This window comes from Bubalus kerabau, chromosome 11 (assembly GCF_029407905.1).
Source record: "Bubalus kerabau isolate K-KA32 ecotype Philippines breed swamp buffalo chromosome 11, PCC_UOA_SB_1v2, whole genome shotgun sequence".
Classification (NCBI taxonomy): domain Eukaryota; kingdom Metazoa; phylum Chordata; class Mammalia; order Artiodactyla; family Bovidae; genus Bubalus; species Bubalus kerabau.
The window spans coordinates 93,934,756-94,006,844 of NC_073634.1; the positions used below are offsets into that span (position 1 = coordinate 93,934,756).

General features: G+C 42.9%; 1 long non-coding RNA gene across 1 annotated transcript; it reads left to right on the forward strand.

Annotated features, from left to right (window-relative positions):
- The first annotated feature begins 7,716 nt into the window (after window positions 1-7,716).
- LOC129622560 (uncharacterized) lies at window positions 7,717-42,280 on the forward strand. Its single transcript, XR_008700063.1, has 3 exons — window positions 7,717-7,809; window positions 17,887-18,048; window positions 42,069-42,280. It is a non-coding gene; the product is annotated as an uncharacterized LOC129622560 (long non-coding RNA).
- The last annotated feature ends 29,809 nt before the right edge of the window (window positions 42,281-72,089 follow it).

A 72,089-nucleotide genomic window follows, 5' to 3' on the forward strand; every position in this document is an offset into this window, starting at 1 on the left:
AACAACAAAACCAATGTGTAGATGAGACCAATGGGGCAGCAAGACTATTGTACCACATGCAGGACAGTCACTGCTGTTCTGTTTATGGGCAGGTCACTAACATTTTGAGATTGTTGAAATAGAAGGGGAATTTAGAGGTCATCTTGGTCAATTTTACACTAACTACATTTTGTTGTTGTTGTTTAGCTGCTAAGTCTTGTCCAACTATTTTGGGACCTCATGGACTGTAGTCCGCCAGGCTTGTGGCTCAGTGGTAAAGAATCTGCCTGCCAAGCAGAAGGCCCAGGTTTGATCCCTTGGTCAGAAAGATCCCCTGGATGAGGAAATGTTAACTCACTGAGTATTCTTGCCTGGGAAATCCCATGAACAGAGGAGACTGGCAGGCTACAGTCCACGGGGTTGCAAAGGGTTGGTCACGACTTAGTGGCTAACCAATACACTAACTTGATCAATACCATCTTTTTTCAAGATTTAAAACTCTTTAGGATGTACTTGGTGAAAATCTTAGCATAAGTGTTTCTGAAATGAAAATATCATACAGCTTGCTGTTACATCACCAGGGAAAGCCATCTTCCTTGTTCTTTCATCCTTCACGTAGGGGCTGTATCTTGTAGCCACTGTTTACCTTTTGTATCCCCACCTTCACTGTGGATTCCTGCAGGATTGAACCTCACGTCCCTCCATCACCTCACATGGGATCTGAACCCTAGTTGACACTGGATGTGAAGTCGGTCAGAGGAACACTTGACAGACATATTCTGGTCTTTAGCTGCCTCGTGGTTTCCATGCATGTGACCCAACAGAAAGAAGCTATTTCAGATCAAAAGTATGAGTCTGATGCCTTAGACTACTCCATGGGCTTGCTCTGAAAAGGATTGCTAATTCTCTTTCTCTAACTGGAAACATTTCAAGAACCATAGAACACCTGAATAGGTAACTTTTCTCAACTTATCTTGTAATACTTCTCTCTTGGTTTTCTACCTGATTCTGGGAAATGTTAAACAAAAAAACAAAAACACCCTATTGTTCCGTTTAGTCTTTTGCAGATTCTAGCTCCATTTTTGTGTTAGAATGCAGTTAGGAGGGGCACCAATGCAGACTGAATCATTGTTGGAGTGTCCTGGGATCTCTTCTGCAGCAGTGTTGTGGGAAGACCTTATAAATAAAGAGAGAAAGTAAAGGCTTAAGGAGAAATGGAAGAGCCATATTTTGGAAACATTTTCAATGATGGAATCATGGTACTATAAAAAAATCACACATTTCAATCACTTTTTATTTAGTTATTAATATTTAAAGAATGCTACTATATTCCAGGCCTTGTAATGGGTGTTAAGTATTCCATGGTAATCTGGTTATGGTCTCCACCCTCATTGAGCAAACACAGAAAGCAGAAGAGAGTTCCAGCAGAGGTTTTGGAGTCATTGTTAGAAGAAAGACGTGGGTGATCTGGTGGCCTAAACTCAAATAAGAGGATGTATATCTGTGAGTGGACATGAGGTCTGATATTATAGCATCTCCATATACAGTTCTGTACTTTGATTGATGGCTGTTTTTAACGTACATACCCTAAAAACCTCAGATATGCAGATGACACCACCCTTATGGCAGAAAGTGAAGAAGAACTAAAGAGCCTCTTGATGAAAGTGAAAGAGGAGAGTAAAAAAGTTGGCTTAAAGCTCAACATTCGGAAAACTAAGATCATGGCATCCGTTCCCATCACTTCATGGCAAATAAATGGGGAAACAGTGGAAATAGTGCCTGACTTTATTTTTGGGGGCTCCAAAATCACTGCAGATGGTGATTGCAACCATGAAATTAAAAGACGCTTACTTCTTGGAAGGAAAGTTATGACCAACCTAGACAGTATATTAAAAAGCAGAGACATTACTTTGTCAACAAAGGTCTGTTTAGTCAAGGCTATGCTTTTTCCAGTAGTCATGTATGGATGTGAGAGTTGGACTATAAAGAAAGCTGAACACAGAAGAATTGATGCTTTTGAAGTGTGGTGTTGGAGAAGACTCTTGAGAGTCCCTTGGACTGCAAGGAGATCCAACCATTCCATCCTAAAGGAAATCAGTGCTGACTATTCATTGGAAGGACTGATGTTGAAGCTGAAATTCCAATCTTTTGGCCACCTGATGTGAAGAGCTGACTCATTTGAAAAGACCATGATGCTGGAAAAGATTGAGGGTGGGAGGAGAAGGGGACGATAGAGGATGGGATGGTTGGATGGCATCACCAACTCAATGGACATGGGTTTGGGTGGACTCTGGTAGTTGGTGATGGACAGGGAGGCCTGGCATGCTGTGGTTCATGGGGTCGCAGAATCAGATATGACTGAGCAACTGAACTGAACTGAACCCTAAAAACACATCTATATGACTTACAAGTCAAATGAAGGATGTTTGAAGAAACTGTTTTATTTTATTTTTTTATTTTAAGAAGTGAAAATGGCATTTTCCTCAAATACAAGAATAGTAGAGTATGAGATATTTAGTTTTCTTCTGTGTGGTACCAAGGTGTAGAAGTTTGGCTGATTAACAAAAAGTTTGAAAGATTCCAGGTTAGAAGTAAAATAATCTTGACTTTCCTTAAGGAATGGTAAGTTATTCATCACTATAAATGCTCATACATAAATCAGAGGGTCAGTTTTGAAAGTTTTAAAATAATTGGTTAAAGTTTTTGATGTATGACTGATGCAGATAAACTTTGCATCCATTTTAGATCAAAAGTTTTATAAATTAAATGTCTACAAGATACTTACTGCCTTTTAACATTGGAAAGAAGTCATATTCAGCATGATTTTAAATAATGATTCTATTGTATGGTAATTGTCTGAAGTTATGGAATAGATATGGAATAGGTCTTTCTGTCTATGGCTTGTTTCCCCTTTTATCACAAAGTTACTATACTTTTACACATATAATTGGCTCTTATTGGATATGTACTAATCACCAATTTTGGTATATTTCCATAATATGGTCTAGTAAGAATACCACATGTATTGGTAGTGTTTTGTGATTTCAAAAAATTGAATTAGAAAATCAAATTTTGGAGATTTCCCTGGTGGTCCAGTGGCTAAGACTCCATGGTTCCATTGCAGGGAGCACAAGTTCAATCCCTAGTCTGTGAACTAAGATCCCACAAGCCATTGGCACTGCCAAAGAAAAAAAATTTGATTTTTGGTTGGCATTTATCTGGATGAATAGGCACTTAATTGTTTAAGATAGTTAAGTGCACTTTGTTATTCTGAGGAATACATTGTGTTCTAAGTCGCTTCAGTCATGTCTGACTCTTTGCAACGCTATGGACTGTAGCCCTCCAGACTGTTCTATCCATGGGATTCTCCAGGATTCTGGAGAGTACTGGAGTGGGTTGCCATGCTCTCCTCCAGGGGATTTTCCCAACCCAGAGATCGAACTCAGGTCTCCCACATTGCAGGCGAATTTTTTATCATCTGAGCCACCAGGGAAGCCAAGAATACTGGAATGGGTAGCCTATCCCTTCTCCAGGGGATCTTCCCCACCCAGGAATTGAGCCGGGGTCTCCTGCATTGCAGGTGGATTCTTTATCAGCTGAGCTACCAGGGAAGCCCACCATGTCATAGAGATCATGCTAAATGCCACACAGAAAATGAAAGATCAGGGTCGACTTGTATTTGTTCTCAACTGTAACTTGAAAGAAATGGAGATGTGTATGAATCAGAGCTAGTCCTCAGATTACTACATGTAACTTTGTATCTAATTACCACAGAATCAAGAAAACAAATGCAAGTGTATGTATATGTCATGAGGATAAAGGAGACGCAGCAGTGGTACTCTTAGATTTGCATACATGAATGGATCATACATAGATGCATAGATAAATTATGCACATACTCATCTGTGCATGTACACTGGGGGATATATTTTTTTGCTAACTTGAATATAACACATCCTCTGGAAGTGCTATAGATAATGGCTTCCAAAAGTTTTAAAATATCATATTACTAAAGTATATCTCACAGAAAGCAACTTGCTAACAGTCTTCATCATATGTATAAAAAATATACTTCACACATTTAACAGGTTTTCAGAGCAAGTATATCCAACTATATTGGGTGTTAGTTTTTCTGAATTTTGTAAAGCTAACCAATGAATGGAAAAGCCTCAGAGTATGATGTGATTAAAAACAACAATCAAATGCAGAAGGAAATGATGAGAAGGTTGAAGGCCTGACTTGGTGTGTGTGTATAGTGGATTTCACGAGCAATACATTTATTTGCTTACTCTTTTCAGCTAATATGTACCTTTTACTTAACTGGTGTTAATTAGAATTAGAGCATTAGAATTCCTTCTGAATGTGAACACATGAAGAATTTTTATCTTCCTGTCTCACAATTTATTTAAAGGTTTGATACATTATTATTCATAGATATTTATCATATGTTCATTTCATAATCTTTTCAGGCTTGGAATGATTCACTAAAATCAAACTGTAGCTTGTTAAAAATGAAAATTAACTGCAGCATGTTTTCAATCAGGAAAATAGATTTTCTGATGAAAATTTTGAGACTCAATGAACCTGAGTCACTCATATTGTAATATCTCCACTATCTCTAATTCTATGAACAAAAACATGGATGGCCATTCAGTTTTTTTAAAAGAATAACTGAAAATGCAATATTGGTTATGACAAAATTCACATTACTGATGGTTACACTTTTTGTTTAATTAAAAGTGTTTTTTTCTTATAATGAGTCTATATGGCATAAAGAATTTTGAATAATAGTCAATAGGATGTTTTGAATCAGTACATATTAGTGCTGATCAGTTTGTTTCTTTCATTCAACTAAAGCCAAACTCTTCAAATAATAAAGTTTTAAATTACTTTAGAGGATTTAAAAACTAAATTTGACTCACACCCTAACAGTTTGCAGAGACTTCCTTCTAGTCCAAACATCCGAGATCAGTATTTGCTCCTGATTACGGCGGTGCTTCCGTGAGCATCAAATCAGAAACTCTTCTGTCTGCAGACTCAGTGCTCTCCACAATGGGCGTTCATTTGAGCCCAAGCTGGTGTTCTCCACAAAGTCACTTGTATTTAAATCAGAGACACAAACCTCTTTCTTCGGTCGGCTGCCCCTCCCCCTCAGCTGGCTGGCAGGGGATATTTTCCTGAGCTTTCGTGATGTTAATTGGACTTACATGTGTGCAGTTGATGCTGAATATACTTCCAGATGTGACTTTTGTAAGCAAGCTCTTTCAGAACAAAACCCCTTCATATTTCAAATGAAATTGCCCCGCACAAAGTATCTTCAATTAAAAAAAAAAATTCCAAAGGACACAGCCATTAGGATGATTAAACACAATGCAAAAAAATATATAAAATTACACCTATATTCTGAATTAGGTCATCTGATTTTGATTCTTGCTTTTCTCTTATTTTTGACTTTAAAGCATTGCAAAGGTCCTGGGGATGTGATCTTCATTTAAAGAATAAATCTCTGGTTTTGACTTTAAAACATCATCTAATCTCACTCGGCTTTGTAGAAAATTGAGGACAGCGCTAGAAATTCTAGAAGGTAAATGATATCTACAATGTAATGTCAGCTGCCTGAAAACTAGTTTTGTTTGTGCCTTTACCTAATATTTTAGTTATTCTATAATGATAGCAGATCTGATATCCAGGAAAAGAAGTGACTTTGCGCATATCCTGGAGTGTCGCTGGAGAAGAAAGCATGAAATGCAATATGAAGATGAATGCAGGATCAAGCAGTCTCTCTTCCTGAGAGGTCTATGCAGAAGCACAGCAGTGTTTCCAAGCTGGTGTGGCCATGTCTGATTTTATTTGGCAGGATTCTCTTATCGCTTAAGTCAATGAATCTTACATTCTTCAATAGAATCAAAGAAGAGCTGAATCTCATTAACAAAGAATAGATTGGTGTTTCAGAAATGTATCCACTACTGGGTCATATAGTGAAAGGAGAAAATATATTTAAAACGGGCTATGTTTTATGAAAAATCCTAGTCAATAACCCCACAGAGCAAAGCATCTCAAATTAAAATCCAAAGAGGCAACAACATGGGGAGGCATTGGTTACACTCCATCAAAGAAACTGAGGACGGACCTTCAGTGAGCCATGCTGTGCCCCTCCAATAACACTCTGCTTAATTCTCAGCCATTTATGCAAGGCTCATTTATAACTCTGCCTGGTTCTACTTCATTGGCAAAGGCAGACACCAAAACAAGTCATTACCATAATCATTCTGGTCCAAGATGGAATCCTTTTACAGAGTACACATTTTATTTTGCATTGGATTTTTATTGGCCCTTACATTTGAGCAAAAATTCTATGATGAATAATTATAAATACCAAAATGAAACCATGGTGGGATTCGCTGATAATGTAACGCATTCTTATCTCTTTCTGACTCTTTTTCATTTTCTTGTCTCCATCTTCGTTTTCATGTATCTACTTTGGGAGATACAGCAAATAACATACATAATTTAATTCTGAACATTTTAGAGCAGAGAAGTAGATTTAGTTTTCCCCCAGAGCATTTTATTAAGGAAATATTCTCACAGCTAAGAAAAATCCAATATGAAATACAAAAACGAAATAAATATGTGTGGTGGTATATTTTATTATGTGGGATTTATTTTGATCAATCAATCACACTGAAAAGAAAAATTCTTTAGATCCATATTTCAATGCAAATATTGGTGGGGGAGGTGAAATCTGAGTCTTCAATGTTTAATGAGATGTCTACTCCATTCTTCTTAACTGAAATACTTTGAAAACCACAGTGGTTAAACTTAATAATTTTATTAGGCTGTAATAGTTATTTTATTAACATTTTTCTCCAAGGATTTTTCTGTCTGATTATGAGTACTTTGCAATTTCAGACAGTATGATGGATGTTACTTTTCTATGACAAGAATTTTAACAGCCCTCCTTCAGCACTCAATGCACACCCAATTATGCGTCTGAGCTAGTAACCTTGAATTTATGTTGCCATGGTGACAAACTGGTCATGCATTATGGATTATCATTGAAATTCTACACCCCTACCTAGCATAATGAGAGTTGGGGACTTAATCAAATCAGCCATTCTGTGTGACACAAAGTGAAGAACTAGCTCTCATTGTTCCTCGCCGGGAAGGAAGCAGCCCGGTGGGGACGCAGCTGTGGGCTTCAGGCTGATAGATGGCTCTTCTATACATCTGTGAACGTATAGACAGATGGTGCTCAATGCCTGGAATTTCCAGCTTAGGCAGCAGCTGTTCGGATAACCTCTGCCGTCTCACCTTGTTGTCATGGAACACTGAGCAGAGACTGAGAATGTGTACGGATACATTGACAATCCGCCTGAATGTACCCTGCGTGGCATCCTTCTTTTATCATAAGACGGCTGGGCTAGAATGAATGCAGTGAGGGTAGAGGAGATGGGCGCGGGGGCACGCGGGGGGAGGGGTGGGTGGCCAAGGGTAAGGCTTTTCCGAAAGCCAGAGTCTGGGGATCGGACTATGTCTCATTTCCATTTTACGGGAAGAAAGCCAGAAACCCTTGCTAGCATGGTCATCTCTTTGCCTTGGAGAGATCCAGCTTGCTGCTCTCTCAAACCCCAGAAATCACAGGGAGAGCCAGCCCACCCTTGCACTCACTTCCTCCTCCCCATGGGTAATAGGTGTCTTTGCTGTCCCTCTGCCAGTTTCTGAGTCTGAATCCTGGCTCCTGAGGTCAAGGAGCAGGCTGAATGTCAGGGGACGCATCTGAGCAGAGAGAGAAGATGGCGGATGGGGCTTGGTCTCTCTTCAGAGAACAAGGTGAGTATAAACTAGAGAATCACCTTCTCGGCCCTTCCTGCTTGGCAGTGGTTTTCACAAACATGGGCTTGTCAAACTTTTTTTTTTTTTCTCCTTTAGAAATTGCTGCACACATGCAGTGGTTCAGAAAGGCGTGGTTTTGAACAGACCTTCAGGTTCCCTAAGTCTCAGGGTCCATGCAAATATTTGTCCACCAAAGAACGAAGACTTGTAAGTGTGCTTGTATTATACACACCCCACTTCCCCTCACCCAGCTCATGCCCTGATGGTTAAGGCTGTATCACTAATACCCCTATAAACCCCACACTCACGGGGTTATTACCCATCCACAGACAGTCTACCCATTTCTTTCATCTGAAATGCTCTGTTTGCATGATTTTATCATTCTGTCTTATTATCTGTTTCTTACCTTCCCAATCCCAACACGTACAGCTGCCTCAGCTATTTGGTTGGTAAGACTGATTGGTGTCGGCATGGAGAAAGCCCTTTCTTAAATATTTCATTAGGCTTTGGGTGTCTCGCCTGATCCACAGACCTGCCTGACTGTAAAATAAGCAAAATTTTCTTATCGATGAAGCACGCTTTGACCCAATAGATCATAACAGCTTCAAAAAACCCACTACACTTTCCCATGGTAATGCTTAACAGGCCACTGACCATTCTAGTGAGGTCTAGGAGGCAGCAAAGACCTGACCCCAAGCCAGCGGTGCCCATATGTGTGGCCAGTAAGAAAACAGATTTTTAGATGTCTTCGAATCAGGTCAATGTTACTCATTCAAAACCTCCCTGGGGTCTATGACTGACATTCAGGGAACTAGATGTGCAAATGGACAGATGACTTTTTGGTGTTTCCTAAATGCCATTGCACAGTATCTATCTATAAATGCATAGAAAGACTTAATGTAGAATTGTATTGGAGAATATGAAAATTGCCATTAAGACACTGGCATTATATTAAAAACTAGACAATGATACTTCCATAAAGATTAGATACCTGAATGGAAATAGATGCAAGTGCATCGGCAGCCACCTAAATATATTTTTAAGCATCTGTTTTATATGCATATGTCTCTTGTTCACGTGAGGGGTTCTTTGCTTCAAATGGATGGAAAGCAACAGTCATTTGAAGGCTGTATCTGTGCTCATGCATAAGTGACAGTTTTCAACTATTATCAATACTATTTTACTTAATTTTTCATTTTTCTGTGAAATAGCACTTAATGAGTGGTTCTGTTTTTTTTTTTATAAAAATGTTACATATAAGCACAATAAGAACATCCATCTGAATAGTATTGAAAGCTCTAAATATACATTTTAAATTTTCAACAAAATGAAGACAAAAATGGTGTATTTTTCCATTAATTATTCAAATCTATTCATTTTTAAATATACTCTAGACAGATATACATTAGGTCTAAAATGTCCACAATTAAAAGTAATATTGTTTACTTTCTGTAAAAATAATCATCAAACCATAAGTCTAGATATCAGGAAGCTTTTCTAAATAAAACTGTTATTCATATTTGGTGGAAAAACTGTCTTATTTTTAAAGGTTTTTGGCAAAGTGTCAAATATATACTAAATACATAGAGAAACAAATTAAATCATTGACTAGGTCTTAGTATCACCTCAACACTTAAAAGCATATTGTCAATTGCAAAGGTTTAGCCAGGGAAATCTGACAGCTAGTCAGCTCCAAAAGGACCTCTTACTAGTCTAAAGGTAACTTATTGGGTCGCATTTTTCCAACCAATTCTACCGATCGTCCAATAAGAATTCTCTAACTAATGTGTTTTGGTTAACTTAAAAAATTTTTCAAATGAGTTATCATTGCAAAATATTTACTATGAACAGAGCTGCACATAAATAAATAAATAAATATATATATATAACACGTACTAATCCCTATTTTTTAATGATTTCACCTTGTGAAATGTACTGGACCTCTTGGACTACCTCTCCTGTTAAACCTATTAACAGTGCAGGTATGTGCAGTAGTAACACGGACAGCTTACTTACTTATATTTATTAAATGCATTAAAATTCATGCAAGCTGGGAATGGCAATTGTGAGAAGAGAAAAAAATTCCTAAAAGAGAATCTATGAAAATGTGTTTTCTCATCCTTAGGTGACTTGAGATTTAGGATGGGTGTTGGGGAGTGTGAATTTGTGTGAGAGTTATGCTTGCTTCCCTGCTCTGCAGGGGCTACATTGGGGAACAAAAATATACCCGGGACCACCAGCATGCACACCTCGTTCCCAGTACTGTGAATTCCCCAGTTTCTTCTCCAGCATGACCCACACTGGGAGACACACACGACACCCAACCACTGGTTTCTAACTGATCTGTCTGTCAGAAATTGACCCATATGTCACTTGTCACAGAGAAGGCAATGGCACCCCACTCCAGTACTCTTGCCTGGAAAATCCCATGGATGGAGGAGCCTAGTAGGCTGCAGTCCATGGGGTCGCTAGGAATCGGACATGACTGAGCGACTTCACTTTCACTTTTCACTTTCCTGCATTGGAGAAGGAAATGGCAACCCACTCCAGTATTCTTGCCTGGAGAATCCCAGGGATGGGGGAGCCTTGTGGGCTGCCGGCTATGGGGTTGCACAGAGTCAGACGCCACTGAAGCGACTTAGCAGCAGCAGCAGCCACTTGTCAATGTGAGGACTATTGACCATTAAGGAACCATGATCCTGAATTTTCTGAGTTAAATGTCTTATTCTAGGATCCCTTCCTTCACAGTTTGCCCTCTGCGATGCTCTTGCAGATTGTGGAACAGTTACATATGGCTCAGAGGGTAAAGAATCCACCTGCAATGTGGGAAACCTGGGTTGGGAAATCCCCTGGAGGAGGGCATGGCAACCCACTCCGGTGTCCTTGCCTGGAGAATCCCATGGACAGAGGAGCCTGGCGGGCTATATAGTCCATGGTCTTGCAAAGAGTTGGGCACAACTGAGTGACTAACACTTTCACTTTCACATATATTCCAAGATAGTTGATTACATTCCCATTCTGTCCTACATGAGGTGATGTAGTCTCAGTGCAACGTTAGTTTTAGGGCTCTTCATACTGTTTTTTTTTTGTGTGGGTGTGAGAAAAGTGAAAATGACAGTCGTTCAGTCGTGCCCTACTCTTTGTGATCCCATGGACTGTAGCCTGCCAGGCTCCTCTGTCCATGAAATTCTCCAGGTAAGAAAACTGAAGCGGGTAGCTGTACCCTTCAACAGGTGATCTTCCTAACCCAGGGATTGAACAGGAGTCTCCTGCATTGCAGGTGGATTCTTTACCAGCTGAGCAAATCCCTTTGGCTTATGTCCTGGCCCTCGTGCTGCTGAGGCCTTGGTCTACTCTGAAAACAAAGGTAAACTCAACCATCCAGTTCAGCCTGATCCTTTCCCGCCTTGGGAGCTCCTCAGGGGTCAGTGAAGAATGGCCAGGGCTGCTTCTACTGAACATGGCTTCCTAGAACGGAAGTCAACACTGTTACAGAATCAGGTCAGGAAGCCAGATGGAGCATCTGAAACTGTCCACAGCTTCCCGTGGCCAGAATCAGACCAGCCTGGCTTCCAATGTTTCCTTCTCTTTTCCTGCTGCAGCCCAGCCTCTGCTGACCCCCAAACAACCCATCTCAGCCCCATGCGTCACTAAGAGGCAACTTGAGATGCTCCACAGGAACACCTCTACCTGCCACACCTGCCACACCCACCCACACCCTCCCACCCCTCAGTGCTGCAGCCCAGGCTTCCACTGTTCAGCATTAATGAGGCTGAGAAGGTGGGAAACTGATGTCCCCATTTGTTCTTACATTTCCCCTTCTTCCTTATTCTGTGGAAAAGAAAGCACTGACCCTGAGTTGGCCTGGCAGAGCTGGGCCCCACGTGTGCTCCTGGAGGCTCAGGGAGGCGGTGGTGGCAGAGCATGGTGAAGAGGCCAAGCTCCCTGAGAACATGCTCCACAGGCACAGGGTGGCCCTGGAATCCCGCTGACCTCCCTTCTCTCACAGTCTGGGTGTGTGGGTAGACGTGTATGCTTGTGTGCCTGCCAGGGGGACAGGAACCAGCATGGCTGAAGGCACTTGTCTCCCTCCGTCCCCATTGCTCCTGTCATGATTTGAAGAGTCTTTAAAACTCAGGAACGCAGTGTGAAAAATCACTGGTTTAGCAGAGAGTGTACAGGACTTGGATTGACAAGGCATCCGTCTGTGAGGAGCTCCACCCTATGGAAGCTCAGTCAGTTCTCTGCACATCTTGGTTCCCTTATCAGCAGCAAGGAGAAACAGTGCCCCGTGTGCAAAAGACTTTCAGAACAAAGACATCCAACATGTCTGAGAATGCACATAGGGTAAGAACAAAATGATGAAACTGTTGTTTGACTTTGCCTGATTTCTGGAAAAAATGGGTGTCCTGTTGCACCTTGAAAGACCAAAGATATTCTCTAGGAAATTATAGAAATATGAAATATGTAGGAGCAGCTATCTACGAAACTTAACCTTCAGTGCATCCTTATAATTTCCCCTTATACCCCACATACCAATAGAGGTAGATCAAAGTTAAGTACAATCATAGTTGCAAATTTTCTAACCTCATTATTTTATATCAAAGTAGAGATCAAACCATAAGGTATGTTTTCATTCACTTATTAATCTCATTTGGTCAACTACAATCAGCTTGATTACAAATTATTGTCAGACTGACAAAATATAAACTGCAGGATGAGTTGAAATAGGAAATTTATCCTTTAGGATACATTTCACATTTCACTTTCATGTACTCTAACATCCTTTCCAGGTTTTTGTTTTCTGATGAGATTTGTAGCATCTTTTGATTCCTTATTTTCTAACTGAACTCTGCGTACTTCAATTTTCCAAACCTTTTAAAAGGCAAGCTACTGCTTAGTAACCTGTATTTTTTTTTAATTTTATAATTTTTGATTCTAATGAATGTGATTTAGATCAGCCTAACAGAAAGCTGTTTTAAGTATTGAGAAACTGATTACATAAAAAAGACAATCAGTTGTTCAGAACTTGAATAAGTGCATAAGAGACTTTAGGATCTTATAGGTTTTTTTTTTAAGTTTTTCTGTGACACTACAATTTTAGCCATTGTGAATCAAGACAGGATTGAGCTATTCACAGGAAGGAGTAATAGACATAAAGTGCGAAACCAAAATGACTGCTACTTCTATCTTCCAAAGAAATGATCACGATTAAATCAGTACATTATCTTAAACTTGGAATGCAAATGTGATTATTTACAATTGTACATTATATGAATTATGTACTATGTGTTAAGAATACATGGATTATCTCCCTCAAATTGCACTGCAGACACATTTTAACAATCCAGTTTAATTTACAGATGAAGTAGTTGAGGCTCAGAGGAGAAAAAGAATTCATTCAAGTTCACAACCAGCTTATCGTCAAAATGATGAGTGCTTGCTTAATTTTTCATCTCTGAATTCAACATTCTCTTCGCCTCATGCATTTGGAGCACTGTGCAGTGGCCGTGGGGAAGGAGCTCCAGCTAAATGGAGGTGCAGCCTTGTCAGGCCACGTCTCCTCACTAGATCCTGATAGAAGAAGCAAATCCATCCACAGACTACCTCCTGCTCCCCAGTGATGTTTCTAATGGTTGCAACATAGCCACGCAGAGGAGTGTCCTTCTCTGCTCCGTGTTATTCTCAGACTTAAAGAACAGCCGTTCATTACAAAGTAAGGGAAAGTTGATGTGATTTTCCTGCTCCATGGCCAAGTCAGTCTTGGGGCATTTAGAACACAATTCAGTCAATTGTGCTTTCTTCAACAATAACACTCTTCATAAAAGCATGGCCAATTGTTGCCATGCTCCCAAGATAGTCCTGGTTTATTCCAGTTGACCCTGTGTAACTATTGATAGCATATTCTTTCACTCTCAAAGAATGTTAAGCTGGATAATAAACATTATGATCAACCTACTGATACACATCATTATGTATTGTATTTAATTTATATTACAATTATACGTCAAGACAAAATAGACCAACTGTTTAAATAACTAGATCAACAGGTATTATATAACAGCTTTATTAACTGAATTTAAATTATTATTAGTAACTACCCAAGTTTTATTCTAATATTTCTTACCAGAGCTACATAGAAGCAGCCTCTGTCTCTCAGACATTTTTCAATGAAATCAAAACAGCTTTGTCTTCTGTGATGCTCTCAATCATGGCAGATCTCCTGGGCCCCCAGAAACCTGAGACATGTTCTTCAGAGCTTCTGATTAAAAAGAAGGAAAATCTAACCAGCTCACTCTCTCCCCACCAACCAATGTTTGATTTGGTAATGCTACATAAATACAGTTGAAATTTATTACAAACTAAGGAAACAAAAGTATATTTTGTTTATAATAAACATTATATTTTATATAATATAAAATATTAAACATATATATTATATATAATATATGTTAAACAAAATATAAAATAAATAAATGGTATAAACCACTACCAGTTTAGCTTTGAAAAAAACTGCTCCTCTGAGGCTGCAGTTGTACAATCAGGGGAGAAAGAAAAGATATAAACATTAGCCAAAGGATGAATGGTGAGTATGTCTGGTGCAAAACATCTGAAAGTCATAGTGGGTGATAAAAGAAACACTTATTAGCTCACTGTGCTACCACACTGAGTCAGGATTTCCAGAAGTCTCGTAGAGAAACTGATGGCTTTATGAGATTTCTAACCCAAAATGAAGTAGAACAAGAGTTAGTTCACAGAACTCTATGAATTGATAGAGGAAGAGTGTGGGTTTTGTCAGGAATATTGTTGATGCTTTAACGCTCTTTTTCTTTGATATAAAGAACCCCTTTCTCTTTTCTTTTAAGCTATCTGTAATTCCAAAAAAATTCATTAAATTATGCTTTGTAAGCTGAAAAAAAATACACATTAGCAACACCTGGGGCAACAATAAGTTAAGATGCAAAAATAGCAATAAATGTGTGGTGAATGTGAGTGACCAATAGCCTGGTGGGTCAGCTTATGCCTGAGACCTTAGCATAGTTAAGGCATTACCAACTTAAGAAGTGGCACAGACAGCTTGGGGAGGTTGAGGGGGACAAAAAAATCAAGATGAAGCAAAACCTGGAAGTAAGAACCAGGAAGTATTAAGGATTGTTTACTCTTCATTTATCAGAGAGACGATGCAGAGACCTAATAACAGGCTTTATGTAATCAACAGACTATATAAAGAGAAGACACTGGCCCGCTGATGGCCTAGATGCCTAGAGTTTATGCATGAATGCTTTTATTTAAGCAGAGGGAGGAATTTCTTCTGCCAAGATAGATAGATTTTAAAATAGTAGGGTGTGACTGAGGAAATCTAGAATTTTCTTTGCAAGAGAACTTATTTATTTTGCCGGGTGCTGGAGGAGGGAGGAGCCTCCCCACTGTCACACTGAAGGGTGGTCCTCCTTGGGAGCAAAGAAAACCTGGACACAGGAACAGCACCTGTTTTCCTCCCTGAGCAGCTTAGCAGCAGGGTGACCTCCCTCTGAGCCAGGTGGATATTCAAGAGGATCGGTTCTCTTTGGTGACCACACTCCTCTAATCTGACGTACTTAGAAGGTTTCTCTCTTTCTTTCTAAATGCTTACTCTTGATTCTTTTCCTAGGACTGTTGCACTTATTCCCTATTATAAAACATTAAAAATTAGATTATCTTCTCCAGGTAAAAATGACCACAGGAATAAGTGCATCTCCTTTTTGCTCCCTTGCCAAACCCTATGAAAACTAGAGTAAAAGCTGGTTGTAGATACACCAGGGCATTGATTGAGTCCAAGGGAAACAATATTCAGGAGCTGGAAACAAGTTGAGAAGTTGAAAAAGACCTCAGGACTCAAAAGAGTGGTGTCCTGAGTCCACAGTGAGGAGCCTGGGAGAGAGTCATCTTGACCATGACCATCTCCATAGCTGGCAGCACTGGGCACTGAGGAATGGGGTCAAATTCAGGGGGAGAAATCAAGAAGAAGGGCTGAGAGCAGGTTAAGGCAGTTGGATCGGGGCTACTCTCTCTGCCTGTGCATCAGGACTACTTGAAATTCCCCACGTGCAGGAGCCCAGGGGTCTCTTCTCACATGTGTTACAACTTCCTGTCTTCCTGCCAGGTTGGATTCACCCCAGTGGCTGGGTAACCAGGGAACATAGGAGCCTGGATGCTAATGTCCTGGGAGCCCTTCCGGCTGGTTCCCACCAGGCAGGCAGGCAGGCAGGAGCGCCAGTCTTCTCTGCGGAATGTGACAGGCTCCAGAGGAGAGCATGAAGATATTGATACTGGAGTTTTGCCAGATCCCTAACCTCAAGATTAAAGAATTATTTCTGAGGCTTATATGCTTCAGTTTCTTGTTTTTAACGTTTCCATCTTTAATCCATCTGGGATTTATTTGGGTGTTTAGACATGTTTTTATAGTGTTATCGTGTTCGAGAGGTATCCTCTGGTAAACATTGTGGTGAAAGTAGTGGGGAAGGTAAATGAAATATAGTGTTTGCAGAAGAGAATGAGTCTTGATGTGAGGCTAGTGCAGATTAATTCTCATTACCAATTCCAGGGGGATCACCAGAGTTTACCAAAAGACTAGACAAAAAGTAGCCGAGTTGACACAAAGCTTTGTTTTCAGAAAGGCTTCCGCAGCAACAAGCCTTCTGAGAAACAGGTCCTGGAAAACAAGGTCACAGACATAGAGGTGGATTGAAGCAAGTTCCAGGAGGTTGTGGTGAAGGAATCTATCTCAAACTGAGATGACCCAGAATCTCTGGATTTTGTAGAAACATCCCCTATGACACATAGAAGTCAATGGTTTTCTCTCTGCTCAAGGTATTTCTATTTCATGTTCTTTGGGGGTGCAAGGCAGTTATTTCTAAACAAAGCTGTTCAAAATGACTTGAAATTCTTATAAAAATGGGGTTTCTAGGTCTACCAGATCTGCTTGATTAGAATAAAATTTGCAGCACTCACTAATTAACTGATGGTAAAACAAGATGGTGCCCCTGTTTAAGAGGGGATGAAAGGTTTGGGGGAAGTGTGATAATTATTTATTGCATCTTGTTGTTGTTCAGTCACTTAGTTATGTCCAACTCTTTGCAACCCCACAGACTGCAGTGCACCAAGCTTCCCTGTCCTCCACTATCTCCCGAAGTTTTCTCAAACTCATGTCCAGTGAGTTGGTGATTCCATCAACCATCTCATCCTTCTTAGGGCATTTTAAGATTTCTGAAAAGCAGGCTACACTCAGACCAGTTAACTCACAGTCTCCAGGGGTGACAAGAGCAGTCCTGCTTGCTTTGAAGTTTCTCATGTGATTCCAGTGGACAGAAAAAATTGAGAACCACTGAATAAAGATACCCAGGACATAAAATGAGTCTGTGTGTGTGTGCGTGCACATGTAGTCACTGAGTCATGTCCGACTCTTTGTGACCCCATGGACTGTAGCCTGTCAGGCTCCTCTGTCCATGGAATTCTCCAGGCAAGAATAAGAGTCTAAATTCTGTTAATAGGTTATAGTGTTAGTATTGATAGATCAGGACAGGGATTCTCAAGTGGGGTTTCAGTGTTTTTTTGGCTACCCTGCAAGGCAAGTGGGATCTCAGTTCCCTAACCAAGGGTCAAACTTACCCCCCAGCATTGGAAGCACACAGTCTTAATCACTGAACCACCAGGATGTGTGTGTTAGTCACTCAGCTGTGTCCGAATCTTTGTGGTTCCATGGACTGTAGCCCACCAGGCTCCTCTGTCCATGGAATTCTCCAGGCAAGAATTCTGGAGTAGATTGCCATTTCCTCCTCCAGGGGATCTTCCTGACCCAGGGATCGAAACCAGGTCTGGATTGCAGGCAGATCCTTTACCATCTGAGGCATCAGAGAAGCCCAAATTCCCTCAAATGGGATTCCCAGTTCTATTGTTCTTGGCGGACCCAAAGAATTGCATTTTTAGCAAGGAGCTGCTGCGGGACTGGAGACCACATCTGGAGACCCCTTTGATTAGAGAATGAGATTCTGAAGAATAAGACTCAATGAAAATATTCTGTATCTGTGAACACAGGGTCAACTTGAAGATCTTCACCTGCAGGATGAGCTTGGAACTTCCAACAGGCTCCACAGAACATCTAGGTCTCCAGGAATGACTTTCACAAATTTAAGCAACACTCCTTAAGTCTCCTGAGGAAAGGACGACATCTAATGTGGTTCCTGACTGCTTCCCAAGGTAAGCTGCCTACCTGAGGTCCACTCTGCCTATTTTTAGGTAAAAATTAAATGGTTAAGGTACATGATGGAAAGGAAACAGCCTACCAGCATTTAATATTCAAAAACAACCTGGGAAAATGGAGCCAGTTTCCCTATTCCTCCCACTATATAACACTGAAACCCTGGTCAAGCTAAATAAGACAAACACTGCTGCTGCTGCTGCTAAGTCGCTTCAGTCGTGTCCGACTCTGTGCGACCCCATAGACGGCAGCCTACCAGGCTCCCCTGTCCCTGGGGTTCTCCAGGCAAGAACACTGGAGTGGGTTGCCATTTCCTTCTCCAATGCATGAACGTGAACTAGCAACTCTGAAAAACGTTTCCTTCTGAAAAGAGAAGCCAGACCAGTGAGAAGACTAGGAACTAAGGGTAGAGAGTGTCCTGGTCAGGGCTGTACATTCCAGATGTGGAGCTGGAGACTTTGTAGCAACTTACAAATGCCAAGGAGCAAGGACAAACAAACAAAAGAACAGAAAACAAAACTACAACAGCAACAGAAAGACCAAGTCTTCTCCCTCTAGCCAAAGAACCAGGAAAGGGACAGCTGAGCAAGATACCAAATCTTTAGACAGTACCTGCTTCACTCCAAACAGAACAGGACATTGTGTAGTTCAATCCCAGCAACAGCAGTAAACTCTCAGCAGATGCCCACTCCTGCCCCTCACCAGGCTGCAATGAGCTGTCCCAGCTGCTCTCCAGGGGGTCAGAGGAGGTTGAGAGGCAGCCGAAACCGTCACCCCGACTAGATGAGTGGACACCGTCAAGGAGCCTGGACTTACTGCCCCAGCCAGCCCTCTCCCACAGAGATAAAATGGTTGAGTTGATATGAGTGTGACTTGGGGATGAGGATTTTAAAAATCTCCCTCAGAGATTCTAGGATGGAGCCAAGTTTGAAAACTTCTGACCTAGACAAGTTGTCATCATACTCTGGTCCGTGGGTCAAGTCTGCCCAGTGGCCTCTCTGGTTCTTATAAATGTGGTGTTAGAAGCTAGTCTCACACAGGCATTTACATCTGGTCTGTGGCTGCTTGTCTGCCAGACAGAGTGGAGTAGTTTCCTCAGAGACCGTCTGGTTCATGTAACCTAAAATATTTACTATCTGGCTCTTTAGAGAAGAATATTGCTGACTTCTGACTTAGAGGATGTCATGGTTATCAAAGTCCATCTGATCTACTCTCTGACATGATGACTTTAAAAACATGAGTCTTTCATTATTTAATTAAGGGATAATTCTGGAAATAGGTTCTTTGTATGTAAAATAAATGTCATCCCAGGAGTACTTCCTTCAGCTCTTGGCAGCTCAGTTTATAAAGGGCACCCTCAACTAGTGACCACACAGAGGAGACAGCCAACGTGAATCCTGGATTCAGAAACCTGGATGTAAAGGAACTGAGGGTCTGGGGTTTCTGTAGAGAGAGAAAAAAACAACAACAGTGGAGAGGAATCTGACAACTGCTTTCAAATGTTTGCCGGACTCTAACGTGCCTGAGGGTTCCGATGTATTCTACTTAACTTCATAGAGAAGATAGATGCCCAGTGGATAGAAGATGTAGGAAATTAGATTTGACACAGTAATAGATAGAATTGCTAACAGTAAAAAATTTCCATGAGATTGTTAGCTTCCTCTCATTGAATATTCATGTGAGCTGATCCCTTTTAGCATCTGGGATATTCTGTACTTCTTCCTCACTCCATTTTTTAAAGTCTGTATTGGTTGGGGTGAAAAAAATGATGTAACAAACAGATCCCAAAGTACCTTTTGTTGATGTATTCCATTTGTCTAAGATTTACTGTTCAACCCTGCCTTAACTCTGGGAGACTGACTTATAAATCCCAAGTCCTCCAGCCCCCTCTGGTTTTCCCATAACAGGGAGCCCCTGGGGGACCAGAGGGAAGGAGTGGATGGAGGTCCAGGTATTATGCTCCAGGTCCCTCTCTGGGGAGTCATCCTGGGTTAGTCATATCCTCAACATGACATCACTTCTCTCAGGAAACTGGCTCCAGGCCTTCTTCTTGGTTTCCAATAGCTTTTCTCTCCTTATCCTTTCAGACCTCTGCCAGTCAGTCAGTCAGTCAGTTCAGTAGCTCAGTCGTGTCTGACTCTTTGTGACCCCATGGACTACAGCACGCCAGGCCTCCCTGTCCGTCACCAACTGCTGGAGCTTACTCAAACTCAAGTCCATAGAGTCGGTGATGCCATCCAACCATCTCATCCTCTGTCGTCCCCTTTTCCTCCCACCCTCAATCTTTCCCAGCTACAGGGTCTTTTCAAATGAGTCAGTTCTTTGCATCAGGTGGCCAAAGTATTGGCATTTCAGCTTCAGCATCAGTCCTACCAATGAACACCCAGGACTGATTTCCTTTAGGATGGACTGGTTGGATCTCCTTGCAGTCCAAGGGATTCTCAAGAGTTTTCTCCAACACCACAGTTCAAAAGCATCAATTCTTCAGAGCTCAGTTTTCTTTATAGTCCAACTCTCACATCCATACATGACCACTGGAAAAACGATAGCTTTGACTAGACGGACCTTTCCTGGCAAAGTAATGTCTCTGCTTTTTAATATGGTGTCTAGGTTGGTCATAACTTTTCTTCCAAGGAGCAAGCATCTTTTAATTTCATGGTTGCAATCACCATCTGCAGTGGTTTTGGAGCCCCTCTCCCCCCAAAAAGTCCATCCCCAGACTTGGGCTATCTCAGGTGTGCCACCATCCTGCCCAGACCAATGTCTTTGGTCCCTTTCCAATAGACTATCCTTAAGTTAGGGGCTTCCCTTGTGGCTCAGATGGTAAAGTGTCTGCCTGCAATGTGGGAGACCCGGGTTCGATCCCTGGGTCGGGAAGATCCCCTGGAGAAGGAAATGGCAATCCACTCCAGCACTCTTGCCTGAAAAATCCCATGAACGGAGGACCCTGATAGGCTACAGTCCATGGGGTCGCAAAGAGTCAGACACGACTGAACGACTTCACTTTATCCTTAAGTTACCCAAATTTGAGTGTGCTATCTCATTTCTATTATTAATACTATGCTGAGTGATACAAGGATATTGGCTCAAGCATAAAGTTTCTTCCTCACCCAAAAAAGAGTTCAAGGTGGGCACACTTGCCATCCCAGAATCCAGGATGGTATGGGCCCTGCAACCTTCAATGTGCCCAGGGGTATGGCCTGGAAGACAAATAAAGTATGAACAAACACAATGGAAATGGCACAGCTCACATCACATTCCTTAGAACTTGGTCACATGGTTTCTCCAGACTCTGAGAAATGTGGTCAGATGGGGTGGGGACACTGTCATGCTTTGGGATTGGGAAGCAGAGGAAGTCAAGTTGGTAAGAGGCTCGAGACTCTGCCAGGGCACTGACTCTAGGTTGGTCATGTACGGTTGGTTTCTATCAGTAAGTCAACTATAGTAGGTCAGGTCAAAAGTAAGCCTCTGCTGTGTCACCCTGCAAATCTCAGTAAAATATCTGGTAGTTGGCTACTAATTTTCATCATTTACTTGTATATTTTGTATAGAAATAGCAATTATATTACAATTCAGACCTTCCTACATATGCAAAGAAGTGAGCATCTGATACTTTTTGACTCCTTCCTTAGATTTAAGACCTCCTTGTAAATTAGCAGTGCTAATACATCCCTTGGTTTGTATGGGACCTTGGGTTTCCCATGGGATAAAAATCAAACCAGTCTGCGAATGCAAATTGACTAAAAAGCACCATTCCAATGTACTTTCAGAGACATAAAAATGCTATTGCACGGATATAAGATGAGGTAAATAGGAAAAGGAGTATGTCAAGGCCATATATTGTCACCCTACTTATTTAACTTATATGCAGAGTACATCATGAGAAATGCTGGGCTGGAAGAAGCACAAGCTGGAATCAAGATTGCCGGGAGAAATATCAATAACCTCAGATATGCAGAAGACACCACCCTTATGGCAGAAAGTGAAGAAGAACTAAAAAGCCTCTTGATGAAAGTGAAAGTGGAGAGTGAAAAAGTTGGCTTAAAGCTCAACATTCAGAAAACTAAGATCATGGCATCTGGTCCCATCACTTCATGGGAAATAGATGGGGAAACAGTGGAAACAGTGTCAGACTTTATTTTGGGGGGCTCCAAAATCACTGCAGATGGTGATTGCACCCATGAAACTAAAAGACGCTTACTCCTTGGAAGGAAAGTTATGACCAACCTAGATAGCATATTCAAAAGCAGAGATATTACTTTGCCAACAAAGGTCCGTCTAGTCAAGGCTATGGTTTTTCCAGTGGTCATGTATGGATGTGAGAGCTGGACTGTGAAGAAAGCTGAGCGCTGAAGAATTGATGCTTTTGAACTGTGGTGTTGGAGAAGACTCTTAAGAGTCCCTTGGACTGCAAAGAGATCCAACCAGTCCATTCTAAAGGAAATCAGTCCTGGGTGTTCTTTGGAAGAACTGATGTTGAAGATGAAACTCCAATACTTTGGCCACCCCATGCGAAGAGTTGACTCATTGGAAAAGACTCTGATGCTGGGAGGGATTGGGGGCAGGAGGAGAAAGGGACAACAAAGGATGAGATGACTGGATGGCATCACCGACTCTACGGACATGAGTTTGGGTGAACTCCAGGAGTTGGTGATGGACAGGGAGGCCTGGCATGCTGCGATTCATGGAGTCGCAGAGTCAGACACGACTGAGTGACTGAACTGAACTGAACTGGTGTCCCACACCCAAAGACCATCAGTGACTGAAAAGCACAAGTCCAGATTCTGTTGCCTAACGATAAAATACCATTGGTTTCCTTGGTGCAGCTCGGTTCCCTGCAAAATCATCCTGAATATAAACTCATCAGATGCTACTTCTTTCTCTAGTTTCATTTGTTGTTTTCTATGCACTCCCTCTCCTGGGAAAGCTTCCCCTATAAATCACAATTTGCGCAAGAATACCAAGCCTCAGCTCTGTCTCTGAGGAAGCTGCCCAAAGGTAGCAGGACTATAGCACCAAGAATTCAGACTCCTGGCAGGTGGGCTCCATCCTTAACTCTAACCTTGACCCCATTCCAGATGCTTCTAGAGTCAGGTGATGGTGATGCTTCAGAACCACCAATGACCAAGGGAGTTTCAGAGTGACCTTATGTGCAACCCAAACATGGGATCTGCAATACCAGTGACCCTAAATGCAGAGGACTGGGGGCCCGGGAGGGTGAACATGCTGGTGATTGGTGGTAGAGACTGAAGACGGAGATGGTGCTCTGGATGCAGCAGGCAGGATGTTGACTTAGGCAGCCAATGTGGGTGAAAAGGGCACATGCTGCCCCAAAGGTAGCATCCGTGAGGTCCACACCTGGAAGGAGAGGGTGATGGAGGACCCAGTAACTGAAACCACTTGAGGGTCTCCCTGGCTATCAGGCCACCAGAAACCAGCAGACGGGATAGAACTGCCCTCACTGGGCAGGTAGAGGCTTCTTTCCAGGGAAGCCAGGTGTAAACTATTAAACTGACCTTCTTAGGGTCCATAAACTCGTGGGCTTGGGGCAGGCAGACATAGGATACACGTCAGGTAGGCAAACTGAGAAGAACGTGTGGACCCCACCTCTGAAAAGGAGGCCAGTGATGCGCTGGTTACATCTTCTTCCCAGAGAACAACCAGAGTTGAGAGAGACATTGAGACCATTCCCATGAAGCTGGTTCTACGGCTTTAATTCCGAAACTGGAACTAACGTCTTCCCTCTGTCACCATCTGCCACAGTATCGCTGGAGTCCAAGCTCCAACGAATTACATGCTATAAGAACAGAGTAATGAAGCTCTATTTGCAACCTGGACCAACTTTAGGCCTTTCTCATATTTTAATTTTACAATGTTTTGCAATATGAAGGACTTGGGCTTGTTTACTTGATAGTGAGAGGATTTACAAAGGACCAGATTTACAATTTGAGAGCAACTCATGCTTGTTTGGAATGCACATGAATTTACATCCTTTTCCCTTTTGGCAGGAATTGTGTAGACTTAGAAATAATATCAAAATGAGGTAAAGGGAATCAGTAATTTACTATAGGATGAAAACCATTATTTCTACTTCTGTTACATATTTAATAATGTAAGTCAGGCTATATGCCGCTTCCAGAGGCTCAAAAATATCAGGAATAAAAAGAAATGCATTTAAAGGCCTCAGTGAACAGTTTGGGGTTTATTTTGTCAAGACTGAGGTATGCACAATTTGGTAACTTAAAAAGTCAATTCCTTATGTTTGAATGCATTCTGTAAAGAGCCTGGTTTAGGACTATGTACATAATACCACTTCTCCCTGCTCTCTGTCACTTGGTCATTTAAGTTTTATTTGAGAAATTATCTGGCCACACCTGTTCAAACACATTGCATACCTTTGTGCATTTCTGCGCTGCTACAAAGGTTTACAGCTTTTAAGTGTCTTCTTCATTCATCTGTAAACTCCTTGAGGTCATGGGGTGAATCTATTAATATCGATCTTTGATCCCTCAAACTTTGCATAATATCTGAGACATAATCCATGTTAAATACGCTCATTAAGTAAGGGAAGGAAAGAATGAACAAGGAAAGACGAGAGAATAAGCTGAGAGAAAATATATGTAAGCTCAAGAATTGCAATTTTTACCTTCAGAATAATTTTACTGCTTCCACTGACTTAAAAAGAAAAAATAATAATATGAAAATATAATCTCTCTATATGGGCATCTAAATTCATATATAGAATAAGAATTTTTGTATATTTTAAAACTATATTTCACCTCACAAGGGCCCTCTCATCTCTAGAAGACAGTTTTATATATATATATAGTTTATATGGGCTTCCCAGGTGGCACCAGTGGTAAAGAATTTACCTGCCAGTTCAGGAGACATAAGAGACATAGGTTCAATCGCTGGGTTGGGAAGATGCACTGGAAGAGGGCATGGCAACCTGCTCCAGTGTTCTTGCCTGGAGAATCCCATGGACAGAGAAGGCTGGTGGTATACAGTCCATAGGGTCACAAAGAGACATGACTGAAGAGACTTAGAACACACACATATGGTTTATATATATATGGTTTATCAAATATATATATATGGTTTATCAAATATACATTATATACATTACAGATATATATATTCCTAGATGGTGCAGAGGTAAGGAAACTTCCTGCAGTGCAGGACATGCAGGTTTGATCCCTGGGTTGGGAAGATCCCCTGGGGAAGGAAATGACAACCCACTCCAGTATTCTTGCCTGAGAAATCCCAGGACAGAGGAGCCTGGCGAGATACCGTCCTTGGAGTCTCCAAGAGTCCGATATGACTAAGTGCACACACAGACACACACACACACACACACACACACACACACGCTGCAGTTGCTTTTGTAGTTCAATCACTGAGTTGTGTCTGACTCCTTGCGACCCTATGAACTGCAGCACACCAGGCTTCCCTGTCCTTCACTAGCTCTCAGAGTTTGCTCAGACTCAGGTCCACTGAGCCAGTGATGTGGATAAATGTTTAATGGAAATTAACAGCACCAAGTTTTTCGGGCATAAAAAATGAGCTCTATTTAAAAATAAAAGTAAATGCCTCGATAAGAAGTACAAGAGTAAATGCTCTACCATGGATGCAGATTGGGAGGGTGACCAAGAGAATAGAAGAAAAGGGTGGATATTGAGGAAAAGGGGAGGGGTGAGGGGCAAAAACTGCAGGCAGAGGAGAGGAAGCCATGAAGGTGTCTGCAGATGAGCTGGGAGGGGATGGGAATAGCACTCAGGTCCCAAGCACCGCTGTCTCCAGCCTGGGTTGCTCTGTCAGCCTCCTGAACGCCTGCCTTCTGTCCTGATTCACCTTCCACTGAGTCCCAGCAGGGCAGCCGAGGAAGCCTTTGAGAACCAAGTCTGACCCTGTCTCTCCTCTTCCTCCAACGACTTCCACCTCACAGAAAGCAAAGCATGAGAGCTCGTGTTTCCCCTAACTACCCTGCCTGTCTGAGTTCATCCTCTGGTACCCAATCAGCCCCAGCCTCACAGCATCCTCTGTGGTCCAGCTCAGCACACACGTGGTAGGAACTGAGTATCTTAAGTGGGGAAGAGTAGGGCGAGAACTCTTCGCGTCGGTTCCTTTCTGCACTTCGGCCACCACGAGGGACCCCAGCCCCTCTGCATTCCTGTTCTTCCTCACTTTAAATTAATTTTTATTGAAGGATAGTTGCGTAACAATGTCATGTTAGTTTTTACCGCACAGCAAAGTGAATACATATACCTATGTGAGTGCTCAGTTCGGGGGATCTTCCCCACCCAGGGATCAAACCCACGTCTCCCATGGCTCCTGCACTGTAGGTGGATTCTCTACTGCTAAGCCACCGGGAGAGCCCCACGTATACATATGTCCCCTCTTTTTTAGGTTTCTTTCCCATTTAGTAGAGCACTTGAGTTTCCTATGCTATACAATTAGGTTCTCATTAGTGATCTACTTTATACACAGTATCAGTAGTGTATATGTGTCATTCCCAACCTCCCAGTTCACCCCATCCTTGTGTCCCTTCTTAGATTAGTGGTCAGAGAAGTCACAGCTCTCATCTGTGACTCTGGGTCCCAGCTGAGAGAGCGCTCCAACCCAGCACTGAAGCAAGAGGGCTTGGATTTCTCATGTGTCACTCAGAGAGGACCCAGTGAGGGGGTCTGGATGCAGGCAGTCCTGGTCTTGACCCTAACACTCTCTTGATACTGCCCAGAACTCACCCCTCCCCTCTAATGGAAAGGAGTGAACCGCGTTCCGCCTTCTCTCTCACTGTTGACATCTTCTGCACACTCCTCACATCCCCTTGATATGTCTCCATTGGAGCTTTTTCTTTACAGGAAAAAAAAAAAAAGGCAAATAAGGTAAAAGGAAGAAGACCATGATTATAGTCCCACACGGGAACCTTACAGAAACTTTCATTTTGTTCTTTGTAAGTAGCCAGTAAGGAGGACAAGTCTTTCCAACCAAAATGTACTCCACACAGTAGGTCTGTTAAGAATAAAATAAGAAACAAGAGTCACTTATTTGTAGTTTTATTTTTCTCCTCTTATGCACCATTGTGATTTAATTAATAGTTTCTCTGAGGTGAAGTTTAAGAAAAAAAAAGTCTAATTATTTGAAAAGTATTGAGTATAAATTATTTTCTTAACGAAGCTGCAATGATCTCTTTGGCTTTTTCTTGGACATATTCCCACTATCACTCTCTCCTATGTCCACATAGAGACAGGCTTCTTCACTTTTCCCTGAGTCCTGCTGGCTGTGCTGTAGTTAGCTAATTTATTTTCATCTTCCAGCAAGGTCAAGAACACATTGATATTTGTGGGTGAGCCAGACATCACGTCTCTGTAAGCTCCCAGAGAAGGTTCATCATCTTGTTGGGGGTTCTTTTCTGCAGCAAATGTTGGAGTTGACTTGGAGGAGGAACTTGCTTGGTTCTTAAGTCCCCAGGTTAGTTACATCAGGGGCGCCTTAATAAATTAACTGGAGTCCTTCCTTTGATGAGAGAGCGAATGTCAAGGCTGGCTGACTGCCAGCACCCCATGTGTCTCCTCTTCTCCCTGATGCAGGGAACCAACGAGGCCAATATTCAGTCACTCCTTGCCCTGACAGTTCATTGGCACCAGGACAATTACAGCAGAAGACCAGCTGTTTAACACTGAGTGTCTATGATAAAGGTCCTATCTTATCTGATTTGAGAGCTGCTTTTAAAAAAAAGCAATCATTAATCAAGTATTGCATTTGTGCTTAACTATGGTTGAGAGATGGAGAAGGCAATGGCACCCCACTCCAGTACTGTTGCCTGGAAACTCCCATGGACGGAGGAGCCTGGTAGGCTACAGTCCATGGAGTCGCGAAGAGTCGGACACGACTGAGTGACTTCACTTTCACTTTTCACTTTCATGCATTGGAGAAGGAAATGGCAACCCACTCCAGTGTTCTTGCCTGGAGAATCCCAGGGATGGGGGAGCCTGGTGGGCTGCCGTCTATGGGGTTGCACAGAGTCAGACACGACTGAAGCAACTTAGCAGCAGCAGCATGATTGAGAGAGACAGAAATCTGTTTTTATAGGCTCCTCTGTCAAACGGTTATCATTTGGAATTGTTTTACAAGGATATAATATCTAGACAGACAATACTTGGCATAATTCTACATGCTGGTTTGAAAAAAAAAAGGCATCTAGTATACTACAAAGAAAAAGTCATGTTAGTTCCTTGTAGAAAGGTGAGAAATTTTTGTTTTCTACAGCTCAGCTACCCCTTCAGGAAATTTTGGGTATTTGTGGGTTCTTTTTTAAACATAATCATGTGGGAATACTTAACAACAGAGAATAATAATCAATGAGGCTGTTGCCTTTATCAGGCTGTTTGAAGACCCAAATCTGGTTGGGGCACCAGGGAAGGAATCCCCCCTGACACTTGATGCTTTGTGAAGCACTTTTCAAGGTCATTGCCAGGTGTCCTGAAGTGGGTTTGTCTTAGGGGAAGCTGAGCACAGTTTGCATTGGACTTTCCTTTACCTCATTGGGGAATGATATGAACAGAGAGTCCCAGAGTCCAGGGTACCGTTTCTACTCCCAACATCACAGAGACCTCGCACCACAGTGCTTTCCTTCTGCTTCCACGGCACTGGGATTTCTACTCCCGTAAACTTCATTCCATTGGATTTGCTGAAGAACAGGTGAGTTCAGCCAGGCTGACAGTGAAACTGATCCTGCCCGTGCTGGTAGAAAAGTCCACTGGCTGGATGTTCCCCAAAGTCAGTTTGTTCTTTCAACCATATGAAATTCATTCTTTCATCCATATACTTCCTGAGGATCCATAAAATACTAGTTGCAATTCAAGGTACCAGAGATATAACAATGCACAAAGCAGATGAAATTCCTGCCCTTGGGTTGTTTATATTCCAAGGCAGAGAAACAAACAACAATATAATATAAACAAGAGGTGGATAGACATCAGACATAATTAGTTCTGTGGAAAAAAAAAAAAAGCAGAGAAAGGGGTTGGAGACTGTAGTGGATGGGGCAGAATTACATTTTGAAGAGAATGTCTGAAAGGTTATATAAATTTGTATAAATTTAATATTTACAGTATCTTATAAATATTTTAAAACCCTTAATATATGCTTTAAAGCTTTAAAATACACTGTAGAAGGTTTTTGTTTGTCTTTTTCCTTGGCTTGCTTGTTTTCAGAGGTTGCAAAGAGAAGTTTATTCTGTAAGAAAAAAAGTGGTGATACATCCTGCATTTACTCCTGGTCAATCTAGAAATTGACAGAGGAGCTATTTACATGAAACGAGTAGGTAATAAGTGAATGAACTAATGAGTGAATGAATGAATGATGTTCACCAAGGAGAGTTTTCAGAACAGGAGAGAGAGACAAGCTCACATCCTCAGGGAAAGTCAGACTCACAGGTAAGCCCTGGTCAGAGGTTGTGTCGTCTACAGGGGGACCAAAGGGCAGATGGTGGCTCAGTTGGTAAAGAATCTGCCTGCAATACAGGAGACCTGGGTTCGATCCCTGGGTCAGGAATATCCCCTGGAGGAGGAAACAGCAACCCACTCCAGTTTTCTGGCCTGGGAAATCTAAAGGGCAGAGGAGCCTGGTGAGCTATAGTCCATGGGGTTGCAAGAGTCAGACTTGACTGAGCAACAAAACCACCGCCCAGAGAAGTGGGACGTCGGGTGCAAAATGGCCAACTCAGCTCTGAAAGTGAAGGAACCAGTCCAGCCTCAAGGAGAGGAAATGGAGATGTGACCAGCTTTAAAGGCTGCGGAGATCAAAGAGGTGGGAACAGAGAAAAGGCCCCTGGATCTGATCTCCGGGGGGTTATCAGTCGCTGAAAGCACAGGATGAAAGCCAGGCTTCCAGGGCTAAGTGAGAAGGGGGCGGGGTGGGAGAGGAGAGCCCCCTGCAGAGGGAGGGCAGTGCTCATCAGCCTGGAGACTCTTCTCTCAAACAACTCTAGGTTCTTAGCCATTTCAAACTTCACTCTGACCTTCTGGGCGCACCTTTATGCGGCCAGGAAGGAAGGAAATGGCAGCCCACTCCAGTATTCTTGCCTGGATAATTCCATGGACAGAGAAACCTGGCAGGCTATTAGTCCATGGGGTTGCAGAGCTGGACACAAGTGAATGACTATCACTATCATGCAAAATAAATAAATGCATAAATATACATAATTTTTGAGATTTAATATATATTGGAAATATCACTGGACTTGGTCTACAAAACTACTTCTAATCGAGTCAGAAAACTTATAAAGGCACAGTTTGTTTATCTATACAATTAAAATAATACTCGTTCCACTCCCAGAGAAAATGAGAAGGTCAAATGAAATGGTGTGTATGATCTTGATTTGTAACCTAGAAAGTGTAACAAAAAATATGTATCTTTCAGTTCAGTTCAGTCGCTCAGTCATGCCCGACTCTTTGTGACCCCACAGGCTAGGCACAGTATGCCAGGCCTCCTTGTCCATCACCAACTCCCAGAGTTTAATCAAACTCATGTCCATTGAGTCCGTGATGCCATCCAACCATCTCATCCTCTGTCGTCCCCTTCTCCTCCTGCCTTCAATCTTTGCCGGCATCAGAGTCTTTTCAAATGAGTCAGCTCTTCGCATCAGGTGGCCACAGTATCTGCATCAGTGTGCTATTCTTCGTGATGGAGGTGCACCCTCTACATCTTGGCTTTTTTCCTGTTTTACCAGTGAAATCATCTTATTATACAAAAATTCATGAAAGCCCCCTCCAGACTAGTAAACAGCTTTGAAATACCTGGCAGGCTCTGCTGTGCTCCTAACAATTCTTCTAACCAAACTGGTTGAAAAGATTTTGCCAACTGGTGACTTTTCACTCTTGGCCACTTTACTCTCCACCATGCCCCCTCCATGGCATGTGCCCAAGGCCATCTTTTCTGTGTCTTGTATGCTGGCACCTCGGTCCACCCTGCGCTCTTGTTTGCCTTCTCCCGTCATCATCGTTCCACTCAGGCTCTCGGTTTCCGCTGAACCTCCACTTTCTGTCTCTCTCCCTTCGCTGTGAGTTGCTCTTCCTGCTGTCCCAGGGCACTTCCCTCACAGCACTTGTATTTTCTGTCTCCAGTATAATCGGTTGTTTACATATTGGAGTTTCCTGCTACACAGAAAGCTATTTGAGGATGAGGACCAAGCTGCCTTCATCAGCATAACCCTATCACTAATTGTGCCCTACAGTTAGTATGTGAGGGGATCAAACACACGATCGCATCTGCTCATCGTTTATCATCTCTAGGTCTTCATTTCATCACCCATGAAAGAGGGATGCTAGAGAAGATGATTCCAAGACCCCACTTGAATTCTGATGTCTGCAATTCCATTTGCCTACACTTTTCCCAATCTCTATTCTTTTCAATGCAATCCATGTTCACATATTTTGAGAAAGCACATCGAGTATAATAGTTATACATATATAATTGAAGGAGAAATATCCCTTTGCACCATGAATACACACAATGTGATCTGAACGCAGCTATAAAGTGTGAAAGACTTCTCTTACTAGGACCAGTAAAAATTCATGCTATAGTCAGATGTTTCAAAGATGCTTTTGATACATTTATCCATAAATTCAAACTCTTTGTGCTTCGAAAAGGGTAGACTGAAAAAAAAAAAAAATAATGCCTAGTTTATCACTGGGTTACGAAGGTTTACACATTGCTTTTTATATAAAAAAACATTTTAATTTACTATCTAAAAACTGTTATTTACCCCCTCTCTTCTAAATGAGGAAGCTATAAAATTAGTTGACATTCTATGATATGGAGAAAAGGCGTTTTCTCTGAAATTTCCTAACGCCGTCTTGTCAGTGTGGCATTGTGCTGGTGGCTGCCCTGGGATATTACTTTGCAGTTTCTTGTTACAGTAAAAGTTAATGCTGTACTGAAATTCTGCTTAATATTCACACTTGCGTGAGCCGTGGAGATGATGCATTATCTTAAGTGCATTACCTCACCGTGTCTGTGAATCAGCATCGTTAGATCAGGATGAGGTCATTTTTAAAGAAAGATTGAAAAGAAATCAGGGTTCTGGGAACTGACTGGGGAGAAGGAGAGACCCTGCTAATGACACTTAGCGTTTATTCAAACCTTTTGACACAGACAGCTTTGTGTCTCTCTTAGCTTGCTGTTCAGTGTGTGGAATTTGCATGATAATGGGTGCCAAGTCGTTATCAGATCAAACCTTGGAGCACACACGGGGAGACATCAAAGTAATGGAATGCCGTATGATGGGCTACCCTCGAAGGAAGGGTCTCGATTAGCAAAATTTCGTGTACGTTGCTCCCAAAGAAACTTCTTGAAGAAATTAAAAGCAAAGATTTCCAGCACTGTTGAACCCTACAGCAATTTTAGTTTGCGTGTTTGGCATCTAGCAGGTCCTGAAAGGTCTCACTTACCTTGGCTCTATGACAGATGCTCCCTAGTGAACTGGTCTTGGGTAATTTCGGTGCGTTAATCAACATGAAGTGGATTTTAGCAACCTCAAGCATGCAGATCTGACTTCCTTTCTAACTTTCTCTTATTGCCAGCATGGATTGCCAGAAAAGTGATCACTTTTGTATAGTCTTGGCTTTTTGCTAAGAAAATGTAAGTCTGAGGATGAAATGGATATTTCTATTGGTGAAGGAGAGGGCAGAAGAGAAGTACTTATTTCCAGAATTCACCAACCATGGAGTAATAATACACGAGTGTTGATATTTAATAGAACTTATGGAGTACTTAATGGTTGTGCACAGGCCTGCTAAGTTGCTTCAGTCGTGTCCAGCTCTTTACGACCCTATAGACTGTAGCCCGTCAGGGTCCTCTGTCCATGGGGTTCTTCAGGCAAGAATACTGGAGTGGGTGGCCATTCCCTCCTCCAGGGGAGCTTCCTGACCCAGGGATCAAATCTGAGTCTCTTATGTCTCCTGCATTGGCGGGCAGGTTCTTGACCGCTAGAGCCACCTGGGAAGCCCACTGAATGGTTATAAGGTGTCTTTCTCTAACTTTTCCTGTTGCTCCTTCTTTAGCTTCTGCTCATAACTAACTGAATCTTCCCTGCAACCCCAGCTCAGATCTGCAGAGGTTTTAATAGTGCCTTTTCCCTATTGTTCATCTATGTCTTTGAACTAGCTTTACGTAATCATTTGGGGATATAGACACAGCAGAGTTTCCAAGTATTAGATATGTTTGTGATTAAAAGGCAGGAGGATATATTTCACCCGAGTTGAACATGTCCACTCATGTAAATGTAATTTCACAGTAATTGCACTTATTTCTAGACCTCAGAGTCCAGCACCAAAGGGGCCTTCCAATCCAGGATGCCCCTCATCAGCAGCTGTCCCAGGAGACAGCTCACCCCCCACCCCCACCCCGGGCCATGCATGCACAAGCTGCTCTGGGGACAGGATGTGTCCTGAAGACATTTTTCTCTCATTCATGTTCAAATCTTGGTATCTGCGACGTTTCACTCCCAGGAAGAGTTACCTTGAACTCCATCTGTCTTTAAGTTTTACTTTTCCCCCACATTTCCATACCAGTGTGAAAATAACCTGGCATGACCTAAATTGGTTGAGATGTCCTATCCAAAGAGCTTGTCACGGTGGTCTATGGTCAACTTAAGATGATGACATTTTAAGAAGCGAACATCTTTACCTGCAGAAGAGAAAACTCAGGGGATAAGTGCTTATTAATGTATGATACAGTGATTTGACTCATCCAATGTGGCTCTGAATGACAGAACTGCCCAAAATGTGGAAGAAATAAACCCAGTGACTTTAAAGGTCTTTTGTAGTGTATCATAGGGAAGGAGGTAGCTAGTTTAAAAATCCCAGTGTAAAATAAAAGTGGGACAGCTGTTTAAAAACAGGAAAAAAACTGAGAAATTAGAGGTACTAATATATATATATATATATATATTTTTTTTTTTTTTTTGGTAGCTCTCTCTTGACCTGATGTGGAATTTTTCATTTGTAATTTAGTGTTGTTCTTCCTTCAGGAGTGGGCATTTTGTGGGATGAGGGCAGACTCTGGGGGTGCTTGAGACCTCCACTCTGCCACCTGGGGTTCACAGACATCAGGCTGTCTCCCACCACCTCCGACCCCTGGCAGTGTGGTCTCACGCTCCGTGCCCCTCAAGGGACTGTACCTGCCCCTTGCCTTCTGTGCTGGGTCAGGGTGCATGACTGGCAAGTTGCCTCCAAAAGCAGCGAGCAGGGCAGCCTCCAGGTGGGACGGTTCCCAGTGGTGACCCTACCTGGGCCCCCGGAGCAGTTAAGTCTGGACTGGGGCTGTGGGGGAGCTGGGCTGGGTCCAGTGAGCCAGGGGGTCAGGGTCAGGCAGCCAGGAGCCTTTCTCAAGGGCTTCAAAAGTGGCTGAAGTAGGACACGCCTGAGCCAAGCCTCCAAGGCCCTGGCAGATGCTCTGCTGGACCAACTTATCTTTCAAAGCTCACATTCCCAGGAAAATAGTTAAGAATTTCAGGGCAAGAAGAGCAGAGCATTAAGCCCCGAGCATCGGGTCCTTGTGAGCTCGGGGCCACAGGCTCCCAAGCCTGAGTGGCAGCTGTGTGGGGGGTGCAGGCATGGCTGTGGGCAACCCAGTTCCAGCAGGTGTGGGGTGAGCTGTCTGAGATGCGGGGTGAGCCCTCGACCAGACGGGGATGCCAGCACCTGCTACTGTGCTGCCGTGCGCACGGACCGCCTGGAGCGTCCGTAAGTGCTACGCCGGCATTGGTCCTGATGGCCAGCCATGCTGCTGTCACAGACCCTTTCATAACTGTTGCCCCTTATATGCTCGTGAGGCCCAAGGGCTAGGTTTTGTGGGGTATGGATTCTCTGAGACTCACAGAGAACACCTGGTCTACACTCAATCTTTGCAGATTTTGTCATTACCAGATGATAACTCATTTAAGGAGGGACACAGTTCATGGATATAAAATATTGGCAATGGAGAAAATATATGGAAACTTACAAAAAGTTGTGTGCTAAGTCACTCAGTCGTGTCCGACTCTTTGTGATCCCATGGACTGTAGCCCACCTGGCTCCTCTGTCCATGGAATTCTCCAGGTAAGAATACTGGAGTGGGTTGCCATTCTCTGCTCCAGGCGATCTTCCTTACCCAGGGATAAAACCCGAGTCTCCTGCCTTGCAGGAAGATTCTTTACCGTTGAGCCACCAGGGAAGCCCTATGAAAAGTTACATAGAGCAAAATTAGGATTGAAAAAAAAGCACAGCTTCCTGCACCTGCCAGGACCCTCACCTGAGGTGGCTGCTTCACCTAAAACTGTGGACACATCTGTGCCCTCAGAAGACCTGGGCGGCTTTATCTTCACAAGGGGAGCACTGTGCAGGCTGCATCTTCTCACTTCTACACCAGCTTTCATTTTCAGACTAGTGCCATCCTCTATGCGTTTATGTTGGCACCTTTAATTCACAGATTAATGGTTAGAATTGCTAGAACTGTTGTTGCTGTTGTTCAGTCCCTAAGTTGTGTCTGACTCTTTGTGATCCCATGGACTGCATGCAGCACGCCAGGCTCCTCTGTTCTCTGCTATCTCCCAGACTTTGCTCAAAGTCATGTCTATTGAGTTGGTGATACTATCCCGCCAGCTCATCCTCTGTCGTCCCCTTCTCCTGCTGTCTTCAATCTTTCCCAGCATCAGGATCTTTCCCAATGAGTCGGCTCTATGCATCAGTTGGTCAAAGTATTGGAGCTTAAGCTTTAGCACCAGTCCTTCCAATGAATATTCAGGGTTGATTTTGTTTAGGGTTGACTGGTAGAACTTTTAGAATCATACAGTTCTGTGTCAATCAGGAAATAAAGTAAGGAGCTAAATATTTAGACTTGACAAACTTTTGTTGGCTCTCTTGGCTTTTCATTTCAGATGAAGCTATGCTAAAATCTCCTCCTATGATTATAATTCACTTTTTTATGCTTTATATATTTTGACATTATGGTGTCAGGGACATAAAACATATGACTGTACAAATTCTTGGTAGTGGAATGTTAATTTCATTATTACACAGGATTCATTTTTAATCTAATTTTCCTAATATTGATATTTTAATATCACTGTACATGTGCTTAATATTTATGTAGCAAAACTTACCATTCGGTATTTTGTGTTTTAATTTGATCAGTCATGCAATTTGATCATCTCTCTTCCAGTAGCTTAGTTTAGGACCGTTACATTTATTGTTACTTTGGATTCATGCACTTGGAATTATTTCTACTGCCTATTTGTTTGCTTTCTATTTTTATCTTTTTCTTTTTTGCACTGTCGTTTCCTGGATTGATGGCTTGCTACAGCATCTTTTCCCCGCTTAAGACAGACTTCTCCTCTTTCAAAGAGACCTGTGTATCACTGACATACGTAACTCTATTTTTTGCTTATGAATAAAGTTATTTGGTATTTCCTCCTGACCTTGCTTGCTTTACTCATTGAATATTTCTTCTGACCATATCATTGTTGTTTAGAGGTTTATTTTTGGCCCTTTACAATGAGAAGTGGTTTTCTTTGAAGGATGAATTGAGCACAAGTATATTCAGCGTATGTCCTCACTCCATTCAGCCACACACTCTGCCTGGTTGTCTTTCCCACGTGCTGACTTGTACCCTTTCCCAGCCCCTCGGGTGAGGCTGTGAGTCCTGGGGGTGGGAAACTCCCATAGTGAGTGTGTGTAAGAAAATACCTTTATTTTGTACTTTTTAAAAATTTCATGTCTAAATTTTGACACTGCTGATGGACAAGTAAGATAAACATACTATTGTTCTTGAACTCCTTTCCTCCTGTAGTTTATTCATCATATTACTTTCAAGTGTTCAAAGTTGATAATGTCGAATGTGTTCTCTGATGTGAACATACCTGGTTTGGGTTCCACATTTCAGTAGGTTCATGGCTCCTCAGCAGTGATACTTTGATCGCAGTTCCCTTCTCTGTGTTATTTTGTCCCCTTCTTGGTTGCTCACCTGGAAATTAGACATTTCTAGGTGCTGTTACTTTTGCTTGAGCGTTTAATTGCACACACTGGTCTAGACTGACCTGTCTTCAGCTGTGTGAGGCCTCTGCCCAGATGTACTCACTAACATCTATTATTCCTAATAGGGAGTATGCTATCAGTCTAATTGTAGTTCTTTGGAGGTAATTTATTTTTATTTATTATACTAAGTATACTTTCTAAATAAAAATTATACATTTCTTGACATCCTTATAAAAATCAAGAATTATTTCTATTTTCTCTCTGACATTCCCTTCATTCTCTTCTGGGATTCTTATTAAAAGAATGTTGGAGACATTCTTCCATTGTTGGAAGAATAAGTGGGAAATGTTTTTGATTTCTCAAATATTCATTACAAAATAATAAACTATGGTGTGTGTGTGTGCTACTTTCCCAAATGAATTGTTCATCCTGTCTTCCACTTCACTAATTCTCTTTCCAACCTCAAGTCTGACACATATTTGGGATGCAGAGTTTCAAGAAAGGCCCACAATTACCCTTCACCCTTGTGAAATCCTCTCCTCTGTGACTGTGGGTTCAGTTCAGTTTAGTCACTCAGTCGTGTCTAACTCTTTGCAACCCCATGAATTGCAGCATGCCAGGCCTCCCTGTCCATCACCAACTCCTGGTGTTCACTCAGACTCAAGTCCATCCAGTCGGTGATGCCATCCAGCCATCTCATCCTCTGTTGTCCCCTTCTTTTCCTGCCCCCAATCCCTCCCAGCATCAGAGTCTTTTCCGATGAGTCAACTCTTTGCATGAGGTGGCCAAAGTACTGGAGTTTCAGCTTTAGCATCATTCCTTCCAAAGAAATCCCAGGGCTGATCTCCTTCAGAATGGACTGGTTGGATCTCCTTGCAGTCCAAGGGACTCTCAAGAGTCTTCTCAAATGCCACAGTTCAAAAGCCTCAATTCTTCGGTGCTCAGCTTTCTTCACAGTCCTACTCTCACATCCATACATGGAGCATCTGAAAAGGATGTAAGTTGTGAATGATTGAGTGAAGTGGTGATTATCTGAATGGACCGAATAGCATTGTTTGAGTCCTTTGAAAGCACAGAGCTTCTCTCTGGTGTTAGCAGGAGAGGAAGTCATGAGAGGGGCTTGCTCTACAATTGCTGGTGTGGAGGAAGGAGGAAGGCTAGTGGCCTCCACAAGGACAGAGCAGCCTCAGCTGTTGGCCGGCAGGTAGACAGGACCTTTACCAATGGGGACCAGGAATAGGACTCTGCCAGCAACCCTGGTGAACTTGGATGGGGATTCTTTTCCAAACGCCATTTTTTTTGCTGTGAGATACCCCAAGCAGAGAATCAGCAGAGACCCCCCTGATCTTCAGTCATGTAAGTAACAAGGTGTGGTTTTAAGCAGATAAATTGGTGATAATTTTTATGCAACAAAAAGAAAGCAATACTGAATCTACTACATAAAAAAAAAAACAACATCTATATTTTTCCTCCTCAAATTTGTAATTGGCTGTTTTATATAGCAATTTAGTATCTAGTGGTTTAGATAATCTGCAATTTAGGCTTGTTTTGTTTAAGACTACCTTTGTAACAAAAGTTGAGTTTTTATCCTTTAGAACATCTTATCCATATTCACCTGAAAGTCACAGTCTGCAGAATTAACTCTATCTTGAGTGAGCATCGCTTCTGATCATGTACTTCCCATGTCTCACCATCAAATGATGCTTAACTTCTTCTGATAATTTGCTCTGCAGTCTTTTTGCATGCTTTTAATTATTCTCTCTCTCCATCCCTTTCTGATTATTCTCCCCAGCCTATGGAGCTGCCACTGCCTTCACCTGGCCTACTGTGCTGCCCTGTCCAGAACCAGACCTTACAACTGTCATTCAGGGACTCTGTCTGTATGCTCTTGGTGACATTGTTACTCCAATTACAACGAGCTCGTGGGCATCTTGGTGTAGTTTCTTGTCACAGACTGTTCTGTGTCCTCTCCCTCTTTTTAAAAGTCATTGTGGAAGATGGAATTGGCAACCATTTTTGGATTTCAGGCTCCTTTTTAGACAAGAAAAGACTTCACCTGGCCTCTGGCATCAAGACACAAGACTGGAGGGGGCACCTGACTCCTTTTACATCTGGAGGTGGGCCTGTTTCCAGACCCAGCTGGTGTCCTGCTCCCGCTTCTCTTGCCTGTTGAATTCTACATCTGGCTCACAGGAATGCAAGAGCCCAGAAGAAGGTGGCGTCTTACTGCTATTCTCTGCTAATATTTTACCCATCAAAGTGCCTTGAGCAGAGGGGTAGGTCGAAGGAGAGCTCTGCCTCCATCTTAGAGAGAAGTTGTAGTTATTTCATCTTTCTTGTTTGAGTTTTCTCTTCTTCAATGCAGAGAGGATGCTATCTGCTCTGCTAACTTCAGAAGTTTGTCAAGAGAGTCAAGAGGGATGCTGCTGCTGCTGCTAAGTCGCTTCAGTTGTGTCCGACTCTGTGTGACCCCATAGACGGCAGCCCACCATCCCTGGGATTCTCCAGGCAAGAACACTGGAGTGGGTTGCCATTTCCTTCTCCAATGCATGAAAGTGAAAAGTGAAAGTGAAGTCACTCAGTTGTGTCCGACTCTTAGCAACGGTATCTGAAAACTTTGAAAGCAGTAACGTTTAATACAAATGTTAAACTGTAGCATTAAAAGTCTTGTGCATTACTTGTGTCCATCACCAAAGGCTGGGAATGTTGGTACCTGGAAGGAGACTTAGTGATCTTAATGCCTTTTACTTTAGAAGATTCAGCTAGGACACTGAGGGAATCAGGCAGCTAACACAGACTTCCTGATAGTTGAAGGGGTCTCAATCTATAGGATTTGTGCTCTCCATGACATTTGTCAAAATGCAGACACCAATTTCATGTACTGGAGGAGTTTTTTGGTTCAAGTCTGTGAAATGTTTCTTGAATATTCAGAATGGATTCAGACAAGTTGGGAAATAGTTTCAGATCATTTTCAGTGAAGAATTACATGAAAGAGCGTGTCTACTTCTCATGTGGGTTTGCAGCTGGAAAAGAAAAAAAAAATTAAAAGAACTCTCAGGATACACGTTGGATACAAATAGACTTGTTGCCAGACAGCCAAGTGGTAGGTTTTCATTAAAAGGGACCAGATGTTTTTAGGCAGTGGGTGAATTTATTCTGTTTCATTTTTTATCCAAATAATCCAGAACTTTGAATCTGCAGCGTTCCCAGATGGACCCAGACCAATACTCTTTATGTTCAAAAAGCTTAAAATGAACTAGGGTCTGGGGCTTAGAAACGCACTCTGTAGGAACAGGGTCAGCCCAGGCAGGAGAGGCCAAGACATTGAAATCAGGCAGGTCCCAAAGGGAGGAACTGTGCTTCTCTCTGTGATGATAAAAGGAACTGACAGCCACGGGCAGACAGACAGAGCAAAGAGAGCAGCCGTGTGTGAAGATCACAGGAAAGGGACGGTATTAGACAGAGGGACACAGAGATGCCAGTTTCCCAGATGGCAAAGAACCCGCCTGGGTAAAGAACCCTCCTGCCAGTATAGGAGCTGCAGGAGACGCGGGTTCAATCCCTGGGTCGGGAAGATCCCCTGGAGGAGGGCATGGCAACCCACTCCAGTATTCTTGCTTGGAGAATCCCATGGACAGAGGAGCCTGGCAGGCTACAGCCCAGAGGGCTGCAAAGAGTTGGACAGGACTGAAGTGACTTAGCTTCAAATATACACAGATGCCACGTGGCCAGTGCATAAAGGGATGTGCTGCTGCTGCTAAGTCACTTCAGTCATGTCCGACTCTGTGCGACCCCATAGACGGCAGCCCACCAGGCTCCCCCATCCCTGGGATTCTCCAGGCAAGAACACTGGAGTGGGTTGCCATTTCCTTCTCCAATGCATGAAAGTGAAAAGTGAAAGTGAAGTCTCTCAGTCACGTCCGACTCTTCGCGACCCCATGGACTGCAGCCTACCAGGCTCCTCCATCCATGGGATTTTCCAGGCAAGAGTACTGGAGTGGGGTGTCATCGCCTTCTCTGAAACGGATGTGGTTTGTGTTAAATATTTCTAGAAACAGAAGTAGAACTATAACATATAAACTATATATTTATTCACATATAAAATATATACTATTTTTTGCTGTTCAATTATGTCTGACTGTTTGCAATCCCATGGGCTGTAGTGTGCCAGACTCCCCTGTCCTTCACTACCTCCTGGAGTTTGCTCAAACTAATGTCTATTTAAGTATAAAATATATAACATGTATACACATATGCATATATATCATATAATAGCTAATATATAATATAATTATCCAATATCTAATAGATAGTATAATTATATATTATACAATGAATTTAGATTCTATCTTTATAATTATGCATAATATATGATGATTAATGTATTTATATTGTTCATCATTATATTTTGATAACAATATATTACACACTACATATAATATTTCATATACTAAGTACATATATTTTATATATTATTTATACGCATACACCTTATGTATACACCCACATACACATATGAACACACACACCTGAAATTTAAACTGAGATATTTTGCATTTTAACTTCTATTCTAATTTAACCCATGCTTAATGACTGCTCCAAGCCTTCCTTATGGGACCTGAGGGACGTGGGTTTGAAGTTGAAGTGGATTCTAGGATCCCATCTGAAAACAAAGTTGAGTAAAAATAGAAACTCTTGTCTGGGCGGCCGGGCCGGTGGGCTTCCTGCTTTAATCAGAATTTGCACAGGTCCCTCAATGGGGGGAAGGAAGTGCATGATGACTGGGATGTGGAGGTCACAGATCTGTGTGCACAAGTGTGCAATCACACACGCACACACACGTGCATGGGCCATGAGTGGAAACAGCAGGGCGGTAGGAGCCGAGTGGGCCCCAACCAGGCGGTCAGCAGGAGGCCCTGGGACAAGGACCAGGGATTGGCAAGGGTGAGTTATTTTCTCTCTCTGGGTTGGAAGCTGTTGACAAGCTTGGCTTTCTGCACTAGGTCCTTTGCTGGAGAGCTGAGCTGTCACAGAGCCCTGAGAGCTGATGGCCCCACGGGAGAGAGGACCAGATGCTTCAAAAGGATGTCGGCTTCTTGAGACCCCGGGAGGGTAACCCTGCGGAGGATGGGCTGTCCTGCCTCCAGAAGTCAGGCGTCTTCCTGCGGCTTCTTGAAGGCAGCCTGCAACAGGGAAAGAGCGTGCAACTGTGGCCACACGGTCTGGATCCCGTTTGTCAGGATCTCTTCTCTGACTTCAGACATCTTCATCTGTCAAGTGACTTAAAAGTAATTTCCTGGCCTGTTCCTCAGGGCTACCTGGAGGAACAAAGAAGAGGAAAACATTTGAAAGTGTTTTAAAAACGGTTTTTAAAAAGTGAATTAAGCCTCTTCATGTATTTCTCTGTGTGTATTTCTACCCCTTGCATTTGAAGGTCTGTAAGGCGGGGGGGACCCGCCATTCCTTCTGGGTCTTTGGGGTGTCTGCGCTGGTGCCTTGTACAGGAAACTCAAACAGGTGAGTACCTGCTAAGTCACAGATGAGCACAACCCTGGAACATCGCTAGAAGTTCACATGTTCAACTCAGGGACGGTCCTCAAATTCCTCAACGAACAGGCTTGCCATGGACTGCTTTCTCCTGAGAAACACTTTAGAAGTCCAGCTCTTTCCAAAAAGAGTTTTTTGGAAGGAATGAGTGTTACAGTTTCAACCCCATTATGTTCTGAAATCTGGCATTTCTGAGGCCCCTTACTTTCAACTTTTACTGGTTCCAAATAGGTGGCGGTTGCATTTGATTTCAGCAGAGCTCCAGACAAAATAATACCCTATACTTGTAAAAAGTTAAGCCTATTATTCTAAAAAATTTTGCAAAACAGATAGCTAAGGGAAGAATCTTGTCTTAAAAAGTCAGGAACATTGTAATAATCCTCAAGTAAATAAAACAAATTTCCTAAAGAGAATTTTTTTAAACTTTCCTTATATTCATGCTTGTCTTCTAATTGAATATGATAAATCATCTTCACATAGGAAGATAAGGACAATTTAATCCTATCCATCTTTTCCAACATTTGGGAAGCAATATATAACTTTCTTTAGCTTTAAAATTCCAAATGTGGTTTCCAAGAAACTGTGTAACTATGATCTTCTCCTTAAAAACAAGTTTAAGGGGAAAAAATCTCTATGCATTCATTGTTTATTTACTAACTTATTTTTCTTCCACTAACAGCTCATCACCTGCTCTCTGTCCTGAGTCTTGTGTCCTGTTGTGTTGTCCACCTTGAAGTCAGGAAGGTCAGGTGAACTAGTTTTCTCACCTGGGTTAGCATGTCTGTCTATAACTTGGACTAGACTGAAGGGCAGGGTAGCCTTTGGGGTTCATGTTCGGAAATATTATGTAGGGCTCCTGAAACCAAGTTTCTAAGTGAACTCCAGGCCCATCGCATCTAGATCCAGGCCAGGATTTGGAGGGAACCAGGTCCCTGCTGGAGGTTTTTAAGGGCACAAAAGCTGGTGCTTGGTCTCCCAGGGGAGGTTGATAGGGACTTGAAGGCTCTGATGGTGTCCTGCGGGGTCCACCAGGGGCCTTGCAGACCAGCTGCAGAATGGCAGGGAAAGGTACATTTTCAACCCAGCTTGAGAGCTCTGGGAGGATCTTTACACTGAGGGAAGAAAAAAAAAATCATTAGGAGCTTGTAGCAAGAGCCACACTCAGGAACTCCTGGCTCTGCAGGCTGTGGGGGGAGATGGAGATGGGTGGTGTTTCCAGGTCCCCTTTCTCCTCATGTGGACACAAGCACACAGCTCACAACTCAAAGGTCTCTCCAGCACAGACACAATTTTTTGTCTTTGTTGTTGGAATTTTAACCTCTTTGCTTGGCAGTATTTTCTTTTTCCCTATTGACTTTGCTGCATGAATGCAAGAGATTAAACCTGTGGGGTATTCTTTCTTTTTAGGGGGAAAGTTTGCTTTAATTTTTTACTATAACTTTACCTAAAAAATAGTATTATGCAGAAAACATTCTTTTAAATATTATTAACTATACAGGTTGCTGTTGATAAAAATAGTTTCATACACTTGTTAACCTTGATCTCTTGTGAGAACTTGTTGTTCATAAATACATATTAATAAAGAGACATAAATGCCACTAAGACACCAAGTCTGCAAACTCTGCCTCAAGCCCTCTCCCTGACACTTCCCTCTGCTCATGTAGCTTTCTAATATCATTTGGAGAAACTTGAGATGCAGTCATAACACTCTGGATGTAATGTACTCAGTTCAGTTCAGTTGCTCAGTCGTGTCTGACTCTTTGCGACCCCATGAATCGCAGCACGCCAGGCCTCCCTGTCCATCACCAGCTCCTGGAGTTCACCCAAACTCATGTCCATTGAGTCAGTGATACCATCCAGCCATCTCATCCTCTGTTGTCCCCTTCTCGTTCTGCCCCCAATCCCTCCCAGCATCAGACTCTTTTCCAATGAGTCAACTCTTCTCATGAGGTGGCCAAAGTACTGGAGTTTCAGCTTTGGCATCATTCCTTCCAAAGAAATCCCAGGGCTGATCTCCTTCAGAATGCACTGGTTGGATGTCCTTGCTGTCCAAGGGACTCTCAAGAGTCTTCTCCAACACCACAGTTCAAAAGCATCAATTCTTCGGTGCTCAGCTTTCTTCACAGTCCAGCTTTCACATCCATACATGACCACTGGAAAAACCATAGCCTTGACTAAATGTACTAATATATGTTAAAATAATCTTATCATTTTAGGGATCATAAATTCCAGAGAGAATCTGAATTCTAGAATCCAAATTCCAAATATGCTCTTTGCAAATGCTTTCCTTTGTGATTGCGAAAGTGTTCAGACTTTTAGTTAAGGAAATGCCATCACTATCTGTCTATCAGTTGAGATTTTCTGAGTGTGATCAATGCAGGTATTAATTTAAAAGCCTAACATTCAGGACAACTTCACAAACTTGTTTTTGGCCTCTGCATTTTCTGAGGTGACACTTGATATCATGTCAAGAAGTACGGATTGACATAAAACAGTAAAAGACAGGCTTCAATTCTTCCATCATTGCTTACAACTTTTTTTTTTAATTTCTTATTTAGACTCTACAAGAGTTGCAGCCAATTAATAAAACAATCATTGATTGCCACACTCTCACTCCAAAAGTGTCTTCCTTCTGGTCCAGTCAAATCCACAGGAAATGCCATTTGCTATCATAGACGGTATTTATAAAACTATAACCAAAACATAAAAGAAAATTGCAAAACTGATTAAACAACTGGAAATTCATATTAAAGGAATGACATTTTAGGGATGCAAAGAATTATCATGAAAGGGCCAGGATTACCTCATACCTTATATATAATTAAAAGAAGGTTAACTTTCAATGCAACTTTGAAGTCTACCACAGTCGTCATTTATCCAGCCAGCAAGTATTTTTTAATCACTTACACATGTTATTTTTTCTTCCGTGGTTCTCTGTCTTTCCTACTGAAATGTAGACTCTCATAATAATCAGAGTATTTAAAAACTTGAAGGAAACGCCATGTTCAGGGGTTCGATATTTGATTTTATTAAGAGGAAACTGAAGCCCTGAGAAATAATTTTGGAGATTCATAATTGGCAAAGCTGGTGCTTTTTCATTGTATATCTTTTCATTAGTCACTAATGTGTCCTAATCAATACTATCTCTATTGTACGTCCCCTTCCCCCCCATACCAGACTTTCTATCTCTAGAAAGATTTTGAGTAAACAAACATTTCCATTAAATTCTAGAATATAAAATAATAAGATGGTAGACAGCTAGATAAGAAAGGCAGACTTTGTCATTTTAATAATATGTATTTTTCAATTACATAAGAGTTTCCAGTTTTGTGGTTCATCCTTTTTTCTTGTTGTTCAGTCACCAGGTCGTGTCCAACTCTTTGCAACCCCAAGCACCACTCCAGGCTTCCCTGTCCCTCACCATCTCTTGGAGGCTGCCCAAGTTCACGTCCATTGAATTGGTACCATCCAACCATTTCATTCTCTGTCGTCCCCTTCTCCTTCCGCTTCAATCTTTCCCAGCATTAGGGTCTTTTCCAATGAGTCAGCTCTTTGAATCAGTCAGTCGGTTCAGTGACTCATTCATGTTTGACTCTTTGCAATCCCATGGACTGCAGCACACCAGCCTTCTCTGTCCATCATCAACACCCACAGCTTGGTCAAACTCATGTCCCTTGAGTCGGTGATGCCATCAGGTGGCCAAAGTATTGGAGCTTCAGCTTCAGCATCAGTCCTTCCAATGAATATTCAGAGTTGATTTCCTTTAAGATGGACTGGTTTGATCTCCTTGCAGTTCAAGGGATTGTCAAGAGTCTTCTTTAGGACCACAATTCAAAAGCAACCATTCTTTGGTGCTCTGCCTTCTTTATGGTCCAACTCTCACATCCATACATGACTACTGAAAAGACCATAGCCTTCATCCTTATGCTAATGGTGGTAAGTCTAATGTTGTGGTAATGGAGGTGTGTGTGTGTAAACATATCACTGTGGCTGCCCTCTCTGATGGAAAGTTGAGGTAATTACTGCCTCATAGTAATCATCAAATCATATTTAGATATTTAGCTAGAACTAGAGTGGCTTCCCTCATCGCTCAGTTAGTAAATCATCTGCCTGCAATGCAGGAGACCTGGGTTTGATTCCTGGGTTGGGAAGATGCCCTGGAGAAGGGAATGGCAACCTATTCCAGTATTCTTGCCTGGAGAATACCATGGACAGAGGAGCCTGGAGGGTTACAGTCCTTGGGGTCACAAGAGTCGGACATGACCTAGTGACTAAACCACCACCACCACCAGAGTGGTGTCCAGCAGAAGGATGGGCTATCCCATTTGCAGGACAGGCTACAGAGGGGTCGCTGTATATATATAAACCACCAAGGATCACAGCACGATGAGTGAACTTGAACTACAGCAAATACCACAGTTTGATCATCTCTATATATTTGAAGGAGTTAAGTTTTGTAAACTTACCTTGCACAGGTAGGAAGAGGACAACTTTAGTTTAATTTAAGAGAATACTTTTTTAGTATTTAAAATTTTATAAAAACAAATGAACTTTCTTATGGAATCGTGAATTTGTCATCTTCAAAGCCTCTGAATGCAAGAAAAGCTTGGATTTGGGGACGTTGTATAAGAGCTTTCTGCACTAGGTGGCGCTGTCATCTGACAGCTCCTATGAAGCTGCCATAGGTCCAGGGGTAAAGCTGTCCGCTGCCCGGATGCAGCAAAGCCAGCCTCAGGCCACTGTGCACAGGTCACCGCCCCCCTACCCACCCAGGGACTTGGGGCAGGCAGGAAGATCCCCGCCCTCTGCGTGTTCTCAAGGAGCTCTGCTAACCGGCGAGAAGAGACGTCCAACTCATGAACATTCCTCCCTGCTCAGGGTGACAAGCCGTGGCAGAAGGTTAGAAGGGGTGTGTCCGACGTGCAGATGATTTCCAGCAGGGCCATGGATGGAATGAGAACTGGGGTGATTCTAGATTTTATCACTCTGGAACGGTATTCTTCAAGCAGCCACAGGAGCTGACCGTCTCTGCCGCGTATCAAGATTCTTCCTACTGAGTTGGGCACTGTGGAAAAGCGGTCATAATGCCCAAAGCAGTCATCCCAGCACACATTATCCCTGCCAGAATGGCTGCCCTCGTAGATAGAGATACCGATCCGACGAGTTGCTGAGCTATGGACCATCGGAGACTGCAGCAGGTACAGGCCCACCTTGGTAGGGGACCCACCTGGTTAGAGATCTGTCAAGATCCACACGTGCTCAAACCTCTTTGAGAGCACCTTCTGCTCTCTGATGCTCTATTTTATTATGACATTGTACATCACGTACTTAGTCACTCAGTTATGTCCAACTCTTTAAGACCCCATGGTCTGTAGCTCACCAGGCTTCTCTGTCCATGGGGATCCTCCAGGCAAGAGTACTAGAGTGGGCTGCCATGCCCTCCTCCAGGGGTTCTTCCCGACCCAGGGATTGAACCTGGCTCTCTCACATTGCAGGCGGATTCTTTGCCATCTGAGCCACTAGGAAAGCCCATTGTACATCTTATCTATATTATATTATTGTTATCTGTGGTCATATATTATTATAATATTTCTATATTATGTATTCTCATTATAATATTAAGTTATTTTATGGTGTGATTGGAACTACCCAAAGAATGGGGAAATGCCATGATAAAAAGTTAGCTGGTGTATGAAAGCGAAAGTCACTCAGTCATGTCTGACTCGTAGTGACTCCATGGACTGTACAGTCCATGGAATTCTCCAGGCCAGAATACTGGAGGGGGTAGCCTTTTCCTTTTCCAGGGGATCTTCCCAACCCAGACATCGAACCCAGGTCTCCCCCATGGCAGGTGGATTCTTTACCAGCTGAGCCACAAGGGAAGCCCATATACATGCTGGCATATACATGCTACTCTATAGAAAACAGATAACCAACAAAGAACTACTCTACAGCACCAGGAACTCTACTCAATATTTTGTAATAACCAATAAGGGAAAAGAATGTGGAAAAGAATATGTATGTATACATATGTGCGTGTGTGTGCGCACTTAGTCTCTGACCAGCCGGAGATGGTGGAGATGGGGACCAGGTTGCTGACCCAGCTTCAAGCTGGCGGCTACTGACACGTTCATCAGTGGCTGACGGAAGGCTGCGGGGGCCGGGGCAGGGAGGGAGGGCTCAGATGTGTATTCCATGCTTTGTTTTAAAACGAGAAAGCCTGCACCCTGACAAATTTAATTTATCTTCTTTTGACCTCTTCTTCCTACTTCTTCTTTGCCCTTTCCTTTGTTCTCTATCTTCCCTTTCCTTTATTTTTTTAAACAGATTGCATGTTTTGGAGCAGAGTTGAGAGGAAAGTACAGAGATTTCCAGCACAACTCCTGCCCCATCCCGTCCCCTAACATGGACATCCTGCCGCCTTCAACACCTCCCTGCACCAGAGCAGAGCATCAGCTCCAAAGGATGAACCTACTCAGACACGTAGTCCCAGTCCACAGCCTGCTCTAGCGCTCACCCTGCATGCTGCAGGGTCCAGGGCTTAGTAGCCTGTCCTTTTTGTCTCCCCTGCTCAACACCTGCCTTCCGTCTCCCCTTCTTTTCTCTGTTCCTTGTCAAGTCCTTCTGAGGACCTGCCCCAGCCCGTGTGCTTCGGGAGCCTGAGAGAATTATTTTTCTGCACAATTGGTATCTCATTCTGAAAAGGCAAATGCTTTCCAGAATAGTTTCTTTGGTTCCTACGATTCTCACAGTGTAAGTCTTTGTATTGTATATGCCTCCCTCATCGAAGGTAACCCAGGGCTCACTCGCACAGCACCTTCATCAGACCATCTTTATCTGTCATATCTACATGGTGGCCCTGTGTCAGAGAGATGGAGAGAGAGGAGAACTTTCTAATGAATTTTTAGTTCACCTTGAGCCTGAAGAGTGCCAGGAAATATGTTCTTACAGCCTGGCACTGCAGGGTCAGACTTGGTCAGCAAAACGTTCTCCTGGAAATCTTCGTGGGGCTGATACAAAGACGGCATATTTCCTCAGGAGACTCGATGGCCAAACTGTACAGCCTGGCATCTACTTACTCTGATGTCTTTTACTTTTACCTCGACAGAGGCTTTAGTCCTTCTTGATTGGAGGGTAACTCCCCATCACTTTATAAATACATTCTTCTTTAGGCTGCTTTCTAAAGTATCAGAAAATGTCTCTTCCCCAAACAGTAAGTGAGCAGGTAAGGGCATGCAACCCAGCCATAGCTGATGAGGGAAGAATGCAAGTTGGAATTCGTCTTTAGTAGATGGATTTGCAGCTTATTTGGAGAAATATGAGATCCTAGAGGAGGAGACAGACCTCTGGTTATTCAGAAGTCTCCAAAAGTCTGCGAGAAAAAGAGGTAGAAATGGAACAGGGATGCTCTTGAACTGTGGTGTTGGAGAAGACTCTTGAGAGTCCCTTGCACTGCAAGAGATCAAACCAATCCATCCTAAAGGAAATGAGTCCTGAGTGTTCATTGGAAGGACTGATGTTGAAACTGATACTCCAAAACTTTGGCCACCTGATGCAAACAGCTGACTCATTTGAAAAGACCCTGATGTTGGGAAAGATTGAAGGCAGGAGGAGAAGTGGACGACAGAGGATGAGATGGTTGGATGGCATCACCGACTCAATGGACATGAGTTTGAGCAAGTTCTGCAAGATGGTGAAGGGCAGGGAAGCCTGGAGTGCTGCAGTCCATGGGGTAGCAGAGTTGGACACGACTGAGTGACCGAACAACAACAAGCAGTCACCCTCCATCCAGGAGAAGTGCAGGGATGCTCAGGGCACCAGGTGACCCCAGTTTCTGCTGATTCAGCACAGGTCAGGGTCAGCAGAGACCCACAGCCCTTTCCTGTCTGTCTCAGGGTTTGGTCTTTAAGACCCTTGTACATTAAAGACAACACTTAAAACATCGCAACAACTTACTAAGAACTACCGTTAGTTTATCTTCCTACTTACATTCTCTTCTTTCAAAATATCTTCCTAAATAATATTTTGAAATAACCCATGTATTTTAATTTCCTCAAAAATATTTAATCAGAGACACCCTCTTACATTTCTTTGAACTCTTAAAAAAAAATAAACAACACTGTGTTGAGGGAGCATCTATTCCTTAAACCCTACTCATTCTTAGATTTCTATATTAACAATCAGAATATTCCTTATATTTTTCCCCTGAGGGTATTAAAAAATTATAGATTAAAAAAAAATTCTTCAGTATCCTGTCAATTCAGCCCTGCCGACTGTATCATGCATTCAACTCCTTTTCAAAAGGAATATACCATTGTATTTTCAGATACTCAATTTTCCTTTTTGGTTGGGCAGTATAGAATAACAAAGTTTATGTTGTCGCTTAACACAAAACTTCTTTCAGTTCAACAGTCTTTACTTTTCCTCTTAGAGTAAATAAAACCTGCCTAAAGCTCAGCAGAAGAGCAAACTAACCTGGAAACTCATTTTAGGGGAAAATGCAGGCAGACCCAGGCCCTTGCCCTCTCCCAAATCCTAGCCTAGGGGTTTCTTCTGAACAGAATACTGCTGATTGTTTCCTGGGGAGGAGGAGGGACCGCTGCATTCCTCCTGAAGCTTCTGGGCTCCCCACTTTAATCCTGTCTCAGATGGCGCAAGTCAGCACCCTCCCTGCCCCATCTGCAGAAGGGCACGCATCTGCTTGTCCCAGAGCAACGCCTCCCAGGACAGTGACTGGGGGCTCAGAGGGCAGGGCGTCCAGTGTCCTTGATCACACAGAGCGCCCTGATTCCAGGTGCAGTGCCCCCCTGGCAAACAGCGCGTCCCGATCTGATGTTTACAGATGTAGTCTTCTGGGGGGAAACACGCCATTTCAATGAGCTTATTTCAATGTTTGATCTTCTCTTCTCCAAACTGTACAGCCAAAGAAGGGCCCCCTCCCTTCCCTTGCTGCAGAGAACATGAAGCCATCAGCATTCTTCTCTAGAGAGAAGTGAAAAATGTCGGTGATAGATTCTCAAAGAAACTTCTGTGGACTTTTTTTTTTACAAAAGAAAATAAAATCGAGCTAAATCTAACAGGGAACCCATAATCATGTTGTCATTCCTGGACTCTGAGCACTTTTTTTTCATGCCCTGTCTCGTTGTCAAAACCAGAAATACCTTGTATTCTGTCTGGGCCTTGGTTTTTCTCACCTCTGAAAGAGACTAGGTAAGATAAAATCCAAGTTCTTTAATCATTTTATCTCCTGCAGATGGAATTTGAGTGAGTGAGTGAAAGTCGTATCTGACTTTTTGTGACCCCATGGACTGCATAGTCCATGGAATTCTCCAGGCCAGATTACTGGAGCAGGTAGCCTTTCCCTTCTCCAAGGTATCTTCCCAACCCAGGGATCCAACCCAGATCTGCCGCATTGCGGGCGGATTCTCTACCAGCTGAGCCACAAGGGAAGCCCTAAGGGGGCTTTGCCAACAGATGGAACTTGGTCATTTTAAAAACATTAAGCTTTCTGCTGTTTCGGAGAATGGGTGTAAAGGGCGGTCCTCTCGAACCTCACTGGTGAGTCTCTCAAGGTCGGGTCTAGGGGATGGGGTTTCCTTACAACCTGAAGAAGTTCAGTGGTTCTCTCATCACCTTCCCTCCAAACTCCTTGTCACAAAGCCCACACATTTTGTTAGCTTTTCACACCGAAGAGCCAGTAAATTACATTGGATTGAATCCCAATTAACAGTCTGCAGTTTTTCATTTTGGAGACCAGTGATTTCAGATATAGGAACGTTTCTGTGTGGTCCTGCCATGCGATTTGCATCTATAAAGACAAGTATAAAAATGCAGGCGTAGGGGAAAGTTCTTTCTCACCACCATCCTTACAACTAAAACGTTCAAGACGGTTTGTGCAGATCCACCAGGGGGCGCTCAGCCCACTGACTGCCCAGGGTGGAGGCATGCTAAGCCCCTTGACTTCACAGTCTGATGGAAGACACGGGCCTCAATGAGGAGCCCCACAATCTTCCCAAAATGCCATTATTATGGCTATGTCCAGAAAAATCACATTTTTAAAAGAGTGAAAATACAACTCTTTGCTTTAAAAATTGCTTCTTGTGAATACATAATGTTTCATAGCTATAAAAATAGTAATAGAGTCAAATCCATTATATCATTTCAGATATTCCTGCATCAAGCTTCATTAACTTAAAGAGGTCTAAAGAATAGAAAAAACACTGGCTTAAAAAATGTGTTTAATCTTGAACATTCCTTGTTAGCTATTTTTCCAGAAAAGTCCATCAAATTAACACATGCCAGTGGACAGTACATAATGATCCTGGCTTTTAAAATCTTTTTAATGATAGCATTTGCTCATGATTATGAAAAAGAATACAGTCAAGTTTAATGTCACTCTCAAGCCTGCAGATTCTAAATTTGGAATCACAAAAACACTGTGATTTTCCACAATTTTTGTTTATAATGAAAGATGGATGTGGTACAAAGAAAAATGCATATTCTCCATGGCTTCTGGGAGATATGATAGGGAATGGCTAAAACAGAGGGCACTTTTGAAAGCACATAAATGAACAGTATTCCTCAATCTCAACATTTTGATGTGCTTTAAAAAAAGTGTGTGTATATTATATATATACACATATATATATATATATAATATACACACATATTTTTCCCATCAGTGAAAGATTTCAAATAAACATTTAAGCCCTATTAGAAAAAGATCTGGGAGAAGGCAATGGCACCCTACTCCAGTACTGTTGCCTGGAAAATCCCATGGATGGAGGAGCCTGGTGGGCTGCAGTCCATGGGGTCGCTAAGAGTTGGACACAACTGAGCGACTTCACTTTCACTTTTCATTTTCATGCATTGGAGAAGGAAATGGCAACCCACTCCAGTGTTCTTGCCTGGAGAATCCAATGGACGGAGAAGCCTGGTAGGCTGCAGTCCATGGGGTCACACAGAGTCGGACACGACTGAAGCGATTTAGCAGCAACAGAAAATGATCTAGTTGGTCTGTTGCTTTTAAAGCACTAGTTTTTTCAGCAATGATTTGTGCTCTGCACATTGTTCCCCACCAAATGTTCATGGTTCATGTTTAATATTAGAAAATTGAACTTAGTTTATCAGAATAACACACATAACTTAGTTTGGAAAGCTTAGATTTGGATAAGAGAAAGTTTATTATTATTTTTTTAATTTTGGTGACCAATTAATATGAAACCAAGATGATGCTTTTAAAAATGGAAAAAAAATCTTATAAAAGCTTTTAAGATGATTTTTTGTCTCCCTTTTGTCCTTTAGCTTCTGTGATTGAGATCTATCACCCCCTGACACACCATCTATTTGTCGGAGATGTTTCTCTTATGGCCTTTTTGAGTCAACTGGGCTTAGTGTGTGAATAGCTGGTGTGTGCCAGGGGGAAGAGGGGCACAAGGGCAAGATCTAAGGAAAGAGAAACGAGAGTTGGATTTATTTTTGGCTTTGGCTTAGAACTTTTTAATCTTCGTTTTCCCGGTATAAAGGGGTTGGGCCAGTTGCTGTGTAACATTCCTTTCAAAGCTCAAACTTAATGGATCTATGAAAATCAGTGTTGTTGTATAATTGCAGGACTTCTCCTCTGTTCCCTTAGAGACAGCTAGCATGTTGCCCTCACGCTGGTCTAGCTGCTAGTATACGGACATTGCCTAGTAATTTATCTATCATCTGTCTGTCTATTTATCATCTATTTTATGTACTATAAGGAATTTATCATCTATATAACCTCAGATATGCAGATGACACCACCCTTATGGCAGAAAGTGAAGAACTAAAGAGGCTTTTGATGAAACTGAAAGAGGAGAGTGAAAAAGTTGGCTTAAAACTTAACATTCAGAAAACTAAGATTATGGCATCCGGTCCCATCACTTCATGGCAAATAGATGGGGAAACAGTGGAAACAGTGGCTGACTTTATTTTTCTGGTTTTCCAAAATCACTGCAGATGGTGATTTCAGCCATGAAATTAAAAGACACTTACTCCTTGGAAGGAAAGTTATGACCAACCTAGACAGCATATTAAAAAGCAGAGATACTACTTTGTCAACAAAGGTCCATCTAGTCAAGGCTATGGTTTTTCCAGTGGTCATGTATGGATGTAAGAGTTGAACTATAAAGAAAGCTGAGCACCGAAGAATTCATGCTTTTGAACTGTGGTGTTGGAGAAGACTCTTGAGAGTCCCTTGGACTGCAAGGAGATGAAACCAGTCCACCTTAAAGAAAATCAACCCCGGATATTCATTGGAAGGACTGGTGCTGAAGCTGAAGCTCCAGTACTTTGGTCACCTGATGCGAAGAGAGGATTCATTGGAAAAGACCCTGATGCTGGGAAAGACTGAGGGCAGGAGAAGGGGATGACAGAAGACAATATGGTTGGATGGCATCACCGACTCAATGGACATGAGTTTGAGCAGCTCCAGAAGATGGTGAAGGACAGAGAAGCCCGGCGTGCTGCAGTCCCCTGGGTCACAAAGAGTCAGACACGACTTAGTGACTGAACAACAATAATTATTATCTACATGTCTATCTATCCATCTATCTATCTAAAGTGTTCCTATTTATCATCTCTCTATCCATCTATATATCTACCATCTGTTTATGTGTCCTTATCATTATCATCTTCTATAAATGAGTAAATTCTATTCCCTTGCTTCATCTGTTCACAGAAGATCTTAAGCTTTGATCATTCTTGCTTTCCACCACCATTACTTCTCCTAAACCCCATCTGTATATGTTAAAATGAAGTCTTTAGTAACAGTATTAGAAAGATGTGAGGAAAAGGCAGACATGATTTACTATCTGAGCCTGTGTGAGTCTCTGGAGACCTCACCCCCCTTGCCCAAATAACATAGGACAGTATCTTTGCCTTCTTCTCAAGGCAACACATGCTGGTCAATAGAGACCCAATCTTTCATGGGAGATTTGGCACTATGCAAAAGGGAATGGTTCTGGGTCATTTATTCCTGGTCATTTTTGTTATTTCTTAAAAGGAATGCATTTTTTTAAAAATGAAGATGACAACTAAGTATATTGTTCTAAAAACGAAAAGATCTTTTCACAATTTTATCTCTGTTGTCCAGAAAATCTCTTGTGTCTGAAAGGCCACATAAGTATCAGATGCTAAATGTCAACTCCAATACTTTGGCCACCTCATGCGAAGAGTTGACTCATTGGAAAAGACCCTGATGCTGGGAGGGATTGGGGGCAGGAGGAGAAGGGGACGACAGAGGATGAGATAGCTGGATGGCATCACCGACTCGATGGACATGAGTTTGAGTGAACTCCGGGTGTTGGTGATGGACAGGGAGGCCTGGCATGCTGTGATTCATGGGGTCGCAAAGAGTCGGACACGACTGAGTGGCTGAACTGAACTGAAATGTCAACTACTTAATTTTGTCATTCTTTGGGGTAGTATTTTAGATAGTTCAAAATATAGAATGTATGCGATACTTTATACCATACTTCAAGGCCCAATGAGAATCATGCTTGTCCTTTCCATTAAAAAAGACCCTATAAATTTGGCCATTAAAATATATATATAGGTACATATATATTTTATACCTTTTAATACTCATATATGTACACACACATACACATACATACACAAGACCCTCTAGGTATCTTCCTATGTAGGTAGCCACAGCAGAATGTACCACTAAAATCACATTCACTGGCTACACATTCTCACACTTTATTATGAAAATCAAACAAATGAGTGATCCTTATTCTTTCAGAATTTGAGTGTTAGAGTAAACCAAAGCAGGCTTCCATAGGTATTAGGTCCCAGGACAAGGGGCGTAGGCCATGACCCCAGGTTGACTCGGCCGCAGTGGGTCACGAGAGCAGAAAGGGTCCTAAGGTCATCATTCATGTTAACTTAGGGTGTCAGTTTCTCCTGTATTCTGCCTTTACGCTTCCCTTTTCCTTGGATTTTCCCCTATCACCTAACCAGAAAGCTGGTTGTGAATTGCATCATCTCAGTTCATTTCAGTTCAGTCACAACAGTGACTGACAGTTCAGTTCAGTCGTGTCCGACTCTTTGTGACCCCGTGGACTGCAGCACGCCAGGCCTCCTTGTCCATCACCAACTCCTGAAGCTTACTCTAACTCATGTCCATTGAGTTAGTGATGCCATCCAACCATCTCCTTCTCTGTCGTCCCCTGCCCCTCCTGCCTTCAATCTTTCCCAGCATCAGGGTCTTTTCAAATGAGTCAGTTCTTCACATCAGGTGGCCAAAGGATTGGAGTTTCAGCTTCAACATCAGTCTTTCCAGTGAATATTCAGGACTGATTTCCTTTAGGATGGCATCATCTCAGAGCTGAGAAAAGAAGTACTAGGCATCTTTTTGGTGTGACTATCTCCAAGTCCCAAGACTCAGAGGAAGGCAGAGAGTGTGGGGAGGAGGTGAACATGACAGAGAAAGAGATTCACAAGGACAAGGGATGTGTTTTCATGTAAAATCTGAACCTTCCCTGCTGGGAGCCGGCATATTGCATATTGAGTGAGGATCTGGAATAGCTCAACTGGAATTCTATCACTTCCGGGAGCCAGCGTGAGGCACTCCGCCCATGACAAAGGTCATGAGGAAGGAGGCTCGGCATACGCAAAGGCGGGATCGAGCCTCAGGAGTCCCCCTGGAAATTCTCGAGCATCTACCCCCAAAACCAGAGTCTGCCTACTTTCTGCTTTGTGCTTTCACCTACACCTCTGACTTTACGGGGGGCTGTCTCCCACTGCCTCTCTCTGGAAAAAGAGTTAGCTTACAGCTCCAGTTAATAATTCCTGGGTGTGACAGTGTTTAACCTACAAACTCCTTTGGAAATCCTCTAGCCTGCCTGAATAGGTTTTTCCGGCCACATGTGATTGTTCAGAGCCTCCCAACTGTGAGAGGCAGGAGATGTTCTAAACTGCCTAAACACAGATTCCTTTGAGTAGTTAAAAGATTGATTAGAAAATGTATTGGTGAAGGGTTTTTCACTTGTTGGGCCAATGTTTGCTGCTAAGTCTCCATACTCCTTACCTACTGTGTCCTTGGCAGTGTATTGATTGATATAATGGATGTATAGAAATGTAAAATGCAGCTTTGTCCAATGCTTTTTTGGAAGGCTGGCGCCTGACTTTGGAATAATCACCTTTAGAGAAAGATAAGTTTCTTAAAATGTTAACAGGCCTCCGGGCCAGAAGATGATGTCAATCACCTGAACTTTTGCATATGATAAGTTTGCAGGAAGAAAGCCTGGCTTGCTGCATGACTCTACCCCTTCCCCCATTATCCTCTATGCATACCTTAAGGTATAAAAACTACTTTGGAAAATAAAGTGCGGGCCTTGTTCACTGAAACTTGGTCTCCCCATGTCATTCTTCCCTTTAACTTCCGGCTGAGCGTCCATCTGGAGCGTGGATGTCCTCTGCGACCATTTATTTGCCTGGGCTTCTAAGACCCACTCGAGAAGGTGTCTAAGGTGGGGCACCTTCCGCTATTCGAGAGGGCGCCTGCGGCCTCCGTGGTCAGAGCTAACCTGGTGTCACGGGTTATATTGATTTTCCGCGTAAACCAAGCCACTCAGCTTCTTTTCTCCACTGAATTTTCTTACTGAGCTATCCTTATTTCAGCCGCTTTTCTCCACTGAATTTTCTCACTGAGCTATCCTTATTCTATTACTCTTTATATCTTTGATGAATAAATAATTAAATAAGTCGCCAACGCCGTCCCCGCTTCGAATACCCTGGATCAGCCGGGGCTGGACCCCGGCACTTCCCTGTGATGGAAGAGTCTTTCTATGTGCATCTTAGTAGGATGTGAGGCCTGTTTCCTATCACACCATAAAAAAGGGCAGAAGAGCTACTTTTCTGACTTTCCGGTCGGCAGTATTGGGTACCTGGCTTAGGGAATTCCATGCTCCCATACAGGGCTTGTCACCCAAGAAAGCAGGACACAGGAACTGGGCTTATGTGTCTCCACAGGGGCCCAGGGTCTAGCAGTGACAGTTACCGGGAGAGGTGTTTCCTCCTGCCTACTTCCGGCCCAGGGCTCCCGCCTGCATCTCTGCCTGCCTCGCCTCCTGTCCATCAAAGTCTGGCTCTACACAATCCCAGATATTCTGGGACCTAGCTAAACTCGTTTTAGACTCAAATTCATGAATATGAATTTTGTGTCTTGCAGCTAAATGTCACAATGGATACAGATATTAACGATGGAGTCTATGAGAAAAGCAAATCCTATTTATCTCCCACTTACACTTGAAAATATGACAACACATCAGCCCAAGGAGCAACACACCCATCCCTGTCTGGGTCTTTCCATGTTGACCACAACAATGTTAATTCCTTGTGTCGTTATATATTATTGAGGACAGCAAAGAGTGAGTGTTTATGTGGGTCATGTCTGGTGATGTGTACTCTGTTAGTAATTAAAAGTGAGACATTTTAGAATATTTATTAATGCACGCATAATAAAATTTCATGGTATGAATAACATATTTTTATGAAAACTTATCAAGAAGAGGAGCAACTGTTTTTGCAAATTATGTCAGTGTTAGGTTTAATGAAAGGAGCTGGAGCTTCGTCTCTCTTCCTGCATCGACTCGCTACAGTCAATTATTAGGTTAAAGTTGGTTCAGACAGAGCTGAGTGCTTTACTGGCCTTCTCAGGGGGTTGTGTATGTTGCCCTCTGACAACACATAGAAACTTGAACAGAGTTCATTCCTGTTAGTGAACAGGTGTCACTAACAGTGGTTGTGTGGAATCTGGACCTACGTCCTCAAACGCTTTGGACTCTGTTGCATTGATTTATCTTGTACTTGGGCTCTTTGACTCACCCAGGAATTTTTTAACATCATGCAATAAACTGTGGAAAATTCTTCAAGAGATGGGAATACCAGACCACCTAATCTGCCTCTTGAGAAATTTGTATGCAGATCAGGAAGTAACAGTTAGAACTGGACATGGAACAACAGACTGGTTGCAAATAGGAAAAGGAGTACGTCAAGGCTGTATACTGTCACTCTGTTTATTTAACTTATATGCAGAGTACATCATGAGAAACGCTGGACTGGAAGAAACACAAGCTGGAATCAAGATTGCCAGGAGAAATATCAATAACCTCAGACATGCAGATGACACCACCCTTATGGCAGAAAGTGAAGAGCAACTCAAAAGCCTCTTGATGAAGGTGAAAGTGAAGAGTGAAAAAGTTGGCTTAAAGCTCAACATTCAGAAAATGAAGATCATGGCATCTGGTCCCATCACTTCATGGGAAATAGATGGGGAAACAGTTTCAGACTTTATTTTTCTGGGCTCCAAAATCACTGCAGATGGTGACTGTAGCCATGAAATTAAAAGACACTCCTTGGAAGGAAAGTTATGATCAACCTAGATAGCATATTCAAAAGCAGAGACATTACTTTGCCAACAAAGGTTCATCTAGTTAAGGCTATGGTTTTTCCTGTGGTCGTGTATGGATGTGAGAGTTGGACTGTGAAGAAGGCTGAGCGCTGAAGAATTGATGCTTTTGAACTGTGGTGTTGGAGAAGACTCTTGAGAGTCCCTTGGACTGCAAGGAGATCCAACCAGTCCATTCTGAAGGAGACCAGCCCTGGGATTTCTTTGGAAGGAATGATGCTAAAGCTGAAACTCCAGTACTTTGGCCACCTCATTCGAAGAGTTGACACTTTGGAAAAGACTCTGATGCTGGGAGGGATTGGGGGCAAGAGCAGAAGGGGATGACAGAGGATGAGATGGCTGGATGGCATCACTGACTCGATGGACATGAGTCTGAGTGAACTCCGGGAGTTGGTGATGGACAGGGAGGCCTGGTGTGCTGCAATTCATGGGGTTGAAAAGAGTCGGACATGACTGAGTGACTGATCTGATCTGATCTGATTGCTTTGTTTGGGAAAACAGATTCACAGAGTTATCAGATTCACAGAATTATCCAGATTTTCCATATGTGAACATATATCATTGTGCTCAGTCGCTCAGTCGTGTCCCACTCTTTGTGACCCCATGGATCGCAGCCCACCAAGCTCCTCTGTCCATGCAATTTTCCAGGCAAGAATACTGGGAGTGAGTTGCCATTCCCTCCTCCAGGGGATTGTCTAGACCCAGGAATCGAACCCATGTCTCTTGTGTCTCCTGCATTGGCAGGCAGATTCTTTACCACTGAGCCTCCTGGGAAGCTCCCCATATATCATATATCATCACATAATAGCGAAAAAAAAATCACATTTGTTATCACCACTCATCTCATTAGAACTGTCTGTAGGTACTGAGAAGCTGTCAAGCTCAGACTAATAGATATAAGTTTGCCATATTTCTAATTTTCACTGGAAAGTTCTAACATTATCATTGGCAACAAATACAGCCTGTTGTTTTTCCTTATAGTGACAGGCTCATTTCATTTATTTTCTAGGAAATGTCTTCCAAGCACCCCAGCTCTGAATGATCAGTTTGTCTGTCAGTCATTCTTTCGAATAAAACTGCTACCCTATGAAAAAAGCAGCGGGTTCAGCCGGCAGCTCAAATGCTTGATGAGTTCTTTTCCTTGACACACGCTTGATAAGCGCCATCCCAGGGCACACTGCAGACAAGCCTTGTGTGTGCCCTGAGCTTACCACACGGAAGATGGAGGAGACGCTTACATGAGGCCCGAAATTTAATAATGTTGATCTTATTTATAGCTTTATCAAGGTCACTCTTCTGTGTGTGTGTGCGCACAAAGACACATACACCGAGCTGCAAGGGCACAGCATAAATAGAGAATACTCGAGTTACTAGTCCATTTTGGTGCTACAGTCTTGCCTTCTGCTTGGACAGCCTTCTTGCACATCACTGCCTTTCACCTTCAGTGCAAACATAAGCATAGTGAAAAAAAGCAAGTAGCATCTTAATTTTATGAGGAAAATAGTTTTGACCTTGCAGATATTCTGCGGCTGTCTTGGCACCCAGGGGTCTGTAAACCATGGAGAATGGACAGTCCAGTCGCTTTCGAGGCTCTGAGAGACTATTTTCCACCTGCCCTGATCCTAAAGCTTCAGGTACCCCCCTCTCCTTTTAGTATTCTTGTAAATTTAGAAGCAGTCTGCAGAGACCCTCCCCCTGTACCCACAGGCCTATCACCTCCCCTAGCCTCCCTGGATCGGTGCCACAGGCAAAGCCTCCTGTCTTTTCCCAATGGATAGCTGGTGCTCCTGTCTAAGGACCCATCACTGGGGCTTCCATCTTTGCTGCTGCTGCTACTGCTGCTAAGTCACTTCAGTCGTGTCTGACTCTGTGCGACCCCATAGATGGCAGCCCACCAGGGTCCCCCATCCCTGGGATTCTCCAGGCAAGAACACTGGAGTGGGTTGCCATTTCCTTCTCTAATGTGTGAAAGTGAAAAGTGAGAGTGAAGTCACCCAGTCGTGTCCGACTCTTAGCAACCCCACAGACTGCAGCCTAGCAGGCTCCTCCATCCATGGGATTTTCCAGGCAAAAGTACTGGAGTGGGTTGCCATTGCCTTCTCCTCCATCTTTGTCTACTCAGGTATAAACCTGCAGGTCCTGTCTCCAAAGAGCTGACTCATTGGGAAAGACCCTGATAGTGGGAAAAATTGAGGGCAGGAGAAGAAGGGGGCAATAGAGGATAAGATGATTGGATGGCATCACCGACTCAATGGACATGAGTTTGAGCAAACTCGGGGAGATGGTGAAGGACGGGGAAGCCGGGTGTGCTGCAGTCCACTGGGGTCACAGAGAGTCGGGTACGACTTAGTGACTGAACACCTACAATGGCTTCTTCTAGAGGTATAATGAAGATGTAGTTTGTGTTCATGCTGAATTCCATCCTTAGATTGCCTTTGGGGCAGGGTTACTAATAGTCACACATCAACAATTAATTTTTATTTATAATGGAAAGCATAATAAATAAAAGAACTTCCCAGGTGGCACAGTGGTAAAGGGTTCGCCTGCCAATGCAAGAGATGGGGGTTTGATCCCTGGTTAGGGACGATCCCTTGGAGAAGAAAATGGCAACCCGCTCTAGTACTCTTGCCTGGGAAACCCCATGGACAGAGGAGCCTGGCAGGCTACAGTCCATGGGCTTGCAAAAGAGTCAGACATGATTGAGTGTGCACACAGATAAAATTAATAAATAAAATAGATTTATAATAAAATATAAATAAATGACTATAAATGCACATCTTTATATTTTATACATTTTAGATTTATCAATTTGTTAAAAGACATAAATTAATATATATAAGATTTATATATAAAATTAAATATAACATCTTTTAAACAAATGACTATTGGTAGAGATCATAGTTTAAGTATGTCTGAGCTGAAGCTTTTAAAAAATAAGATTTTTATCATATAATATTTTTTGTATAAAACTTGAACTTCTCTAAGCTAGAGTATCGTTAGAAAGACTCACATTTTAATCAAATTGTTTTCAATTTTTTGGCACACATTACTGCTCACTTTGGCTATTTTTTTTTTTTTTTCAAATTGGTCATCCCAGATGGAATTGTTAATCTCAGTGGGAATTGTTAATCCCAGTGCAGGAGACCAGGAAAATCTGGTGAGAAAGCAAGGCCACTCTTGGCTTGCACCTTCCACCTGTCCGGTGGTTTTGATTTGTGAGCAGGCAGGACATGGCCACCCAACCTTCAGCCAGGGCCTGACAGGCAGACTCACTGGCTCAGCTCTGATAGCATCACTGGATTGTCTGGTGCTGGTGAAACGTATGAGGAAGAGAGCCAGTGTGGTCAAGGGTGAAATTGAAAGCCTGGGAGATCCCAGTCTGCCCCGAATCACTAATCCCACATTTTAAAAGCCTTTCTGCACCTGCAGCAGCGTGGAGACGTGAGGGTGGAGCAGGCTTTCTCTTTACCTTTGGGCTTCATCACCCTTGGAGAGCTCACGTGTCTTGGAAGATGCTGGCGTAGGACTCCATCTACAAGCAGTGTATTTTCCCTGGGGAGAATTAGAGTTTTCAATGAGCTTTGAAAGCACCCAGGGCGAGCCAAGCATGTTCACTCTGCTAAACCTCCCTCCACCTGTCAGTTTTCCATGGTTTTATCACTTTGCAGTAGTTACAGTTCACGAATCCACACATCGTTATGTGGGATCTGTTCATTTTATTCTGTTCTGTCAGCCATACAGGTCAGTCAATAAATGTCCCATAACTTGGGGAATGTGTTTCCTAGTAGGTTTGGGCGTACAGAGACCTCACTTAGATCAACTCCTCCGTGGGAAGGAGAAGAAAAACCAGACTTCATTGTGTAATGTGAGCCTCCTTGAAATGGTCTAGAGCAACATGATTGTCTACATGGTATAATTTTCTAAAATTTTGAAATAATAAGTAACATAGATTTTATGAAGAAAAAAAAAAAAAGCTTGAGCAGTTTTCTCAAGAAAGGCACTGCAGAAATGCTGAAGCTGCGTTGCACATACGTGTGCCCGACTCACACACGTGGCTGGGGGGCCAGCAAAAAAGCAACACACACAATTACACTTGTCTCTCTGAAATTCCACGGCTCCTAACAGCAGAATCATCTGCTCTGCACCATCTGCCAGCTGAGGAGGGAGCAAACGCAGCACGTGCAGGTACTGTAACAGACAATCTAATTAGTGTACTAAACCCTAATTTATTGGGGAAATTGTAAATATAAAAACAATTATAATTTAACAAATCTATTCCTTCACCGCTCTAATGAGCACTCTGCCTGTGCTGAGTTATTATGCACAGTTGTCTGTATCCTGTGGCAAGGTACCCTTTCTCACTACATCACAGGGACGATGGAATCACACTCTACTACCTGTCTGCACATTTCATTCACATCTGCAATCACGATCGGAATTCCCCCGACAACGGAACTGCTTCGTGGCAAATATCAGAGCTGAATTGGAAAGTTCTGTGCCAACCTGTCGTCAGTTCCGAGGAAGCTTGGGGACTCCCCAGAGATGAGACCCTTCTGGTGACTTTTCAGCCTGGGAAAGAAGCAATTGGAAACCGTTTCTGTCTCGTGACTGCTTCCACCAGGTTCTTCATCCTCCTCCTCTCCTACACTCGTGTTTTCCTAGTTTCTGTTCACCTCCCCTTCCTCCTCCTTCTCCTTCTTTTCTTCCCCCCCTTAATCTTTATCTTCTTTGTAAACCTGGGCACCCGGGCCCTTGTTTTCCATCTGAATGAGAGATAAGTGAAGAGTCATAGGCTGTTGAATGGACCACTTTCTACATTTGTGTTTTGGTAACGAGACAAGCTCTTGGTTAACAGGGGTGCCTTTAAAAGATGAGATGAAATAATTCCACACAGGTGTATTTGGAGACTATCAGACACTGAAATTACATGGGAGAAATTAAGCTGGATTTTACATCACATGTGAGCTAGGATGTTTATGCTATAAATTCTAAATATATTCTAAAATGTGTTGCTGCTACTGCTAAGTCACTTCAGTCGTGTCCGACTCTGTGCGACCCCATAGAGGGCAGCCCACCAGGCTCCCCCGTCCCTGGGATTCTCCAGGCAAGAACACTGGAGTGGGTTGCCATTTCCTTCTCCAATGCATGAAAGTGAAAACTGAAAGTGAAGTCACTCAATCGTGTCCGACTCTTAGCGATCCCATGGACTGCAGCCCACCAGGCTCCTCTGTCCATGGGATTTTCCAGGCAAGAGTACTGGAGTGGGGTGCCATTGCCTTCTCGAAAAATGTGTTGCTAACCAGGCCAAACTCACCCTGATCGTGAAGCATGTTTGGCAGGTCGGTCTCCCTCTATTGTCTATAGGAGTTTCACAGGTTCATTGCATCACATGGCTTCATGGACCATATTACACACAGGCAGGACAGGTGGGTGCCTGTGGTTTATTGTCACAGTTTTGGGAACGCCGTGAAGTTCAGCAAACATGGACAGGTAGCACTTTTTTTGCAGGGACTGGCTTAAGTTTGGACTCCTGGACATAGCTCTCAGATGACAGTAGTTTTGACATGGTTGTTGCTCGATGCTCCTCCTTTAAGGAGATAGAGACTAAAAGCCCCCACCTCCAGGATGGCAGGATCGATGGAGCATCACCGCTAAGGCTAGTTCACGACCAAAGGCACCCTCCCTCTAGACTGCCCCCTAGGCCCCCCCATTCCTTGGCTCAGGAAGCCATCTGTGAGACATTTCCTTTGGAACTTGTGGCCAGAAAAGGCCCTGCTTGTTCCAGGAAACACGCTTTCCCTTTCTCTCTGACAGCTAAGAATTATACACTTCACATTTTACCTTGCCAGCAAGCAGGATTACCATCGAGCATAACGCTCCACTGTGCCAGACACTGTGTCCCTCCTTGTCTGCACGTTTGAGTGTTTCTTTTCCAAGATCTTACCGTCTATCCCTGTTTGCTTGAGTTGTATTCATTTGTTAGATGTGCTCTCTGTTTGAGGAACTCGAGCTGTATATCTATTTCTCCCTCATCTATCTGATTGCCTCTTATTTGTCAGGCGTGGAGCCAAGGACCACACAGCCATTCTGATGTTCATGTCTCTGCCCCTCACGTGTCTAACTGAATGTGGGGGAAACCGATACAATCAGACAATCGTGATGCTCATGGTAGCAGCTGTGATGAAGCATGGTACAAGGGAGAGAGGAGGAAGGAGGAGATAGAAGTGTGAGCCGGGTATCAGGGAAGGGATGGAACAAAGGGTGAACTAAATTAGAAGAAAGAATTTCTCAGGGAGACAATCACAAAAAGGATACTTCAGCAGAGAACCCCAGAAGCAAAGGCAGCATCGTAGGAAGGAAATGGCCACGGTCAGAGAAATGCCTCTAGGACAGACCTGATGGCCTCAGAGCCAGACCCAGAGGTGTCACCGATAGGATGTACACATCGTAGATTTCACTATTAAAAAAAAAAAAAAAAAACACGAAGGAATTTTAGGCTGGGTATGACATCATTGCATGCTCATGTTGGTGCTGTGTAAAAATAAAATAAAATCTGTAAATGTCAGCCGAATTAAAGTGCATTTTAAAATAACCCCAGTAACATTTATGGCAGAATTCGAAGGCATTCCCACATGTATTCATAAAATGAGGATCCAACCACGTGACTCAAGCTGGCATGATCGTCTGATGCCCCTTCCTAGAGTACAAGGTATAAATAGCCTCTACTTAGGCACAGCTTAGTTATGTTTCTCTGATGGTCAGTTTATAAAAGTTTGATTTTGCTAATCTTGGCTACAAATTTTAGAGTGCTTTGAAATCTGCTCTTGCTGTGTTTGGTGGCCAACACATACTGAATTGTTCCTGGAGGAGGTAGCATTTGGGTCTAGGCAGATTATACTCTCCTTGGAATCAGTCTATCTTGATAGCCCATGGAGATGGATTTGATCATCTCTAGTGATACCCGGGAGTGCCTCATTCATATTTCAAGGGGACAGTAACCTTTTGGCTACATACTGTCCAGCTGCAAGGAGAAGGCCACATCGTCAAAATGACACGAATTACGGAGCCACAGATTACTTGGCATAGACATTACAAAGATGCGCTCAGTCCTGGCCATTCCAGAGCACATAAAATGTGCAAATAAATGCTCAGGCAGCCTGGATGTGGGCCCCAGCCTTTGTTGTCCCCATGCTTTGCCTGCCCATGGCTTAGGAAGCCAGGCATTGACTTGCCTTTTGGACAAATCATTCTGCCGCTCTGCTCTAGTTATTCAGTTCAGCTTCAGGAAACATTGGCTTCATTGTCTTATCCTCTGAACTTGTTTTCAGCAGAATTCCCTGTGTGATAGAGCTGAGAATGTACCCTTGCCCTTAGTGTAAGTTCTCTCATACCGCATAGAAAGTGCCTGTTTCCTTATGTCCCTTTTGTTGCTGTTGTTTGGTCGCTAAGTTGTGTCTGACTCTTTGTGACCCCATGGACTGCAGTGTGCCATGTGTCCCTGTCCTTCACCATCTCCTGGCTGCTCAAACTCGTGTCCATTGAGTCAGTGATGCCACCCAACCATCGCATCCTCTGTTGTCCCCTTCTCCTCCTGCCTTCAATCTTTCCAAGCATCAGGGTCCTTTTCAATGAGTCGGCTCTTCCCATCAGGTGGCCAAAGTATTGGAACTTTAGCTTAAGCATCCGTCCTTCCAATGAATATTCAGGGTTGATTTCCTTTCGCATTAACTGGTTTGATCTTCTTGTTGTTCAAGGGACTCTCAACAGTCTTCTCTAGCACCACAATTTGAAAGCATCATGTCCTTTTACTTCATTCATTTGTTATAGTAGTCAACCAGCCAATAAACATTTACTGAGAAAATAGAATTTTCTAGGCACTCTGCTGGGCTCCAGGTACATACATGTGGGTAAGATGTAGCCCTGTCTTTGCGGAATCCACAGTCTGGTAAAGACAAGCTGGAAGGTGATCCCAGTGCGATGGACTTCATGTACTGACGTAGCTGGTGTTTGAGAAGAGCAGAAGCAGTGAATAACTTTCAGGGTGTGTGTGCAGTCATGGTGGTGGTGAAAATTGTTTTCACCTGTGTAAGTAATGTCTGGAATTATGGGGAAAGTTAATCACAACGTCTTCAAATGCTTTTCCACGTTCCATGAACTGCCCTGCAAACACTCCCCAACAAAGATGGAAGGCCATTGCTGCGAAGCTGTGGTTCTCACCTGAGGGTTATTTTGGGCTCCCATTTTCCTTGTGCCCAGGGACATGAGCAGAGTCTAAAGACATTTTTGCTCATCATATCTGGATGGGGCTGCCAATCTGTTGGCATCTAGTGGATACAGCTTGGGGATGCTGTTAGATATCCCTCAGCATACAGATCAGCCCCCATAGCAAGTCATCACTGGGGGGGCCTAAAGAATATTCATTGGAAGGACTGTTGCTGAAGCTGAAACTCCAGTACTTTGGCCACCTGATGTGAAGAGCTGAAGACCCTGATGCTGGAAAAGATGGAGGGCAAAAGAAGAAGGGAGAGGCAGAGGAGGAGGTGGTTGGATGGCATTACTGACTCAGTGGGCATGAATCTGAGCAAACTCCAGGAGATAGTGAAGGACAGGGGAGCCTGGCATGCTGCAGTCCATGGGTCACGAAGAGTTGGACATAACAACTGAACAACAACAACAACAAAAGCATCAGTGTGCCAAGAACATAATTTATTTTACAGTAATAAAGCACACACACACAGAGAAGATGGCTATGCTAGCCACAGTATGTGGCCAGGGGCAGTGAAGTACATTCTGTTATATGAAAGAAATCTCCACTTACATTCACTATACTCTCCTGTGCCCCAATCATTTCTTGGGCCCCAGATAAACGACTTTCTTTATTGGACCAGTTTTTAAATGTAGATAGACATTTTTTTTCCCCAAGGTTCTTCCAAGTGAAAGTTGCTTAGCCATGTCCGACTCTTTGTGACTCCATGGACTATACAGTCCATCAAATTCTCCAGGCCAGAATACTGGAGTGGGTAGCTGTTCCCTTCTCCAGGGGATCTTCCCAACCCAGGGATCAAACCCAGGTCTGCAGCATTGCAGGCAGATTCTTTACCAGCTGAGCCACCAGGGAAGCCCTAACCTGGAGACAAACAGGGCTTCTGTGGCCACCCAGTGGGCTTCCTGAGCCCGAATCCACCTTAGTTATCACTGCTTTCCCCACTCTATCCCCCAGGATCCCTGGAACTGAGGCCTGGCCTCTCAGGGGCCATCTGTCCACCCTCCAGCAGCTGCCCTTCTCTAACACTGGTTGTGATGTACTGACACCTGGTGTTTGCCTCCTCCATCCTGCCACCAAGTGGTCATGGTCCTGAAACCAGTCTTTGATGGTTTCTTTCTAGTGACCATAGATAACTCTTGGAGGAACTTGACAGATGAGCCTTTCTTGCAAATTTTCCCCTTTTATTTAAAAAGCATCTATAAATGTTTCAGGTCCTGGAGTCTAAGCACCCGTGCCTTGCTCACATCCACGCATTGTTTTCAGATGAGGCAAAGCAAGAAGGCTTTGGTTCCTCTTCTCGAGGGTGACTCCTTGCTTCTCCAGACCAGGCTTTGCTGATGGTTGGGTGACTGGAAAGCTCCTTTGGAATGGCTAAGCTGACCATCTTAATGTTTACTCAATAATGCATTTTTTAATACAAATTCTTGTTGTTCACATAAATAATTGGATGTTCTGGGCCATTATAAAATCAGATCTTCCTGCACTGCTCTGATGTATCAAACTCAGATTTGGTCTTCACTATTATCTTAAACACAGTTTTTGTGCCTTATAATGATTTTCAGTTCAGTTTAGTTCAGTCCCTCCGTGGTATCCAGCTCTTTGCGACCCCATGGACTGCAGCACGCCAGGCCTCCCTGTCTGCCACCAACTCCCAGTGTTCACTCAAACTCATGCCCACTGAGTCAGTGATGCCATCCAACCATCTCATCCTCTGGCATCTCCTTCTCCTCCTGCCTTCGATCTTTCCCAGCATCAGGGTCTTTTCAAATGAAAAGACTTTTCTTTGCATCAGGTGGCCAAAGTATTGGAGTTTCAGCTTCAACATCAGTTCTTCCAATGAATATGATCTTAGATGTAATCATTTCATTCAACCTAATAGTAACAATGATGATAGTGGAAAACTTGTATTAGCCTCTTACTAGATACCAGTCATTTTGCTAAATAGCCACATGACTTCTTAACGTTTCAATATCACAAAAGCCCTATGAGAAGAATCTTATATTCTCTTCGTTTGGCTGATGAGAACACCGTACCTTTGAAAAGCTGTTTTGTTTCCTGAGGTCACCTACCACTGACACCCAGTGGGGGACTTGATTAGAATGAAAATCATCTTTCTTTTAATTTTGTCATATAATGAATCATATTCCCAAATGTTATTATAGCTTGGCAATGGTCTTGATTATCGTAGAAAGTAATACACAAGAACTCTGAATTGATGCCATAATCTTTTAAAATCATTGCTAATGCAAATGTTGTGTATCTTGACTGTATTTTACAAACATAGAAAGGGCATTCTGACATATGCATGGGTTCTGCAACCAGCCACCTCTCCCAAATTTATTTGTATCCTTTACTTACGGCTGTCGTTATAACTTTATTTTATCCCCTGTCACAATATAAATGCCTCAATATCAAATATTCACTGGGAAATTTGCATATCACATTTAGAGCTGCTATGTAGATTCATTTTGCTGTTGTTTATAAAAATATTGCACATAGATGTTTGAAAATGTAGCTGTGTCAGTATTTGTATAAAAACAGATTAACTGGAAATCACAGCTGAGTGAACTAAATCAATGGTTTAAAACTGTTGTAGAAAAAGGGAGCCCAATAGATACCCAGCTTCTTGGAAAACCCACCTGCTGTTCACCTCTGCTCCCAAGTCTGCATCACCCTGGGTCCCAGCAGGGCGCACCAGGGTCTAGTGAAGATTCTGAGTAGCTCTCCATCCTCACCCCCTCATATCTCCACTGCCAGCTCAAACTCCTGCCATTTTGAAATAACAAAGAGGCCTCAACACAATGCAAACCAGAGTGGCAATTAGTCAGTTGAAAAATTCAGAGTACACAGGGAGTCAGAAAACTGATACAATGTGCCTTCAGTATTTTATTATAACATTAAAGATACACATTTATACTCATTTATTAATGTTCTGATGTAAGGCCAAAACGTTTTCTTTGAGTGAAGATTGGCTAACTCCAGGCTGGCTGGAGTTAGGTGTCATTTTTCTTGGATAAACCACAATCATAATGCCTTCTATATAATTTCCAGATTTAGTACTTTAAAATGGAATGCACAAAATTTTGAGTGCATCACTCTTTAAGTTTTGTAGACTTCTCCCAAACTTGTACAGAAGTTTTACTCACACTTAATTTGTGTCTTTCCTTTTCATATTTACTTGGTTTGTTTGATATTTAATACCGTCACAGTATAAAAAGAACCCTGCATGTAAGCAGGCTTGTGAGTAACAAGAGGGACTTGGTGAGTCAATAAGCCAACTGAGAAGTGTATTTGGTGCTTGAGACAGGCCTGCGGGTTGGAAGAGGGCGCTTTGTGGACTTTGGGATCTGTATTTGCTGTGGGTCTTGGAGACCCACAGTGAGCTGGAGGAATGTAGTTCATGGCCCAGGTTTTATTGGTCCTGCAGCTTCCAAGGTGTGCTAGCCTGCCAGTCATCTCTGAACATTTCCTTGGTCTGGAATGCTCTATAGCAAGTGCTGAACGTACGCACTTTCAAGTTGCGAACTTTCAAAGATGCAGACACGCATTCCATCAACGGCAGGCGGGAGTGAAGCTGCAGCTGGACCTCCGTCTCCTGTTGCTGACGGTCCTTCAGCTCTGCCAGCTCCCACCTCCTTTCCTTCCTTCAGTCAGTAACTCTCCTTGCCTGTTCGCAGGATGCCAGCCCCTGTGTGCCAGCTGTTGTACTGTACTGCTCTACTTTTCAAGGTACAAAACTGTAAGATTAAACATGTTTATTTTTTGTGTTTG